Raw genomic sequence first — 72,089 nt, forward strand, 5'->3', positions numbered from 1 at the left:
AAGATAGCAAATAAAACAAAACAAAAACCCCACCAAATCCATGAGGCTATAGAAGAAATCAAATTAGAAATAATTTCTCCCATAAAGACAGAAATAACCACCTTAGTAAACGAGTTCCTCAGCATAGCTAGAGAAGAAATAGGTAAAAAAATACAGGAGCATGGGAAATTGATTGAAACTTTGAATGAACAATGTAGAAAACAAGCAGAATCCATGAAAAATATTCAAAAATATTCCAAGAAACAAAAAATTCTATTGAAAACTGTCAAAACTGTTTAAATGAAGCTGAGGATAGAATTTCAGAACTTGAGGGCAGGATCACAGATAGCAATCGTGAAAGAGTAGAACTTATAAAAATAACAAAGCGGCATGAAATGACAATCCAGGAACTTCAGATGATGTCAAGCAAAACAGTATAAGACTAATAGGCATCAGTGAAGATGCACGAGTCAATGTAAATGACATAGGTAAACTATTCACAGAGTAATAGCACAAAATTTCCCAAACATGGGGGGGAAATCTGATATACAAATAAGTGATGCATATAGAATACCAAACAGTCACAACAAACATAAATCTGTAGATGTTGTAACCAGGCATATAATGATTAAGATCCAGCATAAAAACAGAATACTAAAAGCTGTTAGGGAAAATATACAAGTCATCTATCAAGGAAAGCCTATTAGAATCAGGGCAGAATTTTCAGCACAAACCTTCAGGTTAAGACAAGCTTGGAGTGAAGTATTTCAAGCACTAAACGAAAACAACTTTCAACCCAGACTGACATACCCAGAAAAACTGTCTTTCAAATTTAATGGAGAAACAAGATACTTTCATGACAAAGAATAACTAAAGAAATTCATGTCCACCAAACCAACCCTAGAAAGAATACTTAAAGACACATTAGATAGATTTAAAAATGACCACCATCTCCAGAACAACAACAGAAAGAAGCCATCAGGCTGGACAAGAAATTAAACAAGGGAGAAGAACAGGAAACCAACAACAGAAACAACATGGCAAAGTCAAGCCAATACATATCAGTGAAAATCATAAATGTAAATGGGCTTAATTCACCTATCAAAAGAAACAGGTTGACAGAATGGATCGAAAAACAGGATCCCACAATATGCTGTATACAAGAAACACATCTGACTCAAAAAGGATTCCATAGGTTTAAAGTCAAAGGATGGAAAACAGTATTCCATGCAACAGGAACCCAGAAAAAAGCAGGGGTAGCTATTCTGTTTGCAGACAAAGTGAACTTTAAACCTAAAAGGATTAAAAGAAATAAAAAAGGCCACTACATACTTGTAAGTGGAAAACTACAAGAGGAAGAACTAACAATTATAAATATATATGCATCAAATACAGGAGCACCCACCTATATAAGACAAACACTAATGGATATGAAAAACCAAATATATAAGAACACAATTGTAATAGGAGACCTTAACACCCCACTGTCACAAACAGATAGATTTACTAGACAAAAAGTTAGCAAAGAAATAACAGAACTGAATCATAATTGTGAGAGAATGGACTTCTTGGATGTTTACAGAGTGTTCCACCCAACCACATCAGAATATACATTGTTCTCAGGTGTATATGGGACATTCTCCAAAGTAGACCATATATTAATTCATAAAACATTCTTAAGTAAATGCAAAGGGAACAAAATTATCCAATGTATAATATCTGGCACACTAAAATTGGAAATCAATGGCAAAAGAAACTGCAAAATCTACATAAATACCTGGAAATTAAATAACAACCTTCTGAATAAACAGTGGGTTACAGATGAAATTAAAGAAGAAATGAAATAATACCTACAATAAAATGAAAATGCAGATACAACATATGGTAATGCATGGGACACAATGAAAGCAGTCCTAACGGGAAATATATAGCAATATATAGCCACATCGAGAAAATGGAATGAAAACAAATAAACAACCTAATGCTACATCTCAAGCAAGTCAAACTCAAAGCTCATAGAAGAGAGGAAATTGTAAAGATTTGAGCAGAAATTAATGCAATTAAAACTAAAAAAATACAAAGGATGAATCGAAGAGCTGGTTTTTTGAGAGAGTAAACAAAGTTGATAAACCTCTAGCCAACCCTATCAAGAAAAAGAAAGAAAAAATTCAAATTCACACAATACAGACTGAAAAGAGGAAATTACTACAGATCCCATGGAAATGCAAAAGATCCTGAACACCTATTTTGAAAATCTCTACTCACATAAGGTGGAAAACACAGAGGAAATGGGCATATTTCTAGAAATATATGAACTACCAAAGCTCAATCAAGAAGATATAACAATTTTGATTAACTCAGTATCAGCTACTTATGTCAAAAACGTGATTAAAAACTTATCAACAAAGAAAAGCCCAGGTTCTGATAGATTCACAGCTTAATTCTATAAGAAATTTAGAGAAGATTTGACACCGGTACTCCTTAAACTCTTCAGTGAAATTGAAAGAGAAGCGGTCCTCCCTAACTCATTCCTGGAGGCATGTATCCCTTTGATACCAAAACCAGACAAAGACCCAAGCAAAAAGGAGAACTATAGGCCAGTCTTACTAATGAACATTGATGCAAAGATCCTCAATAAAATATTGGCAAATAGAATGCAGCAAGTCATCAAGAAGATAATACACCACGACCAAGTGGGATTTATTCCAGGAGTGCTGGGATGGTTCCACATACTCAAATCAACAAATGTAATATACCACATCAACAGAGCCAAAAATAAAAATCACATGATCATCTCAATAGACCCAGAAAAAGCTTTTGATAAAGTCCACCCCCTGTTCATGATAAAAACTCTGCAGAAACTCAGAATAGTGTGTACCTTAATTTCATAAAGGCCATTTATGACAAACCAGGAGCCAACATTATACTAAATGGGCAAAAACAGAAAGCCTTCACTCTAAAATCAGGAACAAGACAAGGATGTCCACTATCACCACTCCTATTCAATATAGTTCTAGAAATATTAGTGAGGGCTAGCATACAAGAGGGAGGAATAAAAGGAATAAAAATAGAAACAGAAGTCAAATTATCATTATTTGCAGATGACATGATACTCTACATAGAATACCACAAAATCTCCATTAAAAGACTACTTAGAGGTAATAAACAAATTTAGCAGGATAGCTGGATACAAAGTCAACACTCAATTTAATAGTATTCCTGTATACAAACAAAAAACTTACTGAGAGAAAAAATATGTAAATATTGCCTTTCACAATACCATCTAAAAAATGGGATACTTAGGAAACAACCTAACCAAGAATGTAAAAGACCTACTTGCTGAAAATTATATTACTTAAAATAAGGAGATTGGAGAGGGTATTTGAAAATGGAAGGATATTCCTTGCTCTTGGTTAGAAAGATCCAACATTGTGAAAATGGCCATACTCCCAAAACTGTTTTACAGATTCAATGTAATCCCAATCAAAATACCATTAATATACCTTACAGATCTAGAGAAAACATTTCTAAAATTCATTTGGAAACAGGAGAAACCTAGAATAGCAAAAGCAATACTGGGCAACAAAGGCAAGACAGGCAGCACCTCCCTCCTGACTTGAAATTATACTACAAAACCACAGTAATAAAATCAGCACGGTACTGGCAAAGAAATAGACTTGATCAATTGAACAGATTAGAAGATGAAAACATTACTACAAAGGCACTCAGCCACCTGATATTTGACAAAGGAGCTAAACATGTTCACTGGAAAAAAAAGAGAGCATCTTTAACAAATTGTGTTGGAAAATTTGGCTCTGCACATGCCGAAGACTAAAAATTGACCCATGCCTATCACCATACACTAAACTAAAGTCAAAATGGGCCAAGGATCTAAATATTAAAACAGAAACACTAAATCTACTAGAGGACAAGGTAGGTAGAAATCTTGGAGACATAGGATAGGCAGAGAATTCATGACTCAAGCTGCTCAGGAAATATTTCAAAGAATCAACAACTGGAATCTCATATTACTAAAAAGTTTTTGCACCTCAAAAGAAATCACCAACAAAGCCCACAGAATGAGTAAGAATTTTAGCCAACAATCCCTCAGACAAAGGTCTATATTCAGAACATATAAAGAATTGAAAAACATCAAGACCCTCTCCAAAATGGGCATTGGAGATGAACATAGACAGTTCACAGATGAAGAAATACAAATAGCAAATAAATATATGAAGAAATGTTCACCATCACTGGTCATTTGAGAAATTCAAATTAAAACAGCATTGAGATTTCATCTCGCTCTGAAAAGAATAGCTGCCATCAAGAAATCAATTGATAAGAAATATTAGGATGTGGGGTAAAAAGGAACTCTTCTCCACTGTTAGTGGGAGTGCAGACTTGTGCAACCACTGTGGAAATCTGTATGACGATTCCTCAAAAAATTAGGATTGGAAGTTCCATTCAATCCAGGTATTCCCCTCCTGGTTATTTTCCCAGAAAAATTGAAAAGGTCATATCACAGTGATATATGTGCACTATGTTCATAGAAGCACAATTTGTGATAGCTAAATCTTGGAAACAACCAAAATGCACATCAACCAGAGTGGATGAAAAATATACGGTGTCTTTATGCAATGAAATACTACTCAGATAGAAATGATAATCTTGAGGCCATTAAAGGTAAATAGAGTCAACGTGAAATAAACAAGACAAACATTAGTAAACACAGTCTTTCTAGTGTAAAAAATAATAAAAACTGACAGAGTAATAAGATCCAAAATTATAATAGATATTGTAAAAGTGAAAGGGAAGGAAAGTGCTGTAAAAGGATACAACATTATGTATAGTGTGTAAGATAGATGACTATATTACTAAGTTGCTGTTAGATCACTGAGCCGAAGGGCTTGCACTGTCAATGTTTGAGTGTCTAGCCACATTTTACGATTTGATTTTGTAGCTTTAACAACTATTTTTAAGATGGCAATATATATCAACTAGCACTTTTATGATGTTAATTTCTTTGAATGCTGTATTATGCTACCTTTTCTCTTTTTTTCTACTTTGGTTTCTTTTTCTTTTCTTTCTTTCTTTAAGAGTCAGGATCTTCCCTGGATGTGTGTATCCCTAGGGTGTATGAGGACCAAGAACTGGGCAATGGTTTCCCTTCTGAGATCAGTCAGATTAGCCATCGCACCTCATCCTGTATGTATAAACACGTAACTGATATCCCTCAAGAGGCTTAAAGTTTTAATTCATCCTAATATGGGAGTCATTTGAGTTGCTAAAATAATAAGATGTTCAGTGATCTGACTTGAATGAGTGACCTGATTAAAATCCAAGTGTAGGGAAATAGAACATTACACCAACTTAAAGGCAAACCCAAGTGCCATTACACTGGATTTGTCAGGACAAACACAGGTGGTGACTAATTTAAATTATCAATCATGGTATTTATTTTAAAAGAATTAATTGGAAAATGTGAGGAATGACTCAGTCATAAGGACTCATTAGTTTTTGCTTCACAAAGTATTTAATTATCATATATAATGTCTAAATAAAACAAACCATTGACATTAAAAGTATTTTTCCCTACATTGACATTAATTCTTATGAAGACTGGACCATTGCACTACTTTTATGGAAATGCTGACTATACTATGTTTTATTTCTTAGGTATTTTAATTGTAAAAACTAATTTCTTGAAATTATATCTAAGTAAAAATATATGAACTAATAGAAAGTTTTTACATGAAAAGGATTTAGTTATTGATGTTGCTGTTTTAAAAGGCTTGTGATTTTTATAAAATCTACCCAACGACTGGGTCTGTAATTTATTGATAGTAGCCACAATATTTCATTAACTCAGCAGTAAAGATTCATTATATGCTCAGCACTCAGGTACTTGGGTTTTCTTTTCTTCGTTTTCCTCCTCCTCCTCCTCTTTCTTTTTCTTCTTCTTCCTCCCCTTCTTCTTATTCTCTCTTCATTTTCTGTTTATTACAAATAATCTTTTATCTTTTCTTTTTGCGTGCAATCTTTGTCACTGATTTTGTCAAGATGTCAGAAATCATTTTAAAGTATCATCTTGCTTATTTTCAGATACACAGTTTCACCCCAAGGGAATTAATTTCCTGACCTTTCTTGCCAGTTATTAACTAACACACCCACTGTAACCCATATCTATCCAATTACAGCTTATTCATAATCTTTGTGAATTATTGGAAATTACTTAAAAAATATTTCCTTTCTCTTTACCTTGGAGTAACAACCCAAGTTCATTTCCTGGTGTTTCCTTTTTCAGATCAAATGGTCCAATTTCTCTGCCTTATATACTAGGAAATCTTTCATAGATCATTTCATGTGTTTGATAAGCAGGTACACTTGCAAAGGCAGGTAACAGTTACTCATTTGAGACCAGAACACAAATAGTCACAACAACAATCTTTTACAAATTAAACAAATTGATAGTAACATTAAACCCAAATCTTTTTATTTTTGTTTTTTAATAAACAATTTTCAAGGTCTTTCTGGTAAATGTTCAGTGCTGTGAGGTTTATGTTTTAGCCATTGTAATGTTAGTGAGATGCTAATACATGCATGAAGAGTTATGGTAAGCACAATCACAGTAACAAGTATTTTGCTTGGTAATATTGTGTATTTAACAGGCTTCTTTGTTCAACAGTGCTAATTTTAATTTTATTTTGCCTTTTGAGACTTTTAGACATTTAACAATCATAACTCTTCTCTGGCTACTGGTTTAAGAAGATTGCATTCATTATAAAAAATAATCCATATTTGTTTATTTAGGTTTTTTTAGTAATGCCTTACAAGAGAACTAAGATCTAGTAACTTTTTGCTGTTGGTGATACGTACTCATATGAATGCTAAACAAATCTTTCCCATTTCCACATGCAACAGGAAAGATGCTAGACGAGATGCTATTCGTACGCCTGCTCTGCCTTAGGGACCGTGCTGCATCTTCTTCACACAGACTGGGAACTACTCCAGGTTGTTCTGAGACTCTCTAATGCATTGAGAAGCAAACTAACAAAAGAGAAAGAAAAGTAAAGAAATCAAGGAGAGCACAAAAACAGCAAGAAAACAAGACAGATAGAAAGAAACAGAGGAAAACATACGAGAAAGAAAAGACCAGCACCATATCTTGCAGCTGATAGATAGGTTGGCCAGGCTCTCTAACACTCAAGCTCAGCCCTCTCCTATTCAACTACAGCCAGCCTCTTTCAACTTTGACAAAGCAGGAAGTGATTGGAGTAAAATCTCAAGAAGCCACTTTGTAAGGATGGAGTGATCTAAGTACATGTTACATTAGTGAAGACTACAGAAAATGTAGTGATTCCTCTTTTGCAAATGGGCTGTTATGTGGTATTGATGTGCTCATTATACTCAGGCAGAATGCAATTAAACCTTCAATAGAAAAATCATTTTTCCTCTTCACCTCCTCTGATAGTTATTTGGGAATCTACTTCTGTGATGCCCTTTCAGGTAAGCCAAATTATCTCTACTGTAAATTCTTTTTTAAAAAGCATTATTTTTCAGGTACGACCTAAACACAGACTTTATTTGGCTTACATGGTGTTACTGTTGCAAGTGTAATTTACATGTAATCAAGGGCACATGTATTAAGTGTTCAACTTGATGAATTGTCTTCATGTGTATGCCCAGGTAACTCTCAGATCAAGAAGCGCATTTTGACTTCTCAAAAGGCTTTCTAATATCTCTTGCCAACACTCCCTCTTTTTACAGGGCAACTTGTATAGAGTTTGTTTTTGTTTTGCAAGACCTGATTTAACGTCAAAAGGATGGTGATGACATTCTGATAAGATATTTTTATCAATGTTATTATTTTGGTATCAAAGTGCTACGTTCAATAGTATATTTTAAGAGAGTAGACAGAAATTCCTACCATTCATTCACTAAACACACATTTGCTTTAGTACATAAAATATGTTAGATACTGAAGACATAGAAACAATGTACCGCGGCCCCTGTTTGAAAGGGCATGGAGTTTTGCTCATTCGATTATTGCTGTTACCTAGGTATGCAAATGTGTGCGTGTGGGTTTGCATGCATATATAACTTTTGTAAGATATGATGGTGTGTTCATCATGTTTTGTGAATCAGATCAGTGGTTTCAATAACTTTTTCTCTACTCAGGAAGGGCAGGCAGCAAGCATGGCTGAAACTGATGGATATACTCCTATCTCTGTTTTGCATCCTGCTGTCTTATGACTGGCTTCTGCATTCTTGTCCACCTGTTTGTACCAATAATACCTTTGGACCCTGTGCTCATATCTTGAGTACAGCTTTTCTTTATATTTGATGTTTTCATTCCTTCTTGTCCATTGTCTAACCCAGCTCCTCAAATAACTCTGGTTTCTCGAAGCCTATTCTGGATCATATTTTTGCTGTTAATTTAAAAAGTATAGCTGAGATACAAAGTGTATGCTTATAATAACAAAATATTTACCTTTTTTTCTGTCAATTTCAATTCCTTTGGTCCCACCAGAAAAAGTAACATATTTCACAGAAATATTCTTTCCTTAGAAATTCCCATGCATCTTTTTGAAGAATATCTTTTTTGAATCAAAAGGTTTGTAAGACAATAATTGTGTAAAATTTTCAGATTTTCTTCATCTTTTTGAATGGGAGTGTTTTGTAGTAGAACTCCTGTTTGCAAGAACATTGATTCTAATGTTACCAACAACCTCCAGTTACTGAAACAAACACTCCTAGCTATGACTTGTTCTCTAATCAGAGATAGGACCCCACCACGAATTTGTCATACATCTCCTTCTCCATGTTAAGCACTTATTGCATTTCATAAATTGTATGTATCTGGAAGATACTGCAAGTAAAGAAACATGCTACCCTTGAACTACATGTTATATTAATTATATTATAAGTATATTCCAATAGAGAAAACACCACTCTGAGGTGTTTATTGACCACAACTTTATATTGTTTTTCTAGTTTGTACCAGTTTGAGATTCTTGGCTCTATGTTTTGTGACAGTATGCAAATTAGTAGTCATTTATTTATAGAATAAACAAAATTAAAACTCATTCTGTTTGTACACAGGAAAACTATGGTCATTATATTTCATAGAAATTGGAAAAGTTATCACAAGAAGAATTTGCTATTCTCCTTGTTCCTATGTTCAAAGTCACAGCATGCAATCTATTTTTGGTGTGACACAAATTTTAGATACTTGATACTCTGGAAGATGAACTGCAGCAGACCCTGCAAACAGCTGACTGTGTTCTTGGTGGTGATGCTTTTTTGACCATTGCTGATGTGATAGTACATTCTTCCCCTGCTATGATGTGTCTGGGATATATGCAGTATGTCTTGATGTATATAAAGAATATCATACTGGTACCAGCATAAAAGCAGACATCTTATCAATACATCAGAATAGAAATCTCAGAAAACACCCCATACACTCATGGACAATTGTTGTTTGACAAAGTTGCTATAAACACAAAATGGATAAAGGACAATATCTCTAATAATTGAGTTTGGGAAAACAGGATATTCATATACAGAAAAATGAAATTGAATGGAATCCTTATTTTACATCATATATAAATCAACTCAAAACATATTATAGATTTAAAATTTAGGTGAGACAGTATAAAAATCATAAGAAAATCTGAGGAAAGTGCTTCACAATATTGGTCTAAGCAGATTCCTAGAATATAACTCCAAAAGCACAAATAGAAAAGGCAAAAAATAAGCTGAGGCTGTACCAAACTGAAAAGAATCTCTATATTACAAGGTTAGAGTTAATAGAGGAAGACAATGCATAGGTTGAGATAAAGCATCTGGAGACCATACATTACATGGATGCAATGTCCTAGATACACAAGAAACTCAAACAACTCAGTAGCAAATTAAAACAAAACACCAATAATACAATGAAACAAATAAACCAATCAAAAATTGGCCAAGTGTCTACCACTTCTCGAAAGAAGACTTTCTAATGACTGAGTTATCTGAATAAATATTTGGCATTATTAATCATTAGATAAATGCAAATTAAAACCAAAATGAGATACAACCACACATCTGTTAGAACAGCTACCATCAAAAAGAAAACAGGAAAGTGTTGGCAGTGATCTGCAGGAAAAAAAATCTTGTACACTTGGTGGGAATATGAATTAATGTGCCTAATAAGGAAAGCAGTATGGAAGTTACTAAGAAAACTAAAAATAAAATTTTTGTACGATCCACCATTATGATTTCTGGTTTCTATTCAAAAGAAATGAAACAGTATGCTTGAGAGACAAACGCATTGCCATGTTTGCTGCAGCGCTATTTACAATAGCCAAGACACAGAATAAACTTACATTATTTATTTATCCATCAGTCGACGAACAGATGAAGAAACCACGGTACATAAACATGATGGAATACTATTCCACCATAGAAAATACGACTTGTCAGTTGGGGCATCCTGGATCAACCTAGAAAGTTATGTTAAGTAACATGGCATGGAAATATACATGCCAGACAGTCTGACACACAAGTATAATCTAGAAAGTTCAGTTTAGAGAAGTAAAAAGTGTAGAAAGGTTGTTACCAGAGGCTTGGGGAAGAATGGAGGCTGAGGAAAGAGTAACTACTGATCAAAGGAGGTAAAGTTTCAGTGAGTCACAGGAATAATCCTGAGTTATCCATTGAACAGAATGGTGAATACAGTGTAGTAGACAATAATACATTGCATGTTTCATAATTGTTAAGAGTAGATTTAAAAAAATTCACAACAAAAATATATGGGGTAAAAGATTTGTTAACTAGCCTTATTTAATCATCTCAAATTGTTAACCTATCAGCACATCATATTATTCCACAATATATCTGTTAGAACAATTATCATTTGCCAATTGCAGTGAATTTTAGAAAGTAACCAAATGAAAGAAAATGTAATGATTCATGCATCTCACCAGTATGCCATTTTTGAGAGTAGGGGTTTTATGAAGTCTAGAATAAAATTGCAAATGTTAGTAAAATAATTCAAAATGGTTTCTGAGTAAAAATTAAGTTTTGTCAAAAAAGCTATTGTTGCTTAATGTTGTCGAATGACTGATTCATTGCAAGTATTGAACTTTTTTTACAAAGCATAATATAGCAGTAAATATTGCATTTATGTACTCTCAAAATCTTTAGAAGCAGAATGTCTTTCTTTTATAAATGTGCTTTTGAATCTAATAATTTCAAATTGCTGCTAGTTCTGTGTAATAAACTTCTTGTCTTTGACATTGGCTCCTATATAATTTAGTTGTTTGAGCAGTTATTTTTCATTTATTTTACACATTCCTGAGTTCTTTATAGTCTTCATTTTTTCAACACATTAGTACACCACGCATTATTATCTGAAAATAAATTGATGTTTTCCCTTGACATTTGCTAGAGTAAAAAAGAGTGAATTGTTGCTTTATGGTTCCCCTCTCAATATGTGTACGTGCTTAGGTTTTCCAGTATGTTGAAGTATTTCCTTAAAAATTTGAACTAGAAGACTCTTTTGAGCAGTCTTGACATACACATATTAATATGTGAGAATATGATCAGTTTAAATTAACTTTAATATCATGTGTGGCAGCTTAAAATAATAAACATACTGCAATCTTCTTCAAAAGCAACATTAATGAGCAAAAACAGAAATGAAAAGAGCAAAATTACAATAATCTCTCCTTCAATTATTCTTTATTATTATTGGACTATTTAAAGAAACTAACACAAACTAACTCTGCCTATTACATGCTTTAACAAATGAACTTCCAAGAAAAACAGCAGTTAATCTTCTGGCTGGTTACAGGTCTAAAGGTTTATGCAGTTAGATAACCATTGAGTCAGAGCACGGGAGTGAAAAATAGCTGAAGGGGGACAGTGAAGAGACAGTCTCCCTAATTTTGTCCCTAATGGTGCTTACTGAATTTACGGGAGAGAACTGCCCTTACTTGTGATGTGTAAATAATGAAACATGAAAACATAAAGCTGAGGAAAGGCCCTTATAAGACGCTGTGGAGTGTCATCATTTTTTCTGCTTTGCACAGGCCAACATTTATAGTTAGTATATTTCTGGGTAAGGCGGACATGAAAAAAGACTGTTAAACCAATTCCATAAAAGGCTGCAAACTGTGTAAAATTCACGACCAATATTGACCCAACAAAAATCCTTTGTTCTGTGCCCAGATAATTTTTAGCATTTTAAATAAATTCAGCTTAGCTTGCACAAAATGATTCTGCATGCCCTGGTTAAAATTAGGAGTAATATGGAAACTCATGCAGCAGATTCCTGCAAAGTAGCAGAAAAATAACTTTTTTCTATTGGCAACCAATTTATGTCACATGTACAAATCATGTCTCCATAATATCAAAATTTCAAATAATGATCAATAAATCCAGTTTTTGCTGAGTGGTAAGTAAGTAGTGGATTATATCAAAATTCTTGGACTAAATAAACAGAAAGAATTGTTTGGTGTAAGGAGGAGAAAGATTACACCATTAAAACAAATAGTCCAAGTTATGGTGATGCATAAAATGAAGTTTGGCATGAAGGCCATGTATAAGTTAAAAATGAAAAATCAGTTATATTCAGAATCCAGGCTATCTTAATAATATGGTTAACAGTAATTAGTTGATTAATGCTATATATTTATTCATGTATATTATATTAAGCTAAATGATGAATGTCATTACCCTTAACTAATTAATTAATTGTTTTGGATTTTGAGAAAGAAAAATACTAATTTAAAACTAAAGAAAGAGTTCAGTACTCATAAGCAGATTTTATAAAAAGTTACCCTTACAACAAATGCAGACACCTACACATGCATTATAAATTATTTTATGTACTATGTTCAAAAAATGAGCACACATATTTAAAAAATGTATGCTTTATTATAAAAATTTCTTGAGTAATGTAAAGTAATATAGTCTCAGAAGTTTACATTCTTAAAAGTCATTGATTTGTTTACTATTATGCCTTTGAACACTTACAAATGTGTTCATTTTTTCCATTATTACTTAATGTTTAAGCATAAACTACTAAAACAATTATATGAAAAGCAAGTACAACTGGACCTGAGGGCATTAACCAAAGAATTTATATGAGAGCTGGCCTTCTGGAATCTTTCCAAAAATCTCAATGCTTTTCTGTCTCCTTTGAAGTTCTGGGACATGCAGAGGTCCCAGGACAAGATATCTGTTTCCACAGTGGTTGGTTTGTGAAGAAAAATTAAGTGTGAAAATAATTAAATATAATTTGTAAGTGTGCAACATCTGTGACATCAGTATTATAAATAAATCCTTGCAATATTTAAAATAAGCAAGAACAGAGGGATTAGAATATCCAGGTAGTCAGATGGTTGAAACCCCATCTCTATAGTGCTGGCTTGGCAGAGCTAGGGGTACTATAACAACCTGTTTGAAATGGTAACCAGAGATGGGAACTGATCTGGAACCCCAGTCTTAGCCTATACTCCATCTTGTCCCTTTTATGCTCTGCAATATTGTACAAAGAACTCTATCATTTTTTCATTTTAGTTTACTTACCTTTATAATAGGATTAATAATGGTCTCACTTCTTGGGTTTTTGTCGTAAGGATGAAATGAAGTTACATTTATAAATGTTTAACTTGATATCCTTTATGAAACAAAGATTTAAATCTATCTACTATGTTGTATTTAGGTATTACATAAAAATATCTATATAGAAAACAAAGTTGCCATTTTGGGTATTCTTAGGTATTTATGCACAAGTTTACTGATGTAACTTTCTGTGAATATTACTTGGAAACATATTCATTATAGTATGGAAGTCATATGTGGCTGAAATTTAGGGAAATATAACCAAAATATACTCACCATTATCTATAAAATTCTTTTATTAACTGTTAAAATAGAAGGAATGTTACTGGTGTTGGACTTTAAGTGTTGTAATTTTATTTTGTGCTAGGCTAGCAGTGTGATTAGTTGCCATGATACAGAGTGTAAGAAAGAAATTCCTTCCTATTATTTGACAGAAAAGGAAGGAAGAACAAATTCCTTTCCTCTAGGAAAGGAAAGGAAGGAGAACAAATTCAAATTGTTTAAACAGTATCCACAAAAATAATGCACAATGATTTACTGATGTAAAGATAAAACTTTCCTTTATGTTAAGTCAATTTAGATCCTTAGTTACAGTGACCAATGCAGGTACTGGCACTTTCACAGACCCTATCTTCTGGTGAACCCCTGGGATTTTTCTGTATACCACGTATGATCCTAATGAGCTAACAACAATTTTCTAATTTTCTTTCACATATATAAAGCACTAAACTTTTTTTTCCTGAGCCACCTGCTAGCTAGACCATGCCAACTTTATCAATAAAAAACTACGTAAGTGAGGTACCCACACAGATTTACAAGTCTTTGTGACACCAAAATTTAGAACATTTGAGCCACTACTTTAAATCCCATTCCATTCAGATAAACCATTCTGGACAAAACAGAGCACATTGATATTTATAGCCCACCGTATAAGTCTTTTAAAATTCCTAATTCAATGTGATTTACCTGTTTGTTTCCTAAAATTGCTTACTGAGCCAATTTCTGGCTATGGCTAAAATTGAAAACATGTAAGTATCCAAGTAAGACTGAATGCTATTTTCACTCTCTTAAGCAGTAAATGTTGGCAAGAAGTAAGACTTCTTGGATGGTTTCCCACTGGCTTCTTAAAAGAGTGGATGAACAATGTATGAATACCCAAACATTTGGACTTTTATCTTCCCTAAATCCTTATACAAACTTTAAAACCCCCATCCACCACTCATTTATCTACACGATATATTTGGAAACAGTAAAGGAAAACCAGTGCACATTGAATTGGCAGGAGAATAGAACCTGAATTCAATGGCTGGTTTTGGAAAGCATGCTTGTCTTTTTCTGTGCTCCTGAGCTGTTCCAAGGGACAGGAGATCTCAGGGTAATCCAAGAGAGCGGGCTGAGCTCCACGCCTGTGCATGGACTCGAGTGTGTTGTGCAGAATCCCCAGCTCTGCACCAGAATGTGTCTTGAATGTGTTCATCTGAGCTGAAGGATGGTTGCCACATACACATAAAGCACACTGCAATCCAAGTTTTATGATGGGTATTACAATGCCCAGGACCCTGCCAATGGTATCAGATGTAATTAGGAAGCCTGTAACACCAGGAAAAGGAAAATATAAACAAAATCATTGTGTAAAGTCTGTGCTGGTATTTTACGCAGTTCACAATATATAGTGAAAGAGAAAAAAAAGAGACAGAGAAAATGCAAATGAATTTTAGTACTAGATTCAGTATAAGAAGTTATCTTCAGTGACATTCTACTCATTAATTAAAATACAAGTTATATTAGTTGCCAAAATATTGTAAAGGAAGAAGACATTATATAACTTTAAAGTTCTCCTCATCCAAATGAGTTGTCTAAAGAGTATAGTCTTTGTTTTGTTTAAATCCTACATTTAATGTCAACAAATCCATTATTAAAATCTGAGTATATCATTCCTATATTAGACAAGTAGTGATGCCCTGAATAATCATCTTTCAAGTTATTATTGCTAATATATTTACAGATCAATGCCTGGGCACAATGTGTTACACTCATTTTGTTTTGTTAAAAAGATACCACAACTTTCCAATAGTAGTTATTACTGTTTATAGACTTTAGGTTCACAGAATAAATATTCACATGTTTGGTTGTTACTGACCGATTCTGAAAAATGTCTTTATTTTGTTCCATATCCTTCTGATTCTACTATTATTATACTATGTATCTGATAAAATAATTTTTTGGAAGTATTCTTCAATTCTCATAATATGTGTGAATTTTCTGACTGCCACTAGATCTATTAGACAAAGAGAACTTTAAAGAACTCTTTTAAATTGCTTTAGAGTGGCATGGATAAGGGTTACTCAGTTAAGTGGAAAGCATATTTCCAAAAGTTGATGAGTTAATTCTCCACTGGAATTTCTTAAGAACTGGAAAAACTGTCTATGTGGACTTATAGAAAATGAAATATTCTTGTCTTTATATAAAAGAATATACTTGTCTATTCATTTAAATTGTTTAGAAAGCAAATACCAATGACAGTATAGGATAGAAAGAACTCCCATGGTCTTATGGGGATTATATTCCTATTGAGAGGAGAAAATCAATGTTGTCAAATACAGTGATTTCTGTCCAAATTCTATGAAGGGCACAGCACAGGTTAATGGGAGAAGGAAAATTTTAGATAGGTGATATGAGAGGAGGCTCTGTGAGATTCTTCCCACTTGAGTTGACTTGAACCACAGAAGAGGTCAACATCCAAAAATATTGAGAGCGAGCACATGTGTGACCTAAGTCTAGAATGCACTTTGAAGGACTATTTAAATAAAATACCTCTCTCAGAACTCAGGTCCCTGGATTTCCCTGATTGAATTCCGACCTTTTAGAGCCTTAAGAAGGAGTTTGTATAACTGCCAAACATATAGTACAACTTTCAGAGTGGACAAGCTAATCTTTAGGTTCTGTTCCTTTCTGGGAGCAGCCTGTGACCCAAATGCTAGGATAAGTGTCACCCCCCCCCCCTTCCTGGCTGTATCTCCCAGTTTCCTCTGCAGTGATATATTGTGTCGTGACTAAAGTACAGCCAGGAAGTACAGATGATGAGCATTCACATACAACACTTTGTCCTCTTTCCTGCCTGTTGTAGAACCAAGAACCCTTTAAGGACTTAAAATGAGGGTGTGTCAATAAAGTAGAAAATTGCCTGCATCCCTACATACTCACTCATATGCAAGGTGATATGCCATTCAGGAACATGTACTTTACACAATGCTTGGCTAAACAGCCAAATTTTCTTTTGCTGAAACAGATAATTAGGGGTTTATTTCTTTAACTGACCGACATCACGTAAAGTAGGTAACGTTAATGCAACTAATGTTTCATTAGTAGTAAATACACCTACAGATTTTTCTTCTGTATGTTGCTCTGTCAACATGCGCTGTTATTTTAGTTCTAATCAGACTAAATGTTCTGAAAGGTGAGACCCAAAGTAGGTTTTGCAGCTCCCAAATTAAAAGGAGCAGAAACAGCAGCAGAACATCTGTGCTGTTATTGGCTATTGATAAAATGGCAGGGGCAGTGATTCCACAAGCAATAGCACTTTGTTCTCCGAGTTTTTAAAATACAATTTGAACCGACTTCTAGTAAAATTTCTAAAACCCCAGGGCCAGGCCCTTTCTTAGTTTAGAGACTTAAACAGTACATCTTCAGCATTTTTAAAAGAAGAGAGAACTCAAGGTATCCCATACTCAAATGGAGATCTTAATATAAAATATGAATTAACTTTAATTAAAAAAAAACCATGATCTCCTGCTCATTTTCACAGACACCCCTTTCTCATGAAGCTCTCCTCCTTGTTTATTGGTCTTTCCCTTAGAGACATGGAAACTAAAACCACAGTGAGACCTCATAGCAAGTGCTAGTGAGGAGGTAGAGAAGTTGGATTTTCCCTGACTGGCTGGTAGGATTAAAAATAGCATAGTTAGCCTGAAAATAGCATGCACATTTCTTTCAAAACTATATTTGTCTGTACTATTTGGAACAGAAATTGCACTCTTGGGCATTTCTCTCAGAGGAATGAAAACTTATGTTCATACACAGACACAAAACTTGCATATAAATAGTCATAGTGACTTTCTTTGTAATAACTACAGACTGTAAACACACACTTGTCCTGCAGCGGTGACTTATTAAACACATCCTGATTAGATTTCCACGTTGATATGCACAAAAGCTTACATGTATTTTAAGGGAATTATGCTGAATTAAGAAAAGCTAATCTTCAAAAGACTATGCATGTATAAAAATAATACCAAACTTATATTATTCTCAAAATTGCAAAATTATATGGACAGAGAGAGCAGAACATTGACTGTCAGTTGATGAAGATCAGGGTAAGACACTGCTGTGTCATTATAAAGCGGTAGCACATGCATCTTTATAGTAAAATAATTCTGTGTGGTGACTATGTGATGTTTATATGATTCTTCACATGATAAAGTTGTACAGAGCTAAGGGAAAAGGTGCGGTAAAAGCAAGAGGGCTTCTTGAACAGGATAAAACGTAGCAAGAGCCAGAAAGTTCATTTCAACCTTTCCGACATGATATGGATGCCATCATCCACCATGGTGACAAGGAAGTGCTCTGTCTCCTGCAGAAGGCACAGATCCATACGCTTTTGCTTCCTAAGAAGGGTCCCTAGTGCATCTTTTTGGTTCCTATGACATTGTCTTTATTGCAGTGATTCTGATTGGCAGAGGAGTCAACATCATTCACTAAAATTAAGTCTTCTGACAATGGACTTTGCCTGTGCCTGTGATAACCCTGACATTTTCCCACTGTTTGGATTAGCTGGAGCCCATGTGTTTCTGCAGGATGTTAATGGAAATATCACATGTGATTATGCTATAGTAGTAACTGGGTCTAAGTCCATCTGACCGAGCTATCTGAATGAATATGGATCTGACAGTTCCACTTCAATTGAAGCTCCGGAGACCAATAAATATGTAAGGAAATTGTCACCCCCTTTGTAGTATCTGGAGAAAAAGTTAGTGTGAAAAATAATGAATGCACAATTCAGTTGCCAATGGCTAAAAGGAGATGGTATACTTATTATGTACCATGGTGGAGACCACAATATTGTAGATGACCAGAAATGGCCAATTCTCTTCTTGTCAGCCAAGTATAGCCAGAAAAACCTGGTGAAACTTCGTTCAATGCATTAGTCAAACACAAACCTTGTGAACTGTAATGGAAAGAGGCTGTTAGATATGAGTTGAACAGAGTTTGTTGAGCAGATGCTGCTGAAAGCCAAAATTGCCTTGGAAGAAACAAAATGAAAGAACCTTTACAGTATCTGTTCTTACCTTATCCCAGAGGAGCCATATGAAGAGATCACACATGGCTGTCAGCCCTTCTCAGCCAGCTGTGAGTGTCTGCCTTCTAGCATGACAGAGCATAGACCTTTATGATCATGAAATAGATTATTCTCATTCACGTCCTCTCTAGCTACCAGTCCACTTCGCACACAATGTTAAGTCCTCCTTTCAACTAAGAGTAAGACAACTTGGAAGTGTTTATATCAGCATATTCACCGGAAAGTAGTTGTTGACAGCAATGAGGTTAGCATCACTTATGAAAATCCCCTGACTGTTAAAAACCATATCATCTTAGCTATCTGTTCAATTTCATATGCCATGACACTATAGAGAATATTTTAAACATTCTTTTAAGTCCAACTAAACCGAGTGTGAAGTTTCTAGTGACTTTTTTTAATGGATGGCTTTTCTAAAGTAGGAAGCACAAATATACATTTTCCCCTCATTATAAAACTAATAATTCTTATCTAAAATATACTTGATCCTCAAGAATATCCTTGTGCTTGAAGATGTCAAATGCTGAGATAGCAATCATCATTTTGTTCAAGACCTGCAAACACTATACAAACAATGATAAGTATGATTAATGGTAGTTCAAATTTTAATTAATATCAAATTTTCAATGGGAGAAGTGTTCTTTTAATTCATAAAATAATAAATGGTGTTTTTCTTCCAGAGATTTTCTTCACAGCATAAATTTATATATATGATATGGATATGTATGCATGCATAATGTACACAATTTTATATATTATTCACATGTGTAAAATATCCAAAATGCACAAATCTGTAGGAACAGAAAGTAGATAAGAAGTTGCCAGGACCTTTGAGAGGGGAAGTGGGGAGTACTTTTCAGTCAGTGACAAGAATTGCTTTGGAATATTATGGAACTGTCCTGGAAGAAGATAGTTGTGCTGGTAACACAGATTTGTGAATATGCTAAAATCCACTAACATATATTTTGAAGGTGTGAATTTTATACCGTAAAGATTATATTTCAAAAGAGGAAATTGGTGCATGAGCATCTAGTAAAATGTGAATATAGTTTACAGATTGAACCAGTTTCTATTTCCCTGTTTTGTTATTATACTGTGGGTAGCATATATACAGGACTTCTCTGTATTATTTTTACAATTTTCCTGGACTCATTTTTTTTCAGAATAAACAGTTAAAGTATACATTCAAATAGAAAAAGTCAAAACTATATAAACATGTTCAGATTTATAACAGAAATATGAAAATTTGTAATGAGAAAGGAAAGCATACAAATAGAAAAATATATTATGTGTACAGAAGGAAGGCTTGATGTCATCACAAGGTGGGAATTCTTCCATAATTTCTTCATAAGTTCAGTATCATTTCTATAGACAGCTAGTAAAACTTTTGTAGAATTTGGTTTAATATAAAATAAAATAGAACTGCCAAGTGTTACTAAAAAGCTATAATAATTACAGTTATGTGTCAGGAACAGAAAAAATATTAACATGGCAATAATAGAGAAACTAGAAATCAGAGTTGGAAACTCAGGTGTCATCTCAGGTACTGAAAGAAGGAGGAATTTTTAAATAAAGGGAGTGAGGTCAATTGATTATTGATTCTACCTTATATCAATTATTGAAATAAAGTCAAGGCAGGTGAAAGAACTAACTATGAAGAGCAAAATTATAAAAATGGCTACCAAAGTAGTAGAGATTCTGAAAATTGCTTTATTAATTTGAAATTTCTGAGAGAAAACATGAACTTTACAAATTCTAAAATGAAAATTGGTATTTTTAAAATTATCTTAGAACTTAAAATTTTGTGTTTGTGAAAAGGTACACAAAGCAAAGTATAAATGGGACTAAATATGGTCATGCATATAAACAAATAGCAAGAGGTAAGTACCCTGACATGATAGAGAAATTCTATTATTAGGAAGAAAGAAAACTCAGTAGAAAAAAAAAAGCAATTCATAATAACAGGAAATCAAAATTACGAAATAAATATATGAAAAGATAAATATCACAAATGCAAACAAAAAAACAGGCATCAAAAGAAATGAAATATTATGAGCTGCAAAGATATACTAAATATGGTTACAGGTTTTGCCTTTGAGCAGGAAAACACGATTGTTACCAAAGGGCTGATGGTTTATGTCACTTCCAGGCTACTCAGTAGCATCCAGGACAATCCCTAGTATAGCTGTGCACTACAGGGCCACCACACCTGTCCTTTCCCTGCAGTGGGAAACTAGTGAAGAGAACTTAGCTGTAAGAGGATAGTTCAGAATACACAAACCGACCCACTCGACCACTGTCCTGGCAGCGCTCTTCCTCCTTGAATCTCTAACGTCTTTGCACAGGGAAGCCTATACAGACGGTTGTTACACTGCTATTTCTAATAGCAGTAAAAGCACAACAAAGCCAAGAAATGAAATGACTGAACTAGATCTGTATCATGAAAATCTCAAATATATAACTGAAGGATAAAAATGAATTGTGAAAGTATATATATATAATACAATGTTGAATTTATATTACATTAAACGGCCAGACTCACATGGATAAATAGATAATGAGTGGACAGACGAATAGGCCGAAAGATAGATAATCTGAGCAGAAAAGATGGATCACAACAATAAACATTACTGTTCACATAGTGGTTGGTCTAGAAAACAAGGCGTGGGACAAGTTTGGGAGTAAGGTTAAAGCTGACTCTAATGTTCTATATCTCCTAAAGGATATAAAACAAACAAGGTAAGGCATGTTACCATCTGCTTCATCTCAGTGGCATTTTCATAGATATCTGTTATTTTATCTTTATGTATATAAAATATTAATAATTTAGAATGCATTTTTGTAGTTGAGGAGTAACGAGGCAGACAACTCACTGGTAGACATGTTGTAATAAACCTGTGTCTTCCTACTGACGCTTTAATGTTTCCATCTCCTAAAACAGTAACTTGGAGAATGAGATGTTCCTCTGTGAGGACTCACCGAGGCAAAGAGGAGACATCCAGTCTTCCAGGTAACAGTTTTGGGTGCAGTGACATCTTGCCAACAGCCTGCTCACTTATGTGAGTCCCTCGACATCCTTTGGGAGGTAACTGGGGCTTTTAGCATAAGAGAATCTGGCAGTGTTGTGAGAGCAGTCCCTTCTGGTTGATAAACACATGCAGGAGAACTCACACCTGCTTGCTCAGCTCTGTCGTGGTCACACAGCAGGTGACTACAGCCCATGTCTGCACACCCTGGACAACTTGGAAAAACACACAAAGTGTGGCCTTCGACATTGGCTTAAACCACCCAAGTCCTCACACAAATGAAAGCTTTCTCTTCTCCTCAGTAATTGCTCCTGGGGAAAATAGTACTATACTAAATGATGAAGTTCCCAAATAATTTCCAGACTATAAATGTGTGACCTAGTGACTTTTTTCCCAACTGTTCTTGTTTCCATTCCATTGCTAAGCAGCAAACAGAGAGTTCATCTCTGTCATGAAACAATTTCTTCTAGAAATATGAGTGACATTTCTCAAATTGCCACTAGGTCTGTCATTTTGCAGAGGCTTACAATATATTATGAAGTAGCTCTAAACACTAAATTAGAAGGGCACACATTTTGAATGAAGACTAAACAAAATTACTTTGTCCTATATATGGAAATTAATATATAACCTTTGTTACTCATTATCATAAGGGTAACTACAATGCTATTTCTCAGAAATATGATCTTAAAGAAAAGTAACCTTTCTAGCAAAGCAGTCAGAATGTAAGCCAGGACATAAGGGAAATTTTGACAGGAAAACCAGTTTTCCATTTGGTACATAAACAACACTGAGCATGCTAGAAAATATTTTTCAAAACACCTGGGAAGCTTGAATTCAAGCATAATCAATAAAGTCATGGTTGAAGCACAGTTTTTGGACGCAGGCTACTGGGGCTGGAATTTTGGGTCAGCATTGATTTGTTATGCAATCTTGAATAATTTATTTCACATCCCCTCATGCTTTATTTTCTTCATAGCCTTGTTATGAGGTACAAGTAAGGAAACATTCAAAGTTCTCAGTGCCTGGCATGTACATGGCTGATAGTCTGGCTTGAACATGGATTAATATACCAATGTAACTAAGCTCCAGTACCCAATTCTTTTGTTTTAAAATTTTTTATTTAAATAAAAAAGAAAGAAAAGCAAGACAAAACATAAAAAAGCGTAGAAGTAATACAGAATTTCAAAGAAAAATATTAACACTAAGAAATTACTAGTCGATAAGTTATATATTGTCCTCTTAGTAATAGTTGTTCAAGTTACAAAATCAAAGCATAAAGAGTGTACAAACACTGACAGTAAAAACCATTCTGTTCAAAGATCTAATAGAAACTTGGTATAAAAATAGTACCCAGTTCTTAGGTGTTAATCTGTTTGTTGCTGTACAGGTCCTTCGAAGATGTGATTAAAGTCACTAGCAGCTGATTTTAAGTAAGAGAGAGAGTCCTAAATTTTCTGGGGGACCTGATTTGATCCTTTAAAATGTTCTGGAATGTTATGAAGTATGATCAAAATATATAGTGAATGTGTAAATTAAAAAAAAATGATTACAGTAAAAGACACACTGTCATTAGTGACCCTCCAAACTCACCCCCTCTTGAACCTGCTTATTTCATTGTTCTGGCCACTCTCTGAAGCAGTGTTGGAGTCCTCTTTGTTGAGTATCTTCACAAGTTTTGATAAAAAATATCTAATTTTTGCAGTGCAGCATCCAACACAAAGGCAGGCTGATAATAAGAATGTTATGTGGTGTCCTCATCCAAGGCTCCTCCTCCATGTCAAAATGACCATGAAAGGTAAACATTTTTGATTGATTCAGGACTTCAAGGCTAGCACGATGGTGCAACTAAAGACAAGAAAAAGAGCTTCTGATGCTTCCTAAATTTTCTCCTACCACAAGACCCAGGAAGGGGCGTCTGCCACCTTCTGTCACTTCTGGTCTCACCTGGACTCATCGTACACAGCAGACGGTCCTGTGAGAAAAATGTATCCTTCCACAGAAACCCTCAGGATCATTTCTGTGACCTTTTAAAAGTAACTCAGTTTTCAACAGATTGCAAAATGTCCAAATTTTTCCCCTTGATAAAACTGATGATTTTAAAGATTTTGACCTTGCTGAGGAGAAACCTTACCTGATCTTTTCATAAGAATCAGCAGTCAACTGAACCCAAATAGCATGTAAGCCTAATGGGGTTTGTTTGTCAGAATATGTGAGGGTACTTGGAATTGGAAAATAATCCTTGAAATTCGCACCAAGTTGAGCGTGAATCTAACAGCTTAGAACTCTGATTTAGACACTTGTTACATTTTTATTTTCTCTGTCTCTCTCGTTCTGCTAACAGTTAACCATCTCTTGATTTCCTTTCATTCAATTTTCTTTTACCTGTTCAGCACTTCTTTACATTAATTTGTCTCCCCATTAATTGCAGTTGCTGGTAATTTACTCAACACAATGCTTCCACGGAGGCTAAGCAACAAGAAAAGATGAACTCTTGAGGTTTCTCCCAGGACTACACTTAGATTTGTGCTAAGCGAATGGATTAATGAAATAGAGAAATACTTTCTCCTTTGTGTCTACATTTTGCTTATCTTGTTAAACTCCATTTTGAATGAAAGTTTGAATCGTAAGGAAGTATTAAATCCTCAATTTTCACTGCAACAGATTATGCCTAGAAATAAGGTGAATTAATGCCCCTTGTATATATAATCATTTATAGCATTTCTGAGCGAAGTGATAAAATATGCCTACCTTTTCTGAGATCAATCCTCTTGTGTTTCTCACTTTCACCTTCTCCCAAACACTCTCAAGTGTGATTATTTTATCCAGGAAATGATTCAAAATATCAGTTACAAGGCATTTATGCAACTGTGTAAATTAATTACTGTGTTAAGGGCTGGATAAAAGCAGTTTTCAAACTTCTTACCCTAACATCTGTTTAGCATGTGGCAGGAGGTAGTGGCACTTGGAAGCCCTTTATCCTTCAGACAAAAGATGCTCTTTCCAACTTCTTGGGGGCAGAACTGCCTTACCAGATAGGTGTATTGGGAGTCGTCACTACCTGCATTTTTCAGAGAAGGAAACTGAAATAGCAAAATAAAGTCCTGCACCTATGTTCACATAATGATGGTGCTGGAACTTGAATCCATGGCCTGAGTTCAAGAGTAGAGGTTTAACTACTGCACCCTCCCAATGAGAATTTTTCTATGATTGAAGAGTGGTCTATTCTGCTGTGAGAAACATACATAATAAGAATCAATTTGAGATCTGTGTTGGATGTAGATACAGTAAGCAGATAGCCTTTGTGTGAGGAAGGATAAGATGGCAGGGAAGGGCCAAGTAGGTGATAAATATTCATGAGGCCTTAAATTACCCACCCATGGGTGACACCCATTCTGCCCATGTGTTCTCTGCCAGAGAAATACCGATACGATTGTTGTTGCTCATCAGTCTGACAGGCAAGTGTGGTCATTTGCCAGATGGATGCACTGTATCCTTCAGAAGATCTGAGTGTGTCTTGGCTCAGGCGTCTTCCATCTGCTGGCCTTCCTGGTTCAATTCTCTGCTCTGATCTTTGCAAACATTCCTTCCACAGGGAAGGCTTGTATGACAGACAGGAAGAAGACACAGACACTGGGTGCCCTGGGATTCACTGTTGACTTCCTGCCTCCCTGTACAATTCCCCCAAGATTTTTAATACCCTATTTCTTCCCCTTGCTCTTATGAAGTGCTTTGGATTAATTTAGTGAACAGTGGAATAATTTCTCCAAGTGCCACCCTATTCTGTGAGCTTTGGAGAGTTTGCAAGTCAATATGGTTGGAGGCTGTGGAAGAATTAATTTTCCAGAGGAGACACTGAGTATCACTGCAATCAAAAATTTCACAATCTTCCAACATACCACACTGCCAAGCTACTAATAAGTAAAAAAAAAAAAGACACGTAAAAAATTATGCCTCTTTTTAGCTGCATGCTGAGAGTGAAATCCGTAATGATAATGATGAACTTGAAATTAGTGTGTTGGCTTGTCATATTTATTGCATGTATCATATTACAGGAGCAGTTTGCATGGGTCATCTCATTTAATCCTTGCAACAATCCTCTCAGCTGTTTATCATGCAGGTTCTGATTTTGAAGATGCAGAATTTCAAAACGATGAAGGAGTTGGCCCAATGTCATGCAGGTAATAAACAGCTAAACTCTGGAGCTGCACATGCTGTGATTGTTCTTGGCACTGATAATCCACAGCTCCCTGTGTCACATACACACTTAAAGAACAGGGTGAATCCAAGAAGGGCCTGGGGATTCACACTCTGGAACATCAGCTTCTGATAACCACGATTTGAGATTTATATATACCTATCTGAATGCTTGAAAAAAAAGGTATCTGAAAGTTTAGAGAAGGAAATAAATTTTAAATAAGTCCTGTAAAGCACTGTTTAAAAATGGGTATATTTCACATACTGAATGCTGAAAGCAATAACCTCTGGAGGGGATATGAGAGGCCATAAAAAAGGCCTTACAATTTTTATCTTTACAATTCCATATTATTGGCATCTTATATGAGGCTATATAATTTGATGTCACTTTAATAACAATAAACAAGAGGAGAGAAAAGTCATTTGTGTCTCCAAATACCAGGCTTCTTGGGTCAGTGAGGGTGTACTGTGACTTCAATGAATCTGAAGCGTCAAAGGCCCTTCCTGTGCTTTGGACTGAATATCAGACTTGTCATTTTGTGCAAATGTCTGGAAGACATACACGGGAACTGAAAAATACCCAAATGTGAAAAGTCAGTTAGGATAATATGTTTAGCTGGATCATCAAACAGTGCTATGAGACACAGAGCCAGCACATATAAAATTCTTTTATAAAAATTTTAAATAAAATTCAAAACAATTTTCAGAAATGATTTTAAGACTTGAGTCATGTCAGATAAAATGTAAAAGGTAGTACAATACGTGATCTTTGTTTCTTTCCTGTGGATTTTTATCCTCTTTTTCCTTCAAATGTGTCTGCTTTTTATAGAAAGCTGAAAGACGCCAAGGGGATCTGAGCAAGGAATTTTACGCAGATACAGTGGTTACGATGGGAATCCTAGGGAGAGTCTGTGATTAAGGATCACATATAACCTGGTATACTGGTATATATATATATATATATATATATATATATATATATGTATGTATATATATAGACTTCTTTACTGACAGAAACACACTACAAAGAGGCAAAGAGGACTCTACATTGAAAGCTCTCTTAATCCAAGGACACAGACCAATGAGGTAATAAAGTATTGTTTATAACCTTTGAAATAAATGGTTTTGAAGGTAATGTGTGGCACACATTTATTTAGTCTAAAAGTAGCAAGTCTGCTGCCTGGATATGTGAATTAAAATTGCTATTTTCTTTACATGACCTCAGATGCTATTTTTCTAAGTAAATATTTTAAGACATATTCACTATACCCATTAGTTTGTAGGGATGATCATCCAAAATATTTCTCTATTTTTTTATTTCTTCTCTCTAGAAAGTAGTCAGAGTCCCATAGAACTGGGAGGATAATTATGGATCAGAAGAGAAGAGGCACGGGAGTGGCCATAAGAGAACTTCTGCAGTAAAGTTATTAGAAAATTACATTAGAATTGTCCTTCCTCTGTACATATTTTAATTTTATAGTATTTTTTCTAGATTAATTCTACTGCTAAGTTTTTGAATGCTGTGGGGTGGCTTCAACTCAGTGGTTTTAAACACCATCTGTACTTTAGAATTCTTCCTAGGAAATTTTTAAAACATCCTATCCCAAGCCCGTAACTCCACAGGCTTCATCAACTGGTGGAGTAAAATAATCAGTAGTTTTTAAAATGCTTTTGACACTCTGCTATAAAGAAGGATAAACTTGAATCACTTCTAGGCAGATGGATATACCTTGAGATTATAATGCTTATGGAAATAAATCAGACATGAGAACTTAAATACCAAAGGTATAAATAAATTAAAGAGAAAAAGACAGATTATAAGAACCAGGGAGATAGAACATTTGCAAAAGGAAGGGGATCAAGAATGGGGGAGGGGATAAATGAAGAATTAAGATGAGTTATGGACATGTACCAGCATCTTACAATGAATGTAATCATTACATATTGCGAACATATACTAATAAAACACTTCTTTAAGAAAAGCATGGAGAGTATTATGGTGTTCAGCAGAGTGGAGGTAGAAGCTCTATCGCAGTGTATTTGTGTTCTTAAGTTACCCCATCTTCTCTCCTTTCTTTTTGCTTTTCCTTCCATGAGGTGTCTTATGATTTCATTCATTCAATCACCCAACAGACATCACTGAGCATTTATTAACTACCTGACACTGAACTTATATGAGGGATGCAAATACTAGTATTGATAAAGGACGCACTGGTACTGTCTTTGAAGAGCCAGTTCCTAAGAGATGTGACGAATGGTCAGCTATTGTGATTTGCTGGGGATTGGGAATGGAGAATGGGCAGGGGTTCCTCAATGTATAATTTGGGAGGCAAAAATCAGGAAATCTTGGATAAATTGAACAAATATGTCACTTGAATTTGAACACAAAGATGAAGAATGGATTAATTTGGTGTGGAGGGCTGAGAAAAGTTTACCGAAGTTGCGTCATATACAAAATTGAGCTTGATCTTGGAACATGCACAGGTATTTGCTTTGTACCCTAGTGTGAAAGAATAAAAGAGCTTAAAAGTTCCCAAAAAAGACAATGGAAGCACCTGGAATATTCACATTTTTAGAATGTTAGTTCAATTTTTCCCAGTTGAGAAGTATAATTTTTAAAATCTAATATTTCCTAAAGCTGTATTTTGTCAGAAGATACCTTTTTTTAACTCATCACTTTTAAATAACTCCTACATCAACCAAGTATGGAGAAAGGTAGTTTGTAAAGATGAGGTTAGAAGAAAGGCCTGAGAATAGACCCAGAAAAGGGGTTGGAAAGACACATACTACAAGAATCTTTGCATACTTTGAATAGAAAAAACAAAAAACAAAACCCATTTCAAACTTTTTTTGTTTTAGAAACTAAAAGTCTTTCATCAAAGTTCTTTTCAAATTTTTCTTCTATTGCCTGTTGACCATCCATTTCATGATGGTAGGTGGCCTTTGGCAGAGTTTACCAACACTTTGCATTGAATTTCCAGGCATTCTGACTCTAAAACTCCCTACTTATGGCTTTGTCCAGAGTACACTAATTGAGAAAGTGATTAAGGGAAAAGAAATCAGTCAATAAGTAGTTTGTTTACCTAAACACCAATATGATAAGGGATGAGCTGAAATATTTCTTGAAAATAGAGAAAAAAGAAGGTTTATTTAGAAATTTAAAGTTACTACTAATAAAAACAAAGAATTAGTGTTTGTTTATCTGTTAGTTTCTATATAATCTGAACTCAAGTTTACAGAGTTAAGGTTTCCAGATGGTAACACAACAGCTACTGAAATCTGAATTTCAAACAGACAATGAAAATACTTATATTTCACGCAATATTTTTTTTCTAAATTTTATAACTTTAACAGAGGGTGAATTCTCTTTTTAAATTTTCAGCTCACCTGATGCAGAAGTAACATTTTCCCCATAAAGATATGTCCTTCCCCAAACAGATCTGTGTCAGCATGAGCAATAATAAGGTTCAGCCTCTTGGTGACAGATCTATCAAGTGACCCACACACGCCTCTGTGGGACATGGAGCGGTAAACTGAGCTAAATGGCTTCTGAGGATGTTTTGGCAGTTCAAGCTATGAACAATTTTGCAGAGATAAGCTGCTTGTTTACAGCAAAGAGAATCTCCTCAGTCTCTGCATATTATTCTGATAGTCACACACTGTGGAATGGAGTCCCACCATGAAGGGAAATCTGGCAGTTGCACGCAATTTTAGTGAAATCTGGAAGGAAATTCAATAGTTTTCATTTGTTGACTCATTGCCAAGTATTGGTTCTTTGTAATTCATGCTATTTTAAGTTAAAATTATGGTCAAGGAATGTGCAATTATTGGAAATTATTTTGGAGTTATAGTCTGTCCCTAGCATGCCTATTTTCATTTCCACTGATGGCTCCTCTCAGAATGTATCTACCATGGTCCACAATAGAGGATGTGAGGGCCCTGGCTTGCTCGTTGGTTGTTCCTTGAACGTTCTGTAATATAATGAGGTAGGCTGCTGACAGCCTGTCATTTTTCCTAGCCACCTATTTACTTGACTCCATCCCTTTACCCTTCCAGAAAAGAGTTGATGTTCTGTCCTCTGAATGCAAACTAAACCTATGTCTTGATTTTACTAACAGAAAGAATGAAAAGTAACATTGAGTGAAGTCCAGATCTTAGCCCCAGAGACATCTCCTGGTTCTTACCTTCTCCATCAGAGCTGAGGCTGAACTATCAAGGATGCCTGGACTGAAAGTGAAAATGTCTTCAGCTGGAACCTTGCTGGCCAAGACACGGTAGTGAGAGTTCAACCCTTCTGGCAGGATATGATGTGGAAAAGTGTGTGTGATACTGATCTAGATCTTTAGGTTGTAAGCTAAAACACTGCCCCCAACAGGGAGAGCAGCCTCTATCTGGGCTTATTGAAGTCAATGGAATAGTATCTTAAGTGTAGTATCCACCAGACTACTTTCTTGTGTAAGATATTTCAGTCACCAGCATCATCTTGAAAATTGTGACCGTTAGAATTAGATCCTAAAGGGAACCTCCCGTACATAGAGTTAAAACTATAATAATGATAAATCAATTTTTCAGATTAATAAATAGGGGCTGGAGATTTAACTCAGGAGCATAAGCACCTGCCTTGCAAACACGCAGTCATGAGTTCGATCCCTGGTATCAAAAAAAAAAAAGATTAATAAATAGATTATGTATTTCTATGAGAAATAAGCATTTGTGATGACAAAATCCAAACTCACATGAAAAGCTGGAGTTTCTTCTATTGGAAGCCAGAGAAACAGTAGAAACAACTTAGTTGCTTTATGATTGTGAATGTCTGAATATTCTGATATAGTTGTAATTTTAAGATGACTAAGAAAATACAATAAAAAGTATGCAGTTTATTATATTCTGTTGTCATTTTAGAAAAATCACTGACATATTTTAATTGAAATTTTCATATAATTTGTTCAAGTGACAGTAATGATCTAAGTTATAAATATTAACATATGCAAAATCAATTTTGAATATATTTTCATCAAAGCTGTATATTAAAAGTAAATGTAAAAAATTAAAAAAATCAATTTTCATAACTTCTCAAAGATTTTTTTTCCAGAAATAGAAAAGACCAAAGAAATAATGCAAAAATATCAACACATTAAATAAGATTTTTTTTATGAAATAATTTTGCCACTGTTTACTGAGGGGTAAGAAGTCATGAAAAGAAGCTAATGATTTGGCTAGAATCCCTGGCCAACTGTCAGGCAGAGAGATGGAAAAGTTCACGTGAGGCCAGTTGAGCCCAGCTGAGCCCAAGTTTCCTGACAAAACCTGGTAAACCATACATGGAATTTAAAAGAATTGTACATTATTCAGGGTTTGAGACAGTATTTTTCCTACTTACGGAAGTAGAAGAGAAAATTAGAAACAATTACTTGCTCAGGACAATATAATCACTACAGGCAGGTGCAATCATTTTTAAAACATTTTTCATAATTCTTTTCTCTTTTGGACATTTTTTAGGACACCACAGAGAATCATCACAAAAATAATGAAAATTGTAATTGGATTGGACTACCCCTAAGTCCAAAAACTTTGTCAGGTAAAATTAATCCTACTTTTTAGTTTCTTTGACACTTGTGAAGCTGTGAAAATTAAATTCAAATGTTTTATTTGGCACTAACTGTAGGAATGAATATACATCAAATGACTGAAATAAGGTGACATAAAGAAGTATCCAGTGAAATACCTCTTACGAATATAAATATTGTTTCATTTTCTAGCTGCCCATATATAGTCCTAACAGAATTCATCATATTCACTGAAGTCATGTGTATCTTTTATAAAACTTATCATCAAAGGCATTGTTAGTCAAGCATATCAGCATATATTTATTGAGTTCTTACTGCACAAGAAGTTGTGTTGGATGTGGTACCACATGCTCAATTTGAAAAACCAGAGAACAGCCCACCTCAGGTGTCTATGGTGATTATGGATATTTCTCTTAGGTATATGAAAAAGTAAGTACCCTAAATTTATTGTGGGATACCCCTGAGGGTATAGGAATCATTGGTCATCTCTATATCAATTAACATGCATTCTTCTGTATATATTTTACCCATGAATATATTGATGATAATTCCTAGCCACTGCAAATAGAAGAAATTTACTTGTTTCATATTGTTTAATTATTTTAGTATCTCTTTGTACATTTTTTATTTGTATTTATTTTAAAAACTACATGTACTCAGAAACATATATATCCTTTTAATCTCTGGCATATGAGCAGCTATTTTTCTTCTTTGCCATATGTGCTTTTGCTTGGCTTCATCAGGTCTCCATAACAAAGTATGATAGGGTTGACTTAGACAGAAGACATCGGTTTCTCACAGGACAGTGGGCTGAACCTCCAAGATTAAAGTGTCAGCAGCTCTGGTGTCTCTCAGGGTGGCCTCTCATGGTCTCTTCTCCAATAGCCACATTCCAGAGGTCTCTTGGAGTCCAGATTTCTTCTTCTCAAAATGTCACCAGTTGGATTGGATTAGAGCCCACCATGACAATCTCATTTAACTTCAAGCATCTGTTTAAGGGTCCTGTTCCTAAGTACAGTCACATTCTGAAGTTCTGTGGGTCGAGACTCTAACATATGAATTTGGGATCAGGAATGCAACTCAGACCATAACTGATTTTATTATCTTATTTATAGTAACAGAATATATAAATTCCTTTACATCATTATTAAATAACACTTTATATATTCCTTTTATGTTTTCAACATTACACTCATCTGTTTGATTCAATAATAATTAATATCAATACTTTTGTATTGATTTACACCTGTCATATGTGGCATTAATTACTTTGTATGAATTATGGGATTTAAGCCTCTTAGCATCCCTGTGAGCTAGCCACTGCAATTGTTCTTACTGTGCTGGGAAGAAACTGACATTTTGACTTTTTATTCATTTGTAGAGTTCCATAGTTGACAGGCAGAGGCTGGAGTATAGTTCTGGCCTTTTGAAGCACAATAGTCCTATAAAGTCAATATTTTAGGTACTGTGCTATGTGATTTGTTGGGAGTCAACAGTTCCCTTATCATATTTTGAACTCCTATATGGCAGATCCATTTATTCGCCTTCTATTTCTAGCATTTTATCTCCCTGTTTTAGTAGGAGATGGTAAATTCTCAGTACACTATTGATTTGATGTTGTTTGTTTTTAACCATTTTTTAAATAAGCTACTGGATAAATAACTTTTTGATGTAATGAACTCAGCATCCTAGGTAACCCAGCTGCATGGAACATATAGCACACTGGTTAACACTCTGTTTAACTGGAAAGCAGTGTGCTTCGTACATGTTAGAATCCAACCAAATTAAGAGATTACACAGATTGCCTAGGGCCATTCAGTTAATTGGTGAAGATTAAAAAATAAACAAACCAAAAGCATGACTGTATTCCACTTCTAGTTCATTACTTTTCCATCTAATGTCTCCATATACAAATGAAATGACCTGCTGAAGTCTGTTAGATAAACAAATATTGTATATTATTTTAAAAATTCTTATCAGGGTTTCCTTCAAAAGAGAACCGTAATGCAAGCTTTTCTCTCCTGGTAATATTTAATGACTAGACTTGAGAGGAAGGGGATTTGTGTTGTTCTCAGAATGGCTACAGCAGCATTTTTTTAATTTATAAGGAAAAACTCTCTACTGGGCACACAATTAATGCGCTGTTTGCCTGCTTATTGTGAGACAGCGAAGGCACCTGTGTGCCGTGAGTGTTTTCCCTGTAACACTTACCCATTGTGTGCTCAGATTCTGGCCAGTTTCAGCTCCAGCTTTGAATGAGAGCCCCAGGGTCTCAGTGTGCTTTCCATTAGCGTCCAATTCATCTTTGTTTCCCTCCTTCAGCCATCTGGTTACCACTGTGAATAAATGGAACTGTGGATGCTCCCACAAAGCACAGAACCACCAATTCCCAGGCCCCTTCAAATGGGTGTTCCTTTCTCCACTTAGAAATCAGATGCAGTCCTGTCCCTCTATATTGCCCTTCTTTGTTGTGGCCATGCCATGTGTTAATGTAAAAGGCTCTTTTCCCCTTCTTTTCTGACTCTCTACCTTCATAAAAACAGGATAGAGGCTTTCTGGTAATCTTTAAAATTCTTAAGACATTTTCCATAATGAAATTGCTGCAGAGGTATTTCATCTGGTTCTAAATGGGTAATTTTTCAAGGCACATAGCTAGATATAGTGGACATATTTTCTCCTTTTTATTGCTTTTTTCTATAGGTAAAGCTAGCTGATTCTATCCATCACTTATTCTGAAATCATTTTAAACACACACAAACACATATACGCACAACACACACATACACACACACACACACACACACACACACACACACACTGGTATTTGCCATTTAATTTGCTTAATGTGGAGATAGGAATTCTGAATTCTTAACAATGATAACATGAGAAAAATATTAGTTTGGAAAGAAGTTTGAGTTTTCCTGCTGAAAGATCTTATAATTGATGTTAGTTTTGTTTCCACCAAAAGTAATAAGAAAGATTTTAAATGCATGAGGTCCAAGCCCCCCCCCCCAACTCTGAGTGTAATTCCATTTCCACAAACACGGCTCAAGTTCAATTCTGTATGTGATTGGCCCCACAAAAGACAGAGCCTCCACAAACTCATTACAATCAAATGGGACTTGAATTCTCTTGTCTAATGTCATAATAAGCAATTATGAGCATCTTCTCAGCATTCAAATCGGGTAATGGTGAAGCCCTAGAGAGACATTTACATGCTGGCAGGCTCAGGCTGATGGAATGTGTATAAGCTCTGTGGATCCCTGAAGACAAGATGGGCAGCTTGATGCCAGGGCAGACTGCCCTCTGTAGTTAGGGCGCACACTACCTTCAATTATGACTCGTGTTTTATAAGCCGGGCAGTTATAATTATATGTGTGTTATTCTGGAGAGTCCACCATGGTGGTAACTGAACAGCCGCTTCCAACTACTCCCCATTTTCATAAGACAATAGAATATGAAGCTGCCAACTTCACATTTCTGTGAAGGCGGAGTCTGGGAAAATACCAGTTGCTACCATTCTATTTAAGCTAAATCTCCTTTTGTCAGCATTATTTAGCATTATTGGTGGGACACTTTGTAGAGATAATCAGGTAAATAAACACTTGCCATCCTAAAGCAAAGTATTGAGTAGTGCCTCTTAATTATTGGAAAATTTCCCTGCAAACAAATTAGTTACTGGATTGTAGTATTCTTTTCAGCCAAGCATTTGCAGCAAAATGAGATGGCCTCTAGTGAGACTCGATGACTCTTAAGGGATTTTCCTGCTCAAAATGCCATGAGTCAGTGAAATAATGGCCAGGTGGTATTTATACATACCATAGTTTGTATAACTATGTATACATACCATCTATGCTTTTTATAAAACCAACTTAGATGACACAAGAAAAATGAATAATTGGACCAAATTAAGCAGCTCAGGGAAAAAACCTCTCTTTAAAGTTTGTTTTTAATTGTGAAGAAAAACAGAAAAAAAAAAAAGAGAAAGTCTTGCAGGTATTATTTTCATACATCTATAATTCATGCTTCCTCTACTGCAAAAGTCTGCTTAATGGCATGTAATACCCCTTGAAAATTAAATCATTATAGACCCCTTTAAATGCATATACCAAGCCCTAAGACTTCAAAACATAAAGATGTTACATCTATTATGTGGTTCACTCTGCCCCTGGCAAAAATCAATGCAGTTATTTCATTTGTCTTAACAATCATATTGCCCTACTGTATGGTTGATCTGATCAGTGATGGCAGTGATAGTTAAAGGACTGGATGAATCCTGATGTTCTTTCCTATGCAGATAAGGTCAGATCACCCTTTGAACTGTATGTACCTCAGTGGCGCTCAGATGCGGTACCTTTTATGTAAGCAAATAAAAACGCTTTTTGACTCTTCAGACAGTCAAAGTGAGTTAAGACTGTTTTACCTGGGAATAATTATTGACTTTGCATATTACCTTTTTTCAGATATTACAGTATCTCTAGCAATACAAAGATGATTTCCAATAAAAAGATTAACAAAACATTTTAACAGAACCAATATTCTCCTGCTTTATCAAATCAGATAGAGAAATTATTATAATATTTTCAATAGAAAAGTGACTAAAATATCTATAAGCAGTCCCAAACACATTAAAATGATTTTTTAAAAAATATTATAAACTGCCCTCCTAAACAAAAACTCCCAGAAGTTAGCTTTCTTTCCCAATTGGCACATATTCACATAATTTACTTACGCAATTAGACATTCACATTGGATGTAAAGATGAAATATAAACTAATCAACTAAAACCAACAAGGAGCAATGAGAGTTTTGACCCCAATGACGAGTGTCATGGAGTTCAAAAAGCCTATGTCACAGGAGCCTCATTCCGTCAGTAATGACTTTGGTCCTGTCTCTATTTCATATTGAACATTGGGGATTCTGGAGGAAGAAGCAGAAAACAATGCTCCCAAATGCTAGAATGAGTAAGTTTTTTCATGCTTTTAGCAATGTGACCTTAGGTATCGATTTATAGCCCACCAAGGCACCCCGGTGCAAAAGGGAACACTGGTAATTAAGTCAGTATCTGCACTTTCTAAAATAGTGCTGACTTGCAACAAAGAGGGCCCCTTTATTTTCCCTCTCCGTCCCCCCATGAATGCAGATGCAGGCACTGACCTCTGACTTTTCTCTAAATTCTCTAGCTGCAGCTGTTATTTTTCTTTCTCTCGGCCTTTAGCTGGTGATAGACTGTTAAGAGTCATTAAATGGTGAGAGCAGCTTTCTTTCAAGCAAAGATGAAGCAATTTGTACCCAAATACTTACTTATAAAATATGCCTTTATTGAGCTCAGAATAAATGAAAATACTTTCATTTGGGTGTAAAATGTCTTGCAGATGAGCACCTGAGCCAATTGCTTACATTAAGAAGGGACAGCCGTTTTGGGGACAAGAATTTTATATTTTAACATGGGACTTTCCATTATAAAATTCCCAAGATTGTAAAGAGACTTGAGTCAGAAATCTTTTCTTTGTATTCCATTAGAGTCATTACTGAAATAGGTCCACAAAAGGTAATAGCAATAAAACCAAATACCTTGAGGTATGTATGCAAATTATATGCTAATATATGGTAATCTAAGTACTATGTTCAGTGGCCATAAAAATACTAAATACAGCTAATTAAAGGTAGGTATGTTGCTGTGTTTTATACTTCCCAGCAATATGAGAGAGGTAGTATATTATGATCATTATAGCATTACTTGCCTTGGGGAGAACATCCAACATTTTAACAGAATTTCTCATTCTGGTATTATTTGTCCATTTCACCGAATGTAATCACTTTCTCTTTTCCCCACCCCAGGCCTTAAATCCATGAGGTTAGTGCAAAACTAAATGACAAATCAAGTCCTTTGCCTCAAGGAACACACACACTTTCTTTGCTAGAAACTTTGGAATATTAAGCCCACTTAGCACTCTTCTTCTAAGAAGTGCCTCCCACTGGCGAAGCGAGGTTCAGCAGTCAGCCACGTTGAAAAGGAGGATAACTGGAGGAGCCAAAAGTTCTCACATACCTGGGAAATGGGTAGAACTATTTCTCCCCGAAATACACTTCCATATGGAGGAGACTTTCCTTGAGTGGAATTCCAACCATGGGATGCAGATTTTATTTTATAATCTTACATAATTCTAAGGAAATAAAGAAAAATGGCAAAAATGTATCAAAAAATCTACCAGTTTGATATGAAATCTGCCTAAAATACTTGATTTTTCTTATATGTAACTAGGTAAGTTATGCGTATATTCAATATATTAAAAGTTTTTATCCTTATGTTTTTTTTCTCAATTGTATGCTTTAACAGGCTTGAAAATTAACCAAGTTAGACCAAAAAATCCACATCAAACCAAATTACCAATTCATGGATGAGGCTTGTGTTGTGATAGTATCCAATGGCCATTGTAACAAAATACAACAACTGGTGTGGCTTTAAAAATACACAAATGTTTTATGTTGTACTTGCAGAGGCCAGAAGTCCATCCCAGGTCTCACTGCCAATCACCAACCTGTCTGCAAGGCTGCCTTCCAGAATTCACTAGTTTTCCAAAGCTTCTTGTTCCATTTGCTGTCTGTTAAGTTGGCAAGAGCAGACTGAGGTCTTTCTCAAACTGCATCACTCTGACCTTTGCTTATGCTTCTTCCTACCAGTTTAAGGACAATTGTGATTATCTTGGGTCTACAGATCATTTAAGACAATCCTTTTTCGGGTAAAATTAGGTAAATAGCTGTCTTAATCCCACCAGAAACCCTAATTTCTTTCTGTCATATATTTCAACATATTTCTGCATTGTAGGACTTGAAGTATAGGTACTTCGGTCAGGGGACTATTATTCTGCCTGCTATATAGGTACATGTGCATAGGGAGTAGATTAAGAAGCAAATAAGCCTTGATTCTCCCTCAGAGTATTTCACAGCCTATCCTAGGAAATGACATAAGCAAATACTTGCCAGAGAGTTTAATAAGCAATAAATAGAGGTATCTTCATGGCCCACCCGTGACTCAGAGGAACAAGTAAAAATTTCAAATTGTGGGATAACAAAAACCTTTAAAAGAAAATGAGAACTTCATCTTGAAGAAGGAGAAGAAAATGTCTGCATAGATGTCAGGTGGATGGGGATTCAAGGCAAAGATAAAGCACAGAGCTCAGAATGGAGTGGGAATAGTCTTGAGGTTGGCAAATTGAGAGTCCTAAGATTGAACAGGCCATGCTAGGAACATGGATTGTCTCTTGTGTTCAGTGATAGTGTATATGGATTTGAACAATGACTCATATCTATCATCTATGTTAGGAAGATTATTCCAGGGATAATGTAGATGAAGGTTTACATAAGACTTTATTAAGAATTGGACATGTCAGCAAAGGGATGACTAACTCTAAGGAAAGAGAATGGTGCACCCTTCCTCTGACCCAGTGGCAGTGAGGAGGGAGAGGAAGAATGGGATGTAAGGGAGATGCTGAGGGATAACTGGAAGGACCTGCTGAGTGATTGCCGGTACAGCCAAAGTGAGTCAAAACAAAACAAAACAAAACAAAAAAAACACCTCCTGATCTCTGCTTTGGATAACTGGTTACATTAGCTCCATTAACCAAGATAAAGTAATGGCTGACAAAACTACTTCCCTATCAGACTTATTGACTATATGTGTTTATAAGAGAATGTTGAAGATGTATATACTAAACAGATAAGGTAAATAGATCTAGGATATTTGGCCTATTTTATTTTATTTGGTACCAGGGATCGAACTCACAACCTCACACTTGCCAGGCAGGAACTTACGCCACTGAGCTAAGTCCCCAGTCCCATTTGGCTTATTTTAAGCTTAAATGATCCCCCCAATTATAATTTTACCTTGGTTGGTGAAGAGGTTCTTCAGAACTGAGAGACCAGCTATGGAAGAATCCATGGCCAAGGATAGTTAAGGAGATGTGACTCAGAGCAGCACGAACAGCTAGAATTAAAAAGTCAACAGATGTGCAGAAACATTAGGGGTAAGAGAAAGCACTGTGTGATGTGTGTGTAGCTAAGGATGAGTTAAAGTGGATTGATAAGTGACTTGGGAAAAACATGAGTTTGTAATGACTTTTCTTCTTTTTTCACAAGAGAATAATCTGCACATTGAAAACAGATGTAACAACCATGACAAAGAGAGAAATCAGCAGAGACATAGATGAAGGAGATACTTAAATAACGTCGAACAGCCTTAAATGTGCTCCTGTCTTCAGGTCCAGTTTACTCTGGATCACTGAAGCAATTTCTAGGTGTCATTCATGGTCTTATACTGCTTGTGAAAAGCTGGTTTAGTGATAGGGTCTGCTCTCTCGGTGCTAATGATGTGAACAGGTTCATAAACTGTTCCATTCTTAAAAAGTTCTAAAGTGGATTACTCTGATTATTTTTGCACATAATGGGCATTGACAATATAATCAACGGAAGCCTTTAAGAAAAATACATTGGTAAAAGTCATTTCATTTATATTTTTCTTTTTTAGAAAAGAAATGTTTCATTTCATTTTCTTTATAAAATGAAATGTTTGGTGAAAGCTAACAAATCAGAACATAAAATGAAATGAATATGTCAGTTTCAAAATACTGCACAAAGTCAAACATAGAGGCACAAATGCGTGAGGTGGAATCAACGAGACAGTGAATATTTAAATTTATAGTATCACAATACAATAAATTGCCACATCCGCCACCCCAGACTTCCCTTCACTTGGCACACACTTATCTTACTGTTCTTTCCACCTTCCCGGGCAGTCGTAGACGTCCTTCTTCATGAAGGTCTGTAGTTGCACTCTTGGGGCTGCTTCTGTGTCCTGAACAGATAGATTCAAAATGTTTACCTTTCATGGCCTTTGACACTGAGGCAGGGCTGGAAGTTGAACGTTTCCAGATCTAGTGAATAAAGTGAATGAAGATATACTATAACTTGCTGTGCCTTAGTATATTTTATAGTAGATTTCATAAAGACTGAATAGTTGCACAGAATATGGTTACACAAAAGGGGTACAATCTTATAAAAATAAATGTCAAGGGGGAATTGTCAATTCTTCTCTTTATTCATCTATCTTCTGAAGTAAAGATGCTCCTGTCCTGAAGCTTAGTAAAGATATCGCACAAGTAAAGTTTTATAAACTGCTTGATGAGAAAGTTGGAAAATTCAGCTTTTTTTTTTGACTGATTCCAAAGAAGATGGGCAAGAGAAACTCAGAGATCTTTCTTTTTGTAATGCCAAGGAGTTATATTTTGGAATATTGTTTCTAAATCTCATTAAGGAACAGGTAAGCACAACATTGACACAATATTTGAAAGGTAGATTCCCTGGAAAAAAGAAAGAATAAACTGCCTAGTAAGAAATATGGATCTCAGTAGTAATCCTTAAACAAACTAAATGACTACTGGTCAACCAGCAGTGTTGCCAAGGAAATGTTAACAGAAGGTGGGAGTTTGAAATACATCTGTTTTCTCCGTATTTTAATCCATGTAGATACATTTTAAATTTAAAATCTGTGAATCTCTGTATACTTGAATTTGAGGAAATATGTAAAATAATAGTACAAGTATCTAAATTGAATCCAGAATCATCATCATGCAAGTATGCAATGAAATGGCTCAAAAATATCTTTGACACTTACAAAAACTGATTTATCCAAGACATAAATGCACTACTGGAAACACCTGCTGCTCTTTGGAATTCACAAATCCCACTAAACAACTTCCTGAACTCTTATGTGTCCAAAGTCCAGATTAAGAACTGCAGAAGATATGAAGCAGGCTTCTAGAGGCTCAAGAAGGACCCAAGAATTCCCATTGTTAACAGGATCTGTGATGACGTCGTTCACTGCAGGTGTGCAGATCACACGTGCAGCAGCCATCAAGTATCTTCCATGTTCAAAATCTGTTTCATGGAGAATCTTACACTTTATCTAAACCCAAAGTAGACTCTGTTTCCTGTTGATAATGTCTGGCACAGTCCCTGGATTATTCTGAATCCTGGTTCTACTATTGACTCAAGCTGAGAAATATTGAAGAGATGACTTTAGATTTCCTATTTATTCATGAAATTGATATACTAAGGATTAAGGGACATATGTCTGAAAAGTGCTTAACACAGCATCAGATATACAAAATTCTCTCAAAATTTAGGGTAGCTGACTATTTTATTGACAATCTGTGTAAAAGTGTTGAGAAGAAATTAAGTGGAATAAGAATCCTAGCACTGCAATATGTTTCCTTAAAAATTACATGTTAAAATAATGTAATTTAGGGATACAGGCCATTTCAATGAATCTTTTTTTTTTTTTTTTTTTTTTTGTCTTTTTCCTTTTTATCGGTACCGGGGATCGAACTCACGACTGCCTGCTTGCAAAGCAGGTGCTTATGCCGCTGAGCTAAATCCCCAGCCCCCTCAATGAATCTTTGTAATGAAAGTGGTAGCAAAACGATGATGGTGATGATGATGATGATGATGATGATGATGATGAAGATATGTACCTGGGGAGTTAATTTAGATAGCCTGAGAAGAAAGCTAAGCATCGTTGAAAACTGCCACCATGGACATTAAATTAAGCAGAGAAGGATGCAGTACAAATATGAGAACACTGTAGTGAGGGCAGATGGGTGGGTGTGGAGAGGTCTGCAGTAGCCAGGCTGCCAGGTAGTTGGCCAAGGAGATAGGCAGGGTAAACACTTGTGTTACAGCCCCTCGCCTGGTCTGGCCTCATGAACTCCTTCCCAAGGAATTGAGCAGTTTCCTGCTGAGAAAAAAACCTGTGATCTGAAGTCTTCTCTTTTCCTCTAGAAGATTATAATTCTGGTCCTGCTCTTTTGCTCTGAGAAGGGAAAGCATCCACAGAAACCACACAGACTCCTGCATTTCAGAGATGTCATTCCTGTTACAAAACTACATAACAGATCTAGTTTCTAATTGCATATGTTGAAACCTGCACCATGACAGAGAAAAACTGGATCTTTCTAGTTTGCATTTAACCTGGGAGGCATCATTGAAAGCTGGGGGCTCCGGAAGGCACCAAGAAGAAGAATTTCTTATTACTTTCTGTGATTCTCTAATATTCATATGACTAGAAGATTACCTAGCCTACTGTGTTTTTGGAAACTGAAAACTGTGACAAATAAATGCAAGGCACAGAGAGTAGTGAAAGCTCTTGGTTAAACACTTTCTTTACATTTGTGGGATGTGATAGAGACATTATATGGCACTTCCTCTGCAGGGGGAGATGAAATTCAATCGTGAAGGATTTTCTCCTAGCTCAATCTCATCTCCACACCAGCATTCTTCATCCCCAGTGGCTTACCATCTAGCTTCTATAGACACTAGCAACATACACTGGCCAAGCAGGCATCTTTAAAGGGCAGTTGCTGTATCAGGTGGAGCTTTTTGGTTGATAGCTTCATTCCTTTTTGGAAGGAAAGGATTAAAACAAATTCAGGAGGAGGCTAAAGTTATCGGCCCTGTATTTGGGCTAACTTGAAGCTTTCTGACTTTACCTTAATGTGAATTTTAGCAGCAGCCTGTAGTCTGGAACAAGAAGGATTTTTCCTGCACTTGTTTGATTCTAAATAGTTTTCAAAAGCTCCCGTGGAACACAGTCTGTGACTTTGATCCGCAAACTTATTCAGTACAGACATTTCCATGAAAAACTGGTTCTGACCAGCTTGAGCCACTTTTAAAATTCTCATTTAAATTCAAATTCCCCATAATCTTTACAGGCAAGAGATAGATAGAAAGCAAGAAAGTGAGATGCCTTTCAAGTGTCCATGTAGCCCTCAGATCAAACAGACCCAGCTAGGCAGCAGCAGGGCAAAGCAGAAATCCCTGAAGAAAACAGCAAAGTCCTTGACATGCACTGCCTGCTTCTCACTGTTTCTAACTGGCACTTGATGGGGACCAACCTGCAACATATTTGTGAAGGTTGCCACAAAACCTGCATATTGAAGTAAATCATAAGTATAGATTTCTGAATATCAGACTATCTTGGAAAAATTTTAGATTTCAATTAGGTCATATTTTTGGCCAAAAATAGAAAACAAAAACAAAACAGTTCTTGATATAGAGAGCAAATTTGTTTGCAGGACTAAACATCATTTGCTTAGGTTTATTTTACGGGCGTTCCTAAAATATATTGCTAGGTTTTTGTTTCCCACATCCAGCCTCTTACAAACTTGTATTCAAGCCTCTTCTTGCGCTTGGTAATAGGATGACTTTTATTGACACTGGAAATATGGGAAAATGTTTGGGATTTGTGTGATTTGACAAAAGATTGACACTTTTCCCAGCATATTGTTAAGAGAATCTGCAATATGTCTTCTGCTTTATAACTCTGACCCCAGAGAAGTGAGTCTGACTGTATTCTTTCTTTGTGACTTCTTGGCTCCTTTTGGCTTCATATTGTGTTTCCCCTTCCTCCCTCCTGCCCTGCCCACTTCACTCTGGATTGGTAGCTACTGGCTGTTCTGTTTGCAGGAGAAGGCCTCTCAGCTAAGCCCTGGGGCAATGCGACCTTGATGTGTTCTGAGTGCCCTGTGGACTCCTAAATGGACTCCACTCTTCATCTTGACTTATTGGTCTCTCCACTGTGACTGTGGTGAGTTTTACTGCGTTTCACTCACTTTAGTTTGGAGGGAATGATACAGAATAGAATTTCTTGGCTAAAAATCCAATTTTTCAAGAAGAAAAGTTGACAAAGCACAAACTAACAATGAGTAGATTTTATCACTCCTCTCCAGGATACATTGGGGACACGTTATGGTCTTTAAAGTTGCAACTCGTGCCACCCAAAATTCATGTCTAAAGAAATATATATGATATGGGGATACTGGGTAAAGGTGATTCTAAAGCCTATTATTTACTGAACTTATTATTTCTTTCCTGCTTCCATTTCTGTTGCCTTAGCTGAAGGCCTTATTTTCAATCGCTAACCTCTTAATTAGTTCCCTTGCTGTTGGACTTAGTCCTTTTCATGGTCACCAGAGAATAATGTCAAAAATGTCAAAATACAAGACTGATAAGGTCTGTCTTGCTCCATTACTTTAGACATATCGACACTGTCCAGTATTTACATCCGCATTTCCTAAGGGATGGGGAAGTAGAAAGAAATGTTAGCAAATAAACAAATGGCCCAACATGTCTTAGGAAACATGCAGTAAAATCCCCTCGTGGAGTCTCTAAATGTACCCCTTGCCTCTGGGAAATCCTCTACTGGAGAAACTGGTTCAGTCTAGAATTGTTTTAATGTATTTGATCGAAGTTTTACCTAGTAAAAATCTAGGTACAGAGTCACTTTGAGTAATTCTATTTAAGATTAAAAACCAAATTGCTTAACTAGTACACTGGGCAGATCATGGTATTTTGTTTTCTGTCTACCTAACTTCATTTTCCACTCCTCAATGTTCTTTCCTTTAACTTTCTACCTAAATGAAGTATATATCACAGCGTAGCGTTTCCTTGGGCCTTCTCAGCAGCCCATCTTTCTGCCTGGAGTGATTCTGTTTCCTTGTCTGCCTGATAAACTGTTTCCTCTAGTCTTTCCAAACACAGATTCTTCTCTAACTTTTATGCAAAAGAGATTGTCGCTTCCTTCTTCATTCAGCACTGTGCCTGTTCATCTTACCTTGTGGATAGGTGCAAACACCGCAGTCACTTATAATTGCTTTGTGACCAAGTACATTCAGAGGGTTTTGAGCAACTTCCCAGAGGAGTCAAAACTGCTCATTTATTTGAAAAATGCCTGGAACATGGAGTATAGTAGGTGACTTGGAATAATATTCTTTTGAATTCTGAACTTCTGTTTATATGCATGTTTTAAATTGGATAACATATAAAGGAAGAAAAGCAAAACTATTCCCATAAAGACATGCGATACAGGATATACTATAAATATCCCTTTCTATGTATGCATGCATATATAATATTTATATGTAGATTCCCCAGAGATGACAAATACAGTCACCTGTGGCTTAGCAATGGGGATATATGGGGATATATGGTTATGGTCCAAAAATACATTACTAAGCAGTTTTGTCATTGTGCAAACGTAACAGAGTAGATATACTCAACCAGATTCTCTAGCCCACTGCACCTAGCTTTCTGGTGTGTACTTTGTTCAGGTATCTATGGTATAAGCCTAGACGCATGATAAACAAAATAACATGAATTTAAATCAAGCACAAGGGAAAATTATGCCATAAGAAACAGGGTGAACAGGATATATGTAAGGCTTCTGGCTTCACATACCAGGTGTTTCAAAGATTTTTAATGGAAAGAAAGAGTATACTTTGAAACAATGACCTAAACTATACTATAGTAAGTATATAAATCAGTCACATATTGTTCAACAATTATTGTTAAGGATTAATATTGTACATAACTATATATAGTGTACTTTTACACAACTGGTAGTACAGAGGGTCTATTTTCACGAGCAATGCCACAAATGTATAATATAATTACCATGTTTTAGTGGTCTTAATGTCATTAGGTGACAGAATTTTTTAAATTCTATTAAAGTTTTGTGGGACCACTGTATAATATATAATCATATTATATTATCACTATATGATATGTGGTCCATGGTTAGCTGACACGGAATGTCACTATGGTATATAATACTGCACACACACACATACACACACCCGAATACACATACACACACACATGAACACACACACACACACACACACACACACACACACACACACACATACACAGGCACACACCCTTTCAGACATCATTTTCCCCAGGCTTGCACAACTGCTGTTTGAGTATTTTTAAGTAACATAGGAAGAGAAACTTCATGGTAGTGGAGAAATAAATGGATGGCCTTAGAGATAATAAATTATAAATAAGGAACAAAATAAAAGGTAGATATTAGGATGCAACAAGAAAAATCTGGCTCAAAGGAGAAGAGAATCAACAAAGAGAGGGAAATCTACAAAAATAGCAATTAAGATGTGGTATGTAAATGTATCGACTGGACACAAAGATTGTGAACATTATGTACTGTAAACATGTACTGATCAAAAAAAAAAAAAATAAGAAACAACACCTGGGGAGTTTTAATCTTTACCCATAACCTCGGCTTCTGAGGTCTCATGCAGATTTCAGCCCTGCGCCATCCTAAGCAGACTTCCATTTATCTGCTTGGGCTGAGCTGACCCCACAGAAAATCGAACGTTGCTGCAGATATTGATCCGGACACAGGGACACCGGCCAGGCTGTCTTTGTGTGAAATTTACAGAAGTGCCTTTGGAAGGAGTTCAGAAGCATCCAGGAGACTGAGACTACTGCCTCCCTTGACAGCTGGTAGAAAGAAGCAACTCTAGGGCCACTTGTGTCTGGGCAAGGGAACAACAGGACTGTGATTCCTCCGCAGCCATTGTGTGGGGCCTGGCTCCGCTCCCCTGCTCTCTCGCCTCTCTGGCTCTGACCCCCAGTGCAACATGATGGGTTAGTCATCACTTTCACATGCAGCACTGGTGCTGTCTTCCCCCTCAGCGCTGCCTCACTGGCCTTAAGCTATAGTGAACTCACAAAGCACGAGGCTCCCCTTTTAAAAAGCCTGCACTGAAAGGAGTGTTGTTTGCTTTCTGGCCCTTGAACACCAAGGCACTGTTGTGCTCCTTAAAATTGTAAATTATGTCTGTTTAAGAAAATGTCAGTGTTTTTTAAAACAGAATAACAGTGCTGGAAAAGACTTGGCTGTGCTATTTGTTACCAAAGTTCCATGCAAGAAAAATGATGCATTCATCATTATGAGCACAGTCAAGGGTTCTAATGACTCGGGCACAATGCTGCTTCAGTTCCTTTAAGTAACGTGATGGATTTTTTTTTTTTTTTCTTTCTCCTCAGCAAGTTATCTGAGTAATGTAAAAGCTCATAAAATGAGATCCAGGGAGACTCTGTCAATAATGTACTATACTTAACAACAATTAAAACGTAAGGCGCATTTTGTATAATTAAATTGATTTTTTTTTTTTTTTTTCTGCCAGAAACAAGACTTTTTCAGTTAATGATTGCTTTGGTTGTCTAAAATTGTCTTTATTGGGGTAAGGGCGAGAGGGATGGGTTGTTACATTCAGACGCCACTTCTTGAATCTTCAAAAATCCAATTCTTAAATAGGCCGATAGGGTGATTTTTGAATAGAGAAGGGCAAATAGCTATGGATGATCTGTGCAATCGATGGAGAATCCCTGCACTGGTAAATGTGCTATTTAGCTACAGAGAATTTCAGCTCTGCAAGGGACTCAGGAGTAAAAAGCAAAAGTGCTGGTTTTAGCAAGGGGCCAGGCCTCTGAGTCTGAAAGGTTCACTGGCTGGTCGGGACCCTGAGCAAGACTTAATTTAGCCCTGCATTCCCTGGTAAAACACAACCATAAAATTGTCACGGTTTTGTGCCTAAAATATGCTAACGTCTGCAGAACAAGAGGCACCACTTTGTATATTAAAAATTGCCTTTTAAGGATAAATTTAACACCATCCCCCCAGAAAAGCACAGACTGTCTTTTTGACCCCCAGATAAATGAAATAAATTGGAATATGTACCGAAACGTTCCTTGCCTGGTCTCCATTCATAGCAAACAGCAGTTGGAACGGATACAGAGGGACTTGCCTGACTTTCTAGTAATAACCTTGATCTGCTCCCCTATTCCCTTCCCGCAGCCACAGTCCCTGACTTGAAAACACTACTCAGTGAACTGAATTTTACCATTGCTAGTGATGGAAGTGGCTGTTTTTCTACTGAATACTACACCCTTTAATGGGGCTAGAGATATTAAGAGAAATTCTAGCCATGAAAATTTTGAAAGGAAGAAAGTTGTTGTTTGCATTTCCTTTTATTTAATGTTTAAAAGGTAGAAAAGATCCTGGAGAGTCTAGGAAGGGGTGGAATGTATTTATGGGAAAATACGACAGAATGTTTACTGAGCTACTTTCATGGAGAATGAAGCATGAGAGCACGGGATGAGAGCATGGATTTGTTCTCATCTGCAGTTTTCAGTGCAGTGGACTTTTAAAATGGTTGTCTTCATGTGTAGTTGGCAGATCTCTGTGTTGCACCCTTTGTAAGAAATAGCCCTAGACTGTCTAGCAATGCTGTTGGGTGAAGGCACCGGCAGACATACTTGTAAGTGTGTGGGAGGTGAGTGCCATCTCATCCCAGGATTTACTGGACCAATCTCATCAATTACTGAGAGAGAAGACTGAGCCTAACAAAGGGTCATCTTGCTGTCAGGACTGACTGGCGCGTTATTCTTAGCTTTGAGCCTCTGTCTTGCAATCACTTGGTCCCATGGGTGATAGAGGGTACTGTACTTGGCAGAAGCTGGGCCATGAAGGACCAAGGACGGTGAGATTTTAAATAAATCTGTCCTGTTCCCCTGGATTTTTTATAATGGTCTTAACAAACAGGAATATACACATGCACACATTAGTGACAGCCACCAGCAAAGATTTCCAGACAGTTTTCTCTGATGAATGGTATACTGTTTAGTTTTTTACTCCCTAAAAATCAATATTTCATCATAAAAATAAAATTCCAAGTGCTTATCATACTCCTGCATGGATTAATTTGAAATTTAAATTGAATAATTAAATAATTGAGCAAAAGTGCTTAAATATTCAGTCTATTTTACAGGTGGTAGTTAGCATTTTGGAAATCAATTTTTTAAAATGATGATAAATATCATCATTTATCAGCCTTTATTCTAACAGGCATGACTTTTATACCTTCCTATTGTTCCTATGAGTTAGTTAAATAATAGAGCTCCAGGATTCAGGGAGGAAACAGTTAGAATGCTCCATAATAGGTACAAAAATGCACCATGTAGAAGTGAGTTCTCAATGAGGAACCCCAAATCCCTGAGCTCAGAATCCTGCACTCATCCCTTGTTCACTTACAGGACCCAAGAATTGGAATTTTCTTAATTGGATGCCAGTTTAATTATTATAATATCACTAAAGCATATAATTTATCATGTGTATTAACATGATAAATTATATACATAAAACATATATTTCTGACATTTTGAAATTTCAGTTTATTCTACTACACTTTTAGTTTTCAAATACCTATTAGCATTTCTGTATTTGTGCAAAGTCTATCATTTTTAAAGCGAAGTCAAGAGCATCCTCTTGCTGATTACAATCAAGGTCAGTGATAAATTATGTGCAGTAGCGATCTAAAGTAATGGTATGCTTAGGTTTCTGATTTATTCCAACTCATGACATTTTGATGTTACCCTACAATTTTGATAATTTGAACCTTTCTTTGAGGCTCAAATTTCAATTTGTTCAGGTGAGAGGATGTTAATTCAAACTTTGTTTTGGAAAGTCAAGAAACACATTCACCAAGTCCTGCTTCTGTTTTCTGTCTTTATAAATCACTTCAGATACCTCAGGTCTTATATGTAGCTTTCATTTATAGTGGATTCACCATCAGAATACCACCAACTTCTAGAAGCTTTTAATTAATTATGAAAACATAACTGTGTCACTATCGACTTCAGATTTATAAAACAATGAAATCAAATATAGAACATTTTAAGTAAATTGCTTTTATAGGATTTTTTTTCCCTTCAGAATTGACTGTAACTCCATGGTTTGCTGTGATCAATTAAATTACATTCATTTGGATTTTTAATCAAATGAACTAAGCTTGTTTGTTCTATAATGATTCAAAAATTTTTCAGCAATAATATAAACTAGACTTTTAAAAAGACCTATGAATGTTAAGTGAAGGAATTTTAGAAATGAAAAAAAAAATCTAATAATCCAAAAGCAAACAGGCAAACAAAAAGGATAAGAAAGATAGCTAAACCCAAAGGTTCATGAACATAATAGAATGTACCAGAAAGAACCTGAGGTCACAGTTTGAGGATATGAGCACCTGTCACAGTTTTGGAAACAACCAAGTGGATTTAGGTAAATAATATCAAGGGCTCAGTGCCTTTTATTTATAACTGGGGTTCATCAGATAAGAATAATGGGTTGCTTTCTATAAATTCTGTGGAAAGCACAATGTATCCTCTATACTACCAGGAAATATGTTCCAGATGACAACATTCCTAGATGTTCAAGTCCTTAATATCAGATGGTGTGCGATTGTATAACCTGAACACATCCTCCCTTTCATTTTAAATAACACCTAGATTACTTATAACCTAGAATAATGGAAAGATTCTGTAAATTGTTCTTGCTCTACTTTGTTGTTTAAGAATAGCAAGAAGAGGAATGTCTGTATGTGTTCAGTACTTACACAATTTCCTCCTCAACTATTTGCCTTCCGTGACTAGGTGATTCCATAGATAAGGGATCCATGGATACAAAAGGCCAATTGTACTAAGAGAATGGCGCATATTTTTGTTTTAATTTTAGGAGTTACGCTTTGTTATGCTTCATATATTCATGTCCATGTATAATTGCATTTTGGGTATAGGGAAAGGATCTCTGTTAAAAATCCAAATGTAAGTACATCCATTTTTGGCTAAGCAATCACTGAGAAAGGATTCTTTGCTCTAGAGAGTATGACTTAGAATGTGCTTCAATGAAAAGACCTTCACATAGCTGGTGAAATGTCCAGAATAGTAAAAATGATGCATTTGATCAATAAGTATTAGTTGTTTCTTCAATATAGTAGAAAAATTAGATTTTTAAGGATCAAGGTTGAAAGGAAGTTTTGCATTCCACATTGGGGGAATTATATTCCACTTGGGGATTATTGTCTTGGAAAGCCCAATTTTGTAATTTGAAGTTCTATATACACATCTTTTCAAATGTCACTAGTCTTCTTTTTGCTGTTTTGTTGCAGGTGATTTGCCTTAAGGCCTCATTCAACCTCGGGGCTTACCCAGTCTTCTAACTGCTCACCTAGAATTTTTTTTTTTTTTTTTTTTTTTTTTTTTTTTTGGCCTTACAGTATTTTAAACATAGTTAAAGTGCTCCCAGTAACTTAATTCAGACAGTCCCAGTCACCTAATTTAACTTTAATTGCTTATTTCAGCTTCTAGTTTACTAAGAGATCTTCCTTGAAAATTTTCTGTTCCTCACTGTGTGTGTTGTGCCTTTCTATCATTAAAGTGTTATTTCACTCTGTTCAGCATGAGAAGCCTGCGGCTCTTTTAAAATAAAACTTCATGAGCGAAATGTTGACATCCTCTGGAACCCAGTATTGCATGAACTACTCAGAAACGTGTTTACGTGTTTGTCGTGGCAGGAGAGAGGCGTGGTGGTGTTGACAGGGACTAAGGAAAAGGGGATTTGGACCAGTGCTGGCCACCGAAAGAGCTGCTGGGAGAGTGTGAAACATCGTATTTATTGTGTTTATGAAAACTGGTGATAGCATTTCAAACTCTCTAAATTTATCTATTTTAATTTAGCATGGTGAAATACATTATGCTGGAGAGATGGCCATGTCAATCAGTGGGTGGGGATGTTACACACTTCTCCCTCTAAGACAGAAAGAAAGAAGTCATTCTAATAAAGCTGAAAACAGCAACATAATTTGACCTGAGTTGTATCCTTAAATTCAATCTCTTTCCATTTTTGTAGGCTTTTAACTTGTTTTTTTCTAAATAAAAATAACCAGATATCGCATATTTACAATCAAATAAAGATTCAGAAATAAATAATTGCATCAGTTCACTCATGCCCATAAATCAGTTTTGTCAGTATGCACACAAGTGTTTATAGTTCACACACACACACACACACACACACACACACACACACACACATGCACACACACACACACACACACACACACACATTCTTTTTGCAAATACACAGGCTGGAGTTTCAAGGGCAGAAAATTATACACACTTCCATAGTGAGGAAATTTTAATTGTAACCCTTTGGCATATGTTTTGTGGAGAAAATCTTTTCTAAAAGTTATTTCTATAGCTCCTAGAAATAGAAATGAAATACTGTGTTTAAATATCTCTCTCCCAGACTCTCAAAGCAGGATTATGAGTCTGCTTTTTATGCCTCATCTTGATGATGTGTTTATTCTAAAACACATCTTAGAAAATAGCAAGGAGATACGCCACTTATGACCTTCCGAATACATTCCACTTCCCTGCATGCATTATGTTTTTGCTCGGTGTTTTAGTTTTCACAGTTAATGACAGGCATATCCATGACTGACTTGCAGTTTGCATGGGGAGTAAATATTTTATTTAGTATTCCAGATACCATGTTTACCAAATTTTATCCAGAACACAAAGTGCTATAGACCTTGAAGTTTTTTTTCTGTCTATATTTAAAATACCAAACTAAAATAAATCATAGAGTAAAATATGTTATGATTATTCTGGTATCTGTAGTTTCTAAACAAGTTTTCTTCAAGCCAGTGTCTCTTAAAATATTCATGACATAGAGAAGAAGATGAGTTTAGAAAATATCTCTTAGCACTAATACCATATTTGTATATGTAAAATAAAATTTTATTTTGAACCAAAGAAATAACAAGCAAGAAATTCATGACATCTCACTTGCTATTTCAGTTCATGTGATCTGAACATCTTTGCTGTTCTATCATACGTTATCCAAACTTTTATGACTAAGTGGGAAATATTTCAGGTAATGTTCTTATTAAACACAGCAGCTTAAGTTGTTGGTAAATGTTTCCAGTTATCCCTATGAAATGACTGGAGTCAGCTGAGTTTGAATACAAAATCTAATGTAACTTGTCATTTCTCGACGTCTCTTGTCAGGGAAAATTGACCTAATGTTTCAAAACAAGCCAACAAACATAGAGAAAAAAAAAAAAGGAAAAAGAGAATGAAAGAAGACAGGGTAGAGGAAGAGGAAAAAGAGGGAGAGAAAAAGGAGGAGGAGGAGGAGGGCGAGGAGTAAAGCTGACTACTGTTAATCTAATCTGACTCTAGGATTGCCTACCACCCTACCAATCACTTACTATCATATGTAAACCTTAAACACAAATAAGAAGAAATTTAACTCTTTAACTGTAGTTTCAAGCCAGTCTCAGCACCTCCATATTTTTCTGACCAGTAGCATGTTAGTGGTATTATTACATAACTTTTTAAAAATTAAACTAAATTTTAAAATCCTGTATATTTTATGGCACGCCTTTTAATGTAGATATTCTATTAGAAGGTGAGGACAATTAGCACAGCCATTTCTCTATCTTTTCCTCATTTTATTTTGACCTAAGATGTGTAACAACATAATAAATGAGACAAATAAAATTAGGAAATCGATTAGAAAGGAAATGAAAAAATGCACATGCCATGTGACGAGGTGATGAAAATAGAAAATTTCAGATGGAATCAAAATACAAGATATAGATCACAGGAATTTTGATCACAATTTCTACTGTTCCACACAATTTTTCTATGTTCTACACACAAAAAAATATGAAATACTATCAGGAGTACATGGACTTGCAACTTTATTTGTAAGCATTGCATTATAGCTTTCTTTTTAAGTGATACACAGTAATGTTTTGAGCTGGTATGTAGTACCCTCCCCCAAGTGCTGGGAACTGGCAAAATAACCTGGAGCTTCATGGATGTTGTGTGTGTGAATTGTGCTATTTTTCAGATCTGATGAATTTTTCTTTTACCACTGAGGATTTTCCAGAAAGGAATGCATTTAATTCTGGCATGCAACACCTAACGCTGCTTTCTTTTCCAGTACTCAAGCTCAGGCATCAGTGAAATGCATAACTGATTGGCCTGCTGGGATCCCACCCAGTACCTGTTTACCACTGGCTGCTGGCTTTTGCTGGCCATAGTGATTGTTTTGACTCTTATCTCAGGGTTTTTGACATTGGAAGACTTTTAAAACATCCTGAAGGTTTCTCATAAAGTTTTCTGGTTTCTATACTTTTGATTTAGATCTGGAGCAGAGAATAAATGTGACACTGTCCTGTTTTCACAGAAGTTCAATGCATTGAAGAGGAAGTAAATCATTATTGGGAAGAACATTTATATTTTCAAAAACCACAAGTATGTTTGGATCCAACTGTCCAACATGCCCTTAAAAATAAATACTGTATTTCATACACAAAATTAGGTCTGTTACCTAAGAATTTGTCTTCTTATAATACATAAAAAGGGAAAAGAAGACAGAAAAAGAATAGAGTACTTAAAAATAAGTGACCTGTTGAAGTTATCCTAATAGCTAATTATAATAGCAAAATGAAAGTCCAGATCTAGTCACATTTACATAAATTATCATTCAGTCCATTATCAATTTCTTTGGTATTTCTACCATTCATTCATTTCACCAGGCATGGGCTAAGATTTGGGAGAATGACAGAGAAGACTTCTGCAGTGTAAGGCAGGAGAGGCCTACCCTTGACCACAAGGTACCAACTGATTTTAGTTATCCATGAAGTTATCTTGATGTTTCCAGGAACTGCTACATTGTGCCTCTGAATTTAATATTTATAAGTTGGTTAAATGTCTCAGGCTTTGGTCAAAGCCACAGAACACAGGGCAAAGTATGAAAGGGAGTAGTTAGATCCAGACAGAAAAGCAGAGAGAGAAAGAGTCTCAACAGAGTCGCAGTTATTTTCCATCGCCAATTGGCCCTCAGAAGCAACTGATGTCCTTGATCAGATGCTGAGCATGTGACGCTGGGCAGCCAAGCTGTCGGCCTTTATGGAGCACTGTGTGTCTCCAGAGTGCAGGTGTCCTGCTGCAGAGGCCTGCCAACCAGCAATCCGATGCTCTGAAGGGATTAAACACAGTTGCCTCTTAGTTAAAATGGGACACTCATACAAACACAGGATTCAGTGTTGTCAAATTTAGTTGCTCTTGTTACCTCCCATTCTCGTGTTTGCAAATGAGAGAAGCAGATGCAGCCAATGCAAGCTAGATTCTAGCTTTTCCACTTGTTTAAATTGGCATCCACAATTCCACACAGTGACTATACAGTTCTGAAATGAAGCATAACATGGGGAAACAATGGAAATAGTTTTTGCCCTAAGTGCTCAGGTCAGATAAATTACAGATTTACACAACAAATGGCGCTAAGCCTCTTTTTAACTTCAACTAAGAGTTAAGCAGTGAGTGTTCTATTGTGCCAATGAACAGAGCACTGACACAAAATAGCGTGGGGACTTAGATCTGGCCCTTTCTTTGGTAATGGTATCCTATGAATCTTCTCAAGACTTGCCCTTTCTTCTAAACTCACCCACTATTTTTTTACTTATCTGTCACCCAAATCACTCAAGTCTTGCCCTTTTTTCTGTTGTAGGTCCTCCCCGATAGTCAAGTTTTAATTGTGAGCACTCTATACTTCCTGCATATGTTTCGCTTTAAGTTTTTTCTTACACTTTATAACTTCTCAGGAAGTGCAGTGGAGGAGGGAATGGAATGGAATCACGTAAGATTTAGGGATTTCTTAGGAACTGAGACATAATCAGGAGGATAGCTCACCCAGTGTCATGCATCCTTAAGGGCTAATCTACGTATTGTAAAGACACAAAAAATATGTCATGTCCCCATAGCTATGCCCATCCACCAATTTTCTGCTGCAAAGACAATTTCCCAATTGTTTGGGAAAAATCATATTCCTAAAAATTGAGTGTTTGCATGCAAAAACCCATAACCAGGTCATTTGTTAGATCTCTTCTCTAACTGTACTGCTATCATTCTCACTAAAAAAAGAAGGAGGTCAAAATGCAAGAATAAAAGGTATACTAGAAGAATAGCTTTGAAATTTATTTAGAATAAAGTCCAAATTCACACTACGCTTTAAAGGTTGTATTTCTCAGGAATTTTGCCACTCAGATGTATAAATGAGGCCAAGGAAGCTGTTTAAAACCCCCCATTGATTCTGTTTTGTGATCTATTATTTGATCTTTCAAAATTTGGGCGCTTCAAGAAAATACAGGACTTGACATTCAATCCTGACATTACAGTCCTAGCGGAGACATCTACTCTTTGTATGAGCTAAGTTCCTTAGCCTTTATGGCTCTCAGGGGTTTTGTGTTTTGGTTTTCAGAAGTGATAAGATTGAAACAAATCTCTTTTGAGAATTTTGTAGATTAACTGAGAAATAATGTGTGTAAGACCTTTAGCAATTAAGCAACTGCGTTGTAGAGATTTTTTTCTACTTTATGATGGTAGCTGCTACTTCAATTTCAGATTGCTAAATTTTGAGTATATTGCTGTGACTGCTTTGGAATTCTTCATAATCAGCATGTAATTCAATCTTCAAAGAAAGATTCTAAAATCAAGCTAGCGAATCCATTTCACCTTGTGGCTAAGAGAAGGAGCTTTGACTGCAGCAAGCAGGCCTGAGTTCAAATTTCATTTGCTATTTGACTTTCACCTCTTGAAAAATTTGGAGAGAGTCCTGTTCACAGCACAGGATTGATGGGGGATTCTGTGGTGCAGAACTGTGCCTGGAACTCCTAATTAAGAGAATAAAAAATAGATAAAGTGTAATCTGCTGATCTCTTTTATTTGCAAAACTGCTCTCATTAGTATTCTAAGGAGTATCTAAGGCCACAAATATTATTTGATCTTTGATCTTTTGCAAAGAAATCGATAATGCAAGTTTTTTATACTTCCTATGAGATTCAAGTTCATTCTATCTTTACCTTCACATCCCTAATAAGCTACTTCCCATGATTCATTTTTATTGGCAATCAAAGAAATGCGGCTTTAATGGCATGCAGAATTTAATCAATTAATGGAGTTCAATAGCCCATTTCCACTTGCAATATTTTGAGGGGTTAACTTTGCAAACACCTGAATCCTTTTGGAAGACTAGAAAGCACCCTAGAATTATAACTCATGCTTAACCTCAGTGGGCTGAGCTGAGGATGATCAATACAGAAGTGGAATATCTTCTTTACCAAAGGTCTCCGGACAACTTGCTAATTCCCTGATGACTCAGTATGCTTTTGTTAAATTTATAATCCTATGTTGCATCAAAAATAATTTTCCTCAAAAATGTATCCAGCTTGGCAATATTTGTTATGCATGTTAACTTCCTTCCTTATGTGCCTAACTCCTCAATCATATCCGTGAGATTAAACAACTATATATGTCAATAATTTGAAAAATACTTATTAGTAAAATATAAAATATTATTAAAATGACTATAAATTAAGAGCAAAAAAGGAGTGAAGAAAAGACGTGCTCATGTGTGTAAAGAGAGATAAGAAGGATATTATATCTTGTATGTTTTCATTTAGCTGATTAATAAACATACTCACTATTTCTGTTACAGAATATGGTTTATACTAACAGTCACAAGAACACTATTAGCAAAACTAATCTTTTTATAACTAATACCATATTAAGAACATGATTAAACTAATTCATATTAAGAGTTACGTTTTGGTTATGCTTTGACATTTTCCCTATACAGTACTAATTCAATTCTTTTTTTTTTTTTTTTTTGCCATTAAATTCTCAAACTTTTTCTCTACTTCAGAAACATCTGCAAGGATTGATAATGTGGGCTTGTGGGGTTGTCTCCAAAGGTTCTTGTTCAGTAGATCTGGCAGTCAGACCAAACATTTGTGAAAACTTTTATGTCAGTGCTGATTCTGCTGCTCTGGGGACCACTCTTTAAGAACAACTGTCTTCGATTCCCCTTGTCATGATGGAAATGTGATTTTATTGTGCTAGTCTGTTTACTTACTGGATCCTCTGAGAATCTCATCTTCTAGTGCCAACACCTCATTCCTGATTGCAGACTGGGCTTGTGACCTGCTTCAGTGAGGCGAAACGATGCTGTGCTTTTCTGGGATCTGTGCTGTAAGATAGTCTTGTAGCTCCTACTTTTGTGCTTTTATAAAATAGGCACCATATGAAAGTTTTAATTGCCTTGAACCCCTTGAATTCAAGATGATCCTTGGAGAGGCAACGTGAAGATTACTGAGGAACTCAATCAGCATGGAGAAATAAGGCCACTAGCCCATGGCTCTTGTAGTCCAACCCCATGCACGTATCTGTAGTGAGGCCACTTCACCTGCGAGCCATACGCTAACATTAGGCAAAGCAGAAAAGTCCAGTTGCCCATTCACGATTGTCAAGATATGATAATCTGTTCTTGTTTCATTCACTATTTTTGAGGATGCTTCTGTCAGGCAGCAAAATGAAATACAAAGAATTGAGACCTGCACTCTAAGTGTGATTGTAGCAAAAATTGAATCATTTAGAATTCATCAGTTTTGGGATCAGATGGCAGAAAGAACACCTCGAATGCATTCAAGGAAACTTTACACACATGTTAAGAAACTATGGAGGAAATCTCTGTTGGTGCTGGAAAGAATAGGGTTGCCAGAAAAGTGAGGGAGACACCCACATGCAGAAAGATAGAGGGCAGAAAAGGTGCTTAGCACCCTGCGGATCTCAAACAAATTAAGAACCAATATAAAGCAGCCAGAGCTGACTTCATCCAAATATAAATCTGTTTCTCATTCCCAGATTTTCCCAGCTGCCAAATAATTTTCAAAGTAAGAAACGGCCTGAGAGCAAAGATCGAATCAAATTGCTGACTATAAAATTTGGTATCTAGGTAATGTCAAACTTCAAAACCCTTGTGAAATTTCCTACCTAGAATTAAAGGACTTCTGAGAAGCTTAAGACAACGACCAACTGAGATGACAAGGGGGTCTTTAGGAAGATATTTGCTATGAATTTTTCTAGGTTATTTTAATAAAATAAACTATGAAAAGATTAATTGAAACACCACAAAACTTGTAAGGTAATTGTATTAGCAGAAATGTTGTCAGATTAGATTAAAAAGGATAGAGATTGCTCAAAATTAACAGTACCTGGTAGTCCTTCAAATTTCCACAGGCAGGAAGTAAGCTGAGAAAAATTATCTGCAAGTATTTTGTCAATGATTGATGTGGAAAAGAATGTCATTTCAGGTAGTGGAAGCAATGTCACTTGTAGAAAACTTCCAGGTAGCAGATATCAGACCTGATTCAGAAATCACAAGGGGTGATCAAAATGTGGAATGAATGTTTAAACAAAAACACCTATTATTACAGCAAAAGAGATACAGTCATTAATCTTCCTCAAGATATTCCTTCTCATTTAAATCCCCTCTTACTGTCATTCTCGCCACTTTCTGAAGCAGTTCTGGAAGTCCTCATTCATGAGTGTCTTTACAAATATATAAACGAATTAGTTAATTCTTCTGCACAGTGCCATTGGATGGAAAGGCAGACTTGTAAATCATTACTCTGTGTTCTCTTTCACCTTATTCACCAAACCTGATTCCCTGTGACTTTTGGCTCTTCCACAAAATTAATGTGACTTTGAAAGTTAAGCATTATCAGTCAGTCTAGGACAGATAGTTACAGTAGCACATTAAAAGACATTCATGACAGGGAACTCTCAGAACTGCTTGAGAAGGTGTCAGAATGGTGGAATGGTGTTTGAAGAAAGGGAATATTTCAGAGTTAGATTAATGGTAATGTGTCTTTTAGTGCACTAAATTTTAAAATTTTAACATTTGCTCTATTTTCAATCTCATTTTGTATTTGTGTGTACTCTAAAAGACTGAAGAATGTCTTTGGGCCAGTGACTACTATGTGCCTCACATTTTTCATTCTTAAACAAGAGTATCTGTTGTGATTAGCCAGTCCCTAAGTGTACTTGTGTGCTGAGGATGTGAAGGACTGATAACTTTCCTCCCTCAATCAAGTGGAGTTACACATGGAGGAATTCTTCTGCACCTAAGTTTGGATGAGAGAGGAGACCCTGGACTTCAAGACTACAGCTCTGCTCTGACGAGGAGTTTCGTGGGTCTTGGGAGCAACCAAATGTGTTTTGCACTAGGAAAGGTCTTAGAATCACTGCAAACTGGATGATAGCTCCATCTCACCTCATGAAAAGTCCTGTGAGGAAGAAGCCAGGCTCTTGGGGCAGCTCTGATCTTCTGGTTGATAGTTGGTATCAACTTGTGGGCCAAGTGAATGATTCATTATATGATGAGCTCAGATGTCTGACCCTACTGCCATTGTGTTAATGAGAAGTTCATCCCAGTTTACAAAACTAGAAGAAAACCATTTAGTGTTCTTTAGCCCCACTAAATTTTAGAGTAATGTTATGCAGCAAGAGATACCTGCAAATGTTTATCTTTGGCACAAACTGGCTTAGGATCTATTCTAGGAACCACCTCCTCATTTTTTTTCCCCACTGATATGGTAGATCATCTGGCCTCGTAGCATTCTTGTCAGCTTCTGTTCATCTGTGAGGTTTTCTTCAAGATAACAAAGCTCATTATTTCTTTCTTCATTGATTTTTCTCACCTGCTATGTATTCATCATTTGATAATAATTACTGGACACATCAATGGTCCTAATTAACTTTTCTTCATGCTTTTTGCCATATCTTAATTTTGCCAAATCATAATTTTGATTTGAACCCTAACCTCATGGTAATCATTCAGTGGGACGCACTGAGAAGTGTGAAGGCTGTCTGGGAATGTTTGGTTTGGTCAGGCGCCTCCACCTCTGTTTTCACTCTGCTCACTTTCTGATATTCAAGGGACGCATGATTTATTCCAAAGGGTTCATGCAGGGCCTACAAGGAGAAATTCTCCTGGCATCTGTATAATTCCAGTCCCAATATTTAGCAAGTTATTTGTTCTTATTACTTTATTTATTTTTCTCTTATCACTTTATTTTAAAGCCTAGCAAACCTCTAGTTCTTTTTTAAGATCAAGTGGCTGAGTCATTATTTTACTTTGGGGAACTAAATTCAACACTTCAGATGCTACGATTTGCTTGAGGGAAAAGGAAAATTCTTCCTCTTTGGAAAATTCTAGCTCAAGTTATTATTATTTCTGTATTCCAAACATGGCTCTATTTTATTTCCTAACAATAAGTTTGAATCAGTATTCAATATGATATATATAGTAACATGGAAGCTTTCTGTGCATTACTCAATTCTGTATTGTTCTTTCAAACACTTATATACATTATGATCAAATATATGATATTCATGTGAAGTAAAAACTATTGCAATAAAAGATACATTGAACATTGGCATTAAGTCCTCCAGAATATTCCCCTTTTTTTGAACACACATATCATTCTTACCACTTTCTGAAAGTCCATTTCTCCAGTGTCCTTAGTTATGCTGTCATGACTTCCTCAGTATCTTGAATCAATTCAAAACATTTAATTTTTTTCTCATGGATGTTTTATTTATTATTTTTTATTTCTTTAAAAAATACAAGACAGAAAAAAGAGTAGAAATAATACATAATTTCAAAAAAATAACAGTAAGAAATCATCGCTGTATTGTCTCTGTAGTGTGAAAAATTAATAATAATAAAGAAATGAAAGAGTAATAAGATCCGAAATGTACAATAGATATCGTAATAATGAAAGGAAAAGAAAGTGCTCAAAAGGAAAAACAACCTATAGGTATACACATCTAACTGTAGGTATATTTAAGTGTGCAAAATAGATAACCATACTACTAAGTTTTTGTTGGTTCATTGAAAAGATTGGTTTGTGCGATCATTGTTTGACTGTCTGTTCATTTTTTTATGCTTTGATTTTGTGACTTGCACAACTACTTATAACATTTACCTTTTTTAGTGACTTTGGCTAAAAAGCAGAAATTTGCAGGGTACCAGATCCAGGGAATAAGGTGGATGAGGTACACTGTAATATTTTTACCAGCCTACTCTTTCACTAGATGGGACTCAGCAGCGGAATTCCTGTATTTTTGATCATGCCTACTAAAGACACTCAGGATAAAGGACTTCTAGTACTTCTTCAGAAAGGATCAAGGGCTATGGGATAATTGCACCTGAAGTGATAGAAACTATTTTGAGGGAGACTACTGGAACTGAGTCTTCCACTATAATACATTTTGAAATTTAAATATTTGCCAGAGCTTTTGATCACCCCTTGTATCTATCTGTGCATCAGTTTTTCGTGTACTTTCTTTTTGAGTAGTTCGATACTAAACATTGGAATAAACACAATAAAGAAATGTCCTGACTCTCAAGGATTTTCAAAACTCAACCTGCCTTCAAGGATATAGGAGAAGCAGGAGGCTCTTTCAGTTAATCACTTTCGCAATGACAAAGGTTAGCAAAATGAGGTGCAAGTAGAAAAACAGTGTTTGTGATACACTTCAGAGTTCTCTGCAAATTGGTTGAAAGCTTGATGAATGAGTGGATAAGAAAAACACGAAACACCATCTAGGTGATTATGCTGAAGCCAGGAAGCACACAGGATGCTAAGGAAATTCTGTGTTCTGAACTGGGATGGTTTTTGCTGAATTCAAGTCTTTTTTTTTTTTTTTTTCCTTCTTTCTTCTAATCTCAGGAAAATTTAGTATCCGTAACTTATTCTTATTTATCAAAAAGTCAACAATAAAAGAAAAAATCATGAAGAAGTCTTTTTTTCCTATAAAAAAGTTAGCAAACTCCTCTAGATAATCACATATAATTCTCTTTTCTCTCAGATTCAAAGCCACTGGAAAGCACTTTCCTCTAAACCTATGCTGAGCAGTCGCCTCAGTGAGGCTCCAGCTAGGAGACAAGCTGGGAGGGCCAGGGAAAAGAGAGCAGCGGAATTGCAGAGGACCCTGTGTTGTTATTGCTGAGAAAAGTAAATTCTATTGAAATCTGCAATGTAAAGTTAGTCAAAGGAATAGAAATATTCCAGCTGTGGTTAGCTATGTGACAACCTAGCCTACAGCAATTGCTTGAACCTATCATTGCTCTGGCATTTCTCATGTCTTAGCGAGTCATATGGTCAGTCATACTCTGCCTATTCCAATGACTTTTTCACTCACATGTCTCAGACATGTGCTTCAAAGTGACTCTGTTGGGGTGCCCAACTAGGATTTCTATGGTTTCTCCCTGCTTGGTTTCGGACTATCATTCAGGGCTCAGTTATTCTGCTTCTCTGCTTCCCCACATGTGGTCTCTCTAGCAAGAAAACTACATGTAATCTGAGCTGCCAAGCTATCAAAAACAGAGGATGCCAAGCCTTCTTAGGGTCTAGGTCTGGAGTTAGGAAGGCAAAGCTTCTTTCATAATCTATTATTAAACAGCTTTCAGGTCTGGATCATATTCATCTATAAATCGTGAAGGTGTGAAAACCAGAAAGCAGTGGCTACTGGGGCAGCCAGTGTAACAAACCAACGCACAGTATTCAGGATGGCCAACTAGAGTCCCAGGTTTGAGCACAAAGTTGCAAAACTTTCATTCTTCCTGCAGTTGGTTCTGTAGCAAAGGAAAGACCACCATATAATTGATGCTAAGTCTCCTAAAAAGGGGGAGGGGGGAATGCCCTGAAGGAGAAAAGTCTATTTCAGTTGTCATCCTGATGCTTAATTATTTTGATTGAAATCATCCTTTCCAATATCTGAGAACAAAATGAGTTTTGCTATACTGGCCACAAATTATGCTCTAGAAATATTAGGCTCTGGATGTGGAAATAATGTCCATTTAAAGAATGTGTGCTTTCTTGTAAAATTCTTATTCTTGGCACTGATTTCTCATTAAAAAATGCAAAATAAAAGGCATCCTTGTTAAATCTTACACAGACTGCTACAGCCCTACAGAGCCAAACAATTATCTAGAACAATCTTGCACATCAGAACACCACCACTCACAGCTTTTGTTCTCCTATTTTTGTATGTGTTGCACAGAGTCCTGCCTAAAAATCAACTAAAGGGCAACTGTCAAGATGACATTTTATTTTTTATTTTTATTTTTATTTTTTTGTGCTGGGGATTGAACTCGTGACCTCGTGAGATGACAATTTAAAAACAATCTTTTCTCTACTGCTTCTGCTTCTGGGATGTGCAATTGTATAGCTTTTTTAGACAAATATATATTTATCTAGTTTATATTTATCTCTTTAGTAAATATCTAGTTTATATTTATCTCTTTATCTAGTTTACATTATCTCTTTGTATGTTGTTAAAAGAATGACAGGACAATTCATACTTTTTTGCACATTTTACTATCTGTTGCTCTTTGATGGACTTTCTTTTTTCAAATTAAATTTGAAGATGTATTTCAGAGCAAAAGGCACGTTGCAGGGGAAAGACAAACACAAAGCAAATCTTCATATTTGAACTTGAAATTCTAGTGTCTGTTTTATATATTTCTTTAGTTTTTTTCAAATCTGTAGTGATTCTTTTTAAGTTCACTCTAATTATAATCCCAAATTCCATTTTCCCGTCACATTGAATCATATACATGCCAATACATTTTTATGAATCTCTGCAGCCTTCCATGAGCTAAAATATTTAAATTGCAACCAATGCCATGTGTGCTTCTAACCTCAGGAGATTCCTTTCAAGAAAAGTGGTGACCAGGATATCTACTATTGGTAGTCACATAGTTTTTATTTGCGGCTTCATTTTAATCTTCAGGTATAAGTATTAGAACCCTAAATATGTCCTTTGTTTACACTATATAAAATGATCAAGGAAAACACAAAAGGAAGACTGGACGTAGATACAAAATTTATGAATGTGATTGTTTCTCAGTGTAAATAAATTAGATGAGAAGCCATAGTCAGAATTACCATGGATATACATGTGTGTGTCTTTGTGCAGCAAAGTTTGAGAGTAAGGCTATCTTTTCCAGTTTTATAATTTAACTCAGCTAATTATTTTGAATTTGGAACCATGGTGTGTACAAATCTATGTCCTCATGATCACTTATTGTTTAAGGGAACATACTTAAGTATGTTTCTTTAGTAATACATTGACTTCATTGCTTGATGGAAAAATACAAGATAAGTAAAACCACCTCTCTCCCTTTCTTAATACCATTTTTTTTTAACTGCTAGGAATAACCTAAAGCTCTCTTCAGCTTGCATCCAGATGTGAACAATCACTGCCTGACACAGGGTACAAATAACACCTATCCCAGACATTACTCTCAAATTGGAGTGCTGCCCTTCTGGTGGCTGGAGAACTGCTCTGGCCTGTGTAGCTCGCTCATGAGCAGGAGGAGGCACAGAGGCCGCACAAGCCAGAGGATCTGCACTGCAAGCAGCAGGAAACTCTGGATTTCTCCCAAATGAGAGTGGTCTGTTTTCAAGTGGACTGAGGTCACGGGTCACAGTTCAGCCTGCAGGACTAAGTGGACTAATGTGTTTGGGAGATCCAGACTAGGTAAACAAAATGAAACAAAGGAAGACTAAATATAAAGCGGGGAAGGGCAGGATCCAGCCATGAAATCTAAACAACCACTGGTTTTTATTCTTCTAAACCTTCAGGCATTTTCCACTAAAAGTGTTAGAGAAAGTGCTAGAATTGACCCAAGATACAGCATAGAAATGAAGAATCTGGGTAGGAGGAGTGCTATTCTCTTAGCAAGCTGCTCTGTTTGTGGTAGTGATCAGAATTTACTAAGATCCTGAGATTATGCTTCAAATATAAACCCGGCCATTCTTTTTAATTCCAAGGACTGTTGATTGACTTTGTTTCTGCAGCAGAAGTCTTTTTAAAAACTTTCTTAAAAAGTAGGTTGCAAATGTTCCTTCCCTTGGATGTCTTGCTCTTGTTGTGAAAAATAAAAGCATGTTCCATCTGCAGAGAAAATTACTGCTGAGGTAATGTTCAAGACCAAGACATACAAGCTATAAAAAAACCCCAGGAAAACAGGTAGACTTTTGTGTTGCTTTATGTCTTTATTATTTTTTTTATTTAGTTTTTCACTTTTTGAATGTTACCTTGGGCAAAAATGGGGTTGTTCTTTTTAAAATCTTAATATTGCATTGATTCCTTCCTGAAAAAAATACAAAACATTTGCACTGAACATGGCAAAAATAGGCAAGATGTGCAAATCATGGTCAATGCTAGTGACGTTCATGCCTCAGGGAGCAGAAAAAATAGAGAGGAGCACCATGTAGTCTTTAAAGAAGACTAAGTCTGGCACTGGGGATTCAGCTCAGTGGCATAAGCACCTTCCTGCAAGCAGGCGGTCATGAGTTCAATCCCTGGTACCGATAAAAAAAAAAAGACTAAGTCTGCCTGCCGCAAAGCTAAAAATACAGAGAAATTTCCAGTAGTTATCAGTTGTTTAGAAGTAAAAAGGGAGAACTGGGAAGGGGGAAATATTGTCATGATACCTGTTAGTAAAAAGGAATGATTATTAAGTGTCAGTTCTGGGCCCACTGGATGCTTTTTGCTGTGAAGCTGTCCCTCTGTTAAGGGTGGCCCAGGTGCACCCTTGGTAGACACAACTCAGTGACTCACTCCAGTTAAATCAAATTTGGTATCCTTGGTGTTAGACTATGGATAGATAGACTCACCTCTATTTGTTTTACCTTTGGGAAAATCACCTGGAAAATTGTGTCTTATGAGATGAGCAAAGGTTGAGGAGCCCTTATCTTTTTAAAAAATTTTTATTTAAATAAAAGAAAGACTAACAAAACAGAAAATGGGTAGAAATAATACATACTTTCAAAGAAAAAATGAACAGTAAGAAATAACTAGTTGATGATTACATATTGTTCTCTTACAAATAGTTGTTCAAGATACAATATTGAAGCATATAAAGTGGGAATTCAAACAGCGAGACTGTAAACAATTCTGTTCAACTATCTATCAAAGACTTAGTAATATGGTTATCAACCCTATACACTTAAACATACATGCAGTTATCCATATTTGTTCACTCCATCATGCATTATAAGATTAGTTCTCGTAAACTGTTTATAATTTCTATGCATATGAATGAGTCTTGACATATATTTCTATCCTTTCTACATTAGAGGGAGAGACAAAACAAAACAAGACAAAACATATTCCTATAAACACATGAAATGAAAAAGACATATAAAACTGCTATAGAAGGAATTCTACCGTGGTCACTGTGTTGCCTCTTGTTATTTTCAATAGAATTGGCTATATTATCAGACATAGTATATTTGAATATAGCAGTACATAACATTATTAATAAAAACACAATTTTGTAGATAGTGTGAAACTTCAAAAACAGGTAGTAATCAAACTAGAATAGGTATCGTAGTGAATCTTGTTATCTTCAGTGTAGACTTGATACTATCAATCATAACAGTTTTGAATAAAATCTGTCAATACCAAACAGCAATCAAACAAACCAGATTTAACTTAAACTCAGTCATGATAAAACAGTACAAGTTATACAGGCCTCCAGATTAAGCTAATAGAAAATTAAAGATGATTATTGTATTATATTCTGATATTTTTGGGATAGCTGTCTGTGAAAGTAGACAAACTGAAACAGAATAAAATCTATTTAAGTAGAGTGGTGTGACTAATATGGATTTTAAATCCTGATACACTATTAACAATATCGTCTGCCATCTTTTTAAGACTACGAAGAGCCCTTATCTTAAATATTTGGAAAAAGTGTGTCTGATTTGAAATTTTTTTCAGATTTTATAACTTTTCCATACACTATGCAAAACCTAAATTTTAAAATCTGAACTGCTCCAACATTTGAAACCATTTGAGTCCTCAAAAAGGCTTGAGTTCTGAAACATTTTGAATTTGTTGTTTTCAGATTTGAGTCATCTCTATGTAGTGGAGATGGACTCTATTTAGTACATTCTCTATGTACTAAAAGTTATCAGAACATAAAAGTGATGAATATAAACCAGAAGATTCAAAAAGTGGCCAAGTAGAACATAAATATCAAGAGTGCTGATCCAAATAAATGAGTGTGCTAGTTGAAAAATTTAAAGAAAAAAACCCTATCATTTTAAACGGAGTTACCTCTTATATTTGAAGGCGCACAGTTCTTAAATGAAGACCTTGGTGATACTTTCATATTTTTAAACCACATTAACCACCACACAGATCAAGATGTAGAATATTTGTAGAACCCTTGGAAGCTCCTAGGATACCTACACTCAGTACACACCCAATTGAAGTCGCTAGTTTGGGTCTCTTTTTTTGAACTTCATATAAATAAAAGGGATGGAATCTACATTTTTGAATCTGATTTTTTCTCTCATCATTATGTTCGGGAAGTTCTTTCATATGATTATGTATCTGCAGTTTGTTGTTTTCCTAGTTGTGTTGTTTATATTATGTTATATGCAAACACCTTTGTATGTATTCTTTGGAAGACAATGAGCTCTTTGGGGATGGAGATGTACACACAGTGGGAAGGCAGGTTTTAGAGTACATACATTTATTAAGGGCTGTAAAATATTTTTCTAAAGCCATTGTACCAATTGACACTGCCACTAGCAATTCAAGAGACTTTTTGTTGCTCCTATTTCTGTCAAAACTTTGTATTCTCAGTTGTATCCATTTTTCTTGTTTTAGAAACAGACACCTCTTAATTTGCATTTTCCTGCAGAATAATTATTCTGAGCTTATTTTCACAGTTGTCTTATTTTTTAAAATAAAGGATTTGAGATCTTAGTTTAAAAACTTAGTCTGATCATTTTCTTCAATTCCTCTCACCTTCCTGACACTGCTACACATTGATTCTCCTTTAGTCTCACATAACATGGAAATCAATGTGTTTTCTTATTCATGGAGTATAATATTTATTATAAAACTGCTTTATAATATTTTAACCTATTAGCCATTTACCATCATTGGATAGTCTCTGTAGGCCTTTATCATACATTTTCATTATCTTTATATTTCTATACATTTATCTTCATAACTGAAAAATCTGAAATTAGTTTCATTTTGAAGGGAGAAAAACGTATCCATCCTTCTGGGTAAATGAGAAACCAAATCTTTCTGTTCTCAAATTGCATTGTGAGTATAATCAATGACCTATTGGCTTCATTACTTATTTTCAAAGGGCTCCTCTCAGCTTCTAGCTTTAAATTAATAAGTAGTGTTGTCCTAACTCCCAAGAAATCAAATATTTTCAGTTCTGTTTTTGTTTTCGGCAATTCTCTCCTTATCTAGAATTTTCCTTTTTGCAAAAACGCTCTCATATTTATAGTTAGTCTCATCAACATGATTATCTGGATGAAGAGCACAGATGTTGGATGTAAAGTAACTAAAGAGAAAAAGCAGTCACTTTCTTAACTCAGAGACAAGTTTACAAGGTGCTTTATGAGGGAACAACTCAGTTAATGGATAGTCTCACTGACTTTGTTACAGCGAGAGGAGCCTTCTGCACTTTCATTCTCTCTTCCTTCCTACTCTTGAAGCCTGAAACAAAACAAAACAAAACAAAAAAAAAAAAAAAACCCAGCAAAAAGGAAATTAAAAAATACTGGAATAACCAGTGTCTATTGAAACATAAAATATATCTTGAGCATTAACTAATTTTGCAGCAGAGTTTTGAAGAATGAAGGTGAGAGAAACCAACAAGGTAAATTCAAAACACAGATTCCATTCTTGCAAGCTTTCATGTTGGGTGAGGTCCACGAACACTCAAATATTTTTGATTTGCTTTATTTTTCTAATCGAGGAACTTTTGAATATCAGTATTGTCACTGTATGCTTGCTTATGCTGAATAAACAAAATCTGTTCATTTTATTAATTCCTTTTACTATATGACTGAAAATATTGAACCAGGGATATTGCTTAATAGTATAACACCTATCTGGCCAGCAAGAGAAAAAAAAAAAAAAGCTAAAAATTTTTTCCTTGAACTATTGTAAAAAAAAAACCATGCAGCTTCTGAAATGTACTGTGTCCAGATCAATTTTTTATGTCTTCATTAAGAATGAATATATTATCCCTAAGTGTCACCAAGAGCAAATTATTAACTTCTGAGACTTTTTGGATAAGGCCTAATCAGATGGCAAAACTCCAGCATGCATACACTAAAGATTTAAATTTCTACATTTGCCTTTGTCTATGTTTTTACATGTGCTGTAACATCCAGTGGTTTAAGATGTTCACAGGATTTGAGCTGGGCATGTGGCTCACGCCTATTATCCCAGCACTTGGGAGGCTGAGGCAGGAGGATTGTTTAGAGTTTGACACCAGCCTCGCCTACAAAGAGCTCAAGGCCAGCCTGAACTGCATAGAGAAACCCTGTCTCAAAAAGACAAAAAAAACCAAAAAAGTTGTTCACACAATTTAAAATATACTTATTGTCACATGTATGAATAGATTAATGTGATTAAGTTATGAAGACTCCTACAGATTTGGTGTAAGTGTGCTATTGGTGTAAGTGTACTGCATGGCCATAGCACTGAGTATTTGTGTAGATAAAGGCACAGGGTGCCAGATTCTCAGGGAGGTAACAATTTCTGATGCTTTTCACAAGTCTGTTTATTTTGACTGCAAAGTAACTTTGTTAAGTTAAAGTGTCACCAATAAATTTATGTTGTAGGATTCAAAAGATTCAGATCCCTCTTTAGAGTAACAGTGTTAGGAATAATACAGTTTGCTTGTACTCAATTTTGACAAGCTAGAATTCCATTTCCATGAAGACAGTGTATAGAGCTAGGAAAAAAGATGAAAAAGGTAAAAGCTGCGGGTCAGAAAAAAGGTGGGTGAAACAGTAGCCAGGTATTAGGTAAGAGTTGCTGTTTGGTTGATGTGGGATGGTATTTTAGGCTGTTAGTTTAGGCACACATGAGCAGTTATTCTGATACTCATGCATGAACTGGGCAGGATATGACTGGGTATGATGAAAATGTAGCTTCCAATGAATAGCAACAAATCAGAAGAGGACATGCCTGAAAACCATGACCTTCATTTGGAGGAGGTTCCTGGATCCTTATGGACTTAAATTCTTAGTCTGTGAAGATGTGGGTACAATGCCAAGCGATAAACAGTGTGACTGGAACCAGTATCTCTGGTTTAACATTGAAGCTCATTCCATAAAGTCTGAGATAACATACAGCCTTGAAGACAAGTCTCTGAGCTCTCCTAGGAGCAGCTCACAGCTGTGACTGCAGGGTACAGAAAGCAGAAGGTTAAAATAGAAGACGAGAAACCAACCCAAAGACAGACAGTTGGAAGGATACTTATCATGTCTCACTTCTCTCTAGCTCTAACATGCTTTAGGATTTGGAACTAAGTGGCTATGTTTCTGGTATATTTGAGCATCAATACTTGGAAATGAAAAAAAATCTCCTGGTAAATGATAAATGCATAATAGGTTTACTTCTCCCAACAGTCACAAAGAAGCTCCAGTTTGAACTGTGGTCCACATTAGAACCCATCTGGAAATATTCTCTCATCCCTGTTAACTCACTTACTCAGCTGGCATTGTTTGAGAATTTTCTGTGGACCAGTTACTCTGTTCAGTATGGAATTCCAGAGTTGAATAAGATACAGTAGTCAACTGTGAGTTTCTGCACGGAATTCATTTGAGACTCTCTCTGGATACCAGAATGCACATATAAAATTTTTTTAAAAATCATACTTAAGTCTACAATTAA

At 35.7% G+C, this 72,089-nt stretch overlaps 1 long non-coding RNA gene across 1 annotated transcript; it reads left to right on the plus strand.

Moving 5' to 3' along the window:
* Nucleotides 1-25,979: 25,979 nt before the first annotated feature.
* On the plus strand, nt 25,980-37,870 carry LOC106027452 (uncharacterized). The gene is made up of 4 exons (XR_010051029.1): nt 25,980-26,156; nt 30,291-30,446; nt 31,672-31,750; nt 37,581-37,870. It is a non-coding gene; the product is annotated as an uncharacterized LOC106027452 (long non-coding RNA).
* Nucleotides 37,871-72,089: the final 34,219 nt, after the last annotated feature.

This window comes from Cavia porcellus, unplaced genomic scaffold (genome assembly GCF_034190915.1).
Source record: "Cavia porcellus strain 051 isolate PalLab524CR breed Dunkin Hartley unplaced genomic scaffold, mCavPor4.1 scaffold_13, whole genome shotgun sequence".
Lineage (NCBI taxonomy): Eukaryota > Metazoa > Chordata > Mammalia > Rodentia > Caviidae > Cavia > Cavia porcellus.